The 68,167-nt window shown below is 39.4% G+C and overlaps 11 protein-coding genes across 37 annotated transcripts; 4 read left to right on the forward strand and 7 right to left on the reverse strand.

Annotated features, from left to right (window-relative positions):
* Positions 1-410: 410 nt before the first annotated feature.
* On the reverse strand, positions 411-3,657 carry LOC103416598 (uncharacterized). Of its 14 annotated transcripts, none has more exons than XR_011579107.1 (7): positions 3,463-3,631; positions 3,323-3,354; positions 3,168-3,231; positions 2,170-3,035; positions 1,995-2,038; positions 1,209-1,822; positions 411-568 (listed from the first exon to the last, which is right to left on the reverse strand). XR_011579107.1 is itself a non-coding variant. In XM_070818747.1 (6 exons), the coding sequence occupies exons 1-4, from the start codon at positions 3,543-3,545 to the stop codon at positions 1,798-1,800; spliced, it is 339 nt and encodes a 112-aa protein (XP_070674848.1). In that variant the 5' UTR covers positions 3,546-3,657; the 3' UTR covers positions 411-568; positions 1,209-1,368; positions 1,719-1,797. The 14 variants fall into 14 exon arrangements, 6 of the variants coding, with proteins under 6 accessions (XP_070674848.1, XP_070674846.1, XP_070674849.1 ...); XR_011579105.1 differs by having other exon boundaries at positions 1,951-2,038; XR_011579103.1 differs by having other exon boundaries at positions 1,209-2,038.
* Positions 3,658-6,233: 2,576 nt separating this feature from the next.
* On the forward strand, positions 6,234-8,443 carry LOC103416824 (BTB/POZ domain-containing protein At1g55760). 2 transcript variants are annotated; one of them, XM_008355044.4, is made up of 5 exons: positions 6,299-6,920; positions 7,106-7,251; positions 7,451-7,569; positions 7,709-8,184; positions 8,253-8,443. In XM_008355044.4, exons 1-5 carry the CDS (start codon positions 6,802-6,804, stop codon positions 8,389-8,391), a joined length of 999 nt encoding a protein of 332 aa, XP_008353266.1. In that variant the 5' UTR covers positions 6,299-6,801; the 3' UTR covers positions 8,392-8,443. The 2 variants fall into 2 exon arrangements, with proteins under 2 accessions (XP_008353274.1, XP_008353266.1); XM_008355052.4 differs by having other exon boundaries at positions 6,234-6,920; positions 7,709-8,443.
* A 6,239-nt stretch (positions 8,444-14,682) lies between these two features.
* LOC103416841 (subtilisin-like protease SBT5.4) lies at positions 14,683-20,030 on the forward strand. Its single transcript, XM_008355059.4, has 11 exons — positions 14,683-14,848; positions 14,950-15,059; positions 15,157-15,254; positions 15,364-15,528; positions 16,545-16,650; positions 17,473-18,022; positions 18,314-18,411; positions 18,483-18,728; positions 18,819-18,933; positions 19,017-19,230; positions 19,319-20,030. Exons 1-11 carry the CDS (start codon positions 14,765-14,767, stop codon positions 19,852-19,854), a joined length of 2,322 nt encoding a protein of 773 aa, XP_008353281.3. The 5' UTR covers positions 14,683-14,764; the 3' UTR covers positions 19,855-20,030.
* A 1,619-nt stretch (positions 20,031-21,649) lies between these two features.
* LOC103407608 (uncharacterized) lies at positions 21,650-42,072 on the reverse strand. Of its 5 annotated transcripts, none has more exons than XM_070818765.1 (2): positions 41,969-42,072; positions 21,650-22,480 (listed from the first exon to the last, which is right to left on the reverse strand). In XM_070818765.1, the coding sequence occupies exon 2, from the start codon at positions 22,455-22,457 to the stop codon at positions 21,783-21,785; it is 675 nt and encodes a 224-aa protein (XP_070674866.1). In that variant the 5' UTR covers positions 22,458-22,480; positions 41,969-42,072; the 3' UTR covers positions 21,650-21,782. The 5 variants fall into 5 exon arrangements, with proteins under 5 accessions (XP_070674866.1, XP_070674864.1, XP_008344731.2 ...); XM_070818763.1 differs by having other exon boundaries at positions 21,650-22,521; XM_008346509.4 differs by lacking the exon at positions 41,969-42,072 and adding an exon at positions 23,119-23,217 and having other exon boundaries at positions 21,650-22,521.
* Positions 24,576-30,752, reverse strand: LOC103416879 (putative pentatricopeptide repeat-containing protein At1g16830). 9 transcript variants are annotated; one of them, XM_070818761.1, is made up of 8 exons: positions 27,464-30,752; positions 27,095-27,295; positions 26,645-26,802; positions 26,212-26,323; positions 26,021-26,086; positions 25,469-25,689; positions 25,024-25,169; positions 24,576-24,920 (listed from the first exon to the last, which is right to left on the reverse strand). In XM_070818761.1, exons 1-2 carry the CDS (start codon positions 28,661-28,663, stop codon positions 27,113-27,115), a joined length of 1,383 nt encoding a protein of 460 aa, XP_070674862.1. In that variant the 5' UTR covers positions 28,664-30,752; the 3' UTR covers positions 24,576-24,920; positions 25,024-25,169; positions 25,469-25,689; positions 26,021-26,086; positions 26,212-26,323; positions 26,645-26,802; positions 27,095-27,112. The 9 variants fall into 9 exon arrangements, with proteins under 9 accessions (XP_070674862.1, XP_070674863.1, XP_070674859.1 ...); XM_070818762.1 differs by having other exon boundaries at positions 25,024-25,689; positions 27,464-27,768; positions 27,889-28,807; XM_070818758.1 differs by having other exon boundaries at positions 25,024-25,689.
* A 6,039-nt stretch (positions 42,073-48,111) lies between the features above and the next one.
* On the forward strand, positions 48,112-51,211 carry LOC139194375 (uncharacterized). The gene is made up of 4 exons (XM_070818750.1): positions 48,112-48,370; positions 49,066-49,748; positions 49,841-49,972; positions 50,085-51,211. The coding sequence occupies exons 2-4, from the start codon at positions 49,650-49,652 to the stop codon at positions 51,126-51,128; spliced, it is 1,275 nt and encodes a 424-aa protein (XP_070674851.1). The 5' UTR covers positions 48,112-48,370; positions 49,066-49,649; the 3' UTR covers positions 51,129-51,211.
* Positions 51,191-52,762, forward strand: LOC139194376 (uncharacterized). Its single transcript, XM_070818751.1, has 5 exons — positions 51,191-51,323; positions 51,430-51,522; positions 51,782-52,009; positions 52,087-52,307; positions 52,392-52,762. Exons 1-5 carry the CDS (start codon positions 51,261-51,263, stop codon positions 52,543-52,545), a joined length of 759 nt encoding a protein of 252 aa, XP_070674852.1. The 5' UTR covers positions 51,191-51,260; the 3' UTR covers positions 52,546-52,762.
* Positions 52,763-53,440: 678 nt separating this feature from the next.
* On the reverse strand, positions 53,441-56,539 carry LOC139194377 (uncharacterized). Its single transcript, XM_070818752.1, has 4 exons — positions 56,175-56,539; positions 54,802-55,887; positions 54,301-54,711; positions 53,441-54,214 (listed from the first exon to the last, which is right to left on the reverse strand). The coding sequence occupies exons 1-3, from the start codon at positions 56,470-56,472 to the stop codon at positions 54,395-54,397; spliced, it is 1,701 nt and encodes a 566-aa protein (XP_070674853.1). The 5' UTR covers positions 56,473-56,539; the 3' UTR covers positions 53,441-54,214; positions 54,301-54,394.
* On the reverse strand, positions 53,578-54,365 carry LOC139194333 (uncharacterized). Its single transcript, XM_070818641.1, has 2 exons — positions 54,301-54,365; positions 53,578-54,214 (listed from the first exon to the last, which is right to left on the reverse strand). Exons 1-2 carry the CDS (start codon positions 54,363-54,365, stop codon positions 53,578-53,580), a joined length of 702 nt encoding a protein of 233 aa, XP_070674742.1.
* A 3,998-nt stretch (positions 56,540-60,537) lies between the features above and the next one.
* LOC139194334 (uncharacterized) lies at positions 60,538-61,086 on the reverse strand. Its single transcript, XM_070818642.1, has one exon. It carries the CDS (start codon positions 61,084-61,086, stop codon positions 60,538-60,540), a length of 549 nt encoding a protein of 182 aa, XP_070674743.1.
* Positions 61,087-63,511: 2,425 nt separating this feature from the next.
* LOC139194335 (uncharacterized) lies at positions 63,512-63,907 on the reverse strand. The gene has a single exon (XM_070818643.1). The coding sequence runs from the start codon at positions 63,905-63,907 to the stop codon at positions 63,512-63,514; it is 396 nt and encodes a 131-aa protein (XP_070674744.1).
* Positions 63,908-68,167: the final 4,260 nt, after the last annotated feature.

The raw sequence follows: 68,167 nt of genomic DNA on the forward strand, positions 1-68,167 counted from the left end.
AATATTTTCATTTTCTGTTTAGGGAAGTAATCATCAACCCTATAAAAGGAAATTATGTATTATGAAAGGCTCTATAATCCCACATGAGTATCCTACACATATAATTGGCTTTTGGCGTTAAGCAAGAAACTAAAATGTATCCACCAAGTGGTTTATTGCCTGCATATAAGGCTCGTGATTCATCAGAATAATCTACCCATGTCCCAGTAGCATGGCTGCATAGTATGTGCCTTATTATATATAGAGGAAAGTACGTTACTTGCAATATTGGGATGCTTTGTAAGGATTCTAGCTGATACTAGCTAGTAATGCCGCGCGTTGCTGCGGGATTACAAATTGATCTTATAGCAGTGTATAAATTTGAGTTAGTATCAGCGTAACATTAATTAATCTAAACAAAATTACCATAGTGAAGGAAAAAAAATTATTTGCTATAGAAAATTATAGTTTTGATACCTTACAAAGGTAATTTGTTTTAAAAGATTGAAAGCCAGCGGTTTTCAATCTTGAAATTTCACAGCATCCTTTGAAAAATAGCAACCATCATCGGATAGAACTATTGTACCATCTACAGGAAAGAAAAAACAATGAGTACCTGAGATATTCTTAATACACAAAAAGAAAACACTTGACACTGAATGAACAAAATATTCAAACATGGAAAGCACATCATGAGGGATAATCTATCGTTTTTGGCCAAGTGAGGAATGATATGTTGAGTACCGAGAGAGAGAAAAAAGTAGTTCTACATTATTTTATGATACATGTTGGGTTAGTCTTGTATTTCACTTTATTTATAAAATCAACTACTGATATGGTTACAACCCTGACAACATCACCCCTAGTATTGGATGTCCATCTAATTTAACTTAAATTTCTTCTTCAATCTTGGATATACATAATGTTTCAGTTTATGTTTTACCACACAAAAAAATTGTGAGTCTAAATGGGTTTTATAAATAGAGATAAAACTGCAACTCAGTAGAATCTAAGACAATGAAAATTGAATATTATTTACCATAAATTGACATGCAAATTTAAATGCAAGAATGCAAATGAAGAGATTCACTTCATCATGTTCAGCAAGGAAATAAATAGCAACGAAAATAGTATGATTTGGTGACCCTTACCTATAACTTATTCCGACAATTTTCAATGGGCAAAACTAATGGTTTATTAATTAAAATCATTACATAATGATTGCTCACCTTTTGTCAACCAGTATACAGTGCAGACTTGTAATTTTATCAGTCGTTCCTGAAATTCTCGGTCTCCACATTCTACACACGTGGACTTTAATCTGTGTTGCCTTTTTATACGGTTGTACCTGATTGATAGGTGTTGGAATTGCGTCTTCCATTCAAGCTACTGAAATTAAACACAAATTTTTTAAATTTGCAAACAGTCATTGCAGTAAGTTTAAAATAAACGCTGGAACAACCTTTCAATCCCAAGCAGTCATTGCATAGAAATCCCCATTAATGAAACCTTTATACACAAACCCTTCAATAAAATTATGTGCAAAATAATATGAAAATATCCTCTAATGTAGAGGGAATTGCACGTATAGAGATTAAAAAAAAACATATTCTCTCTGAACCCATATGTGGCCTTTCCCAACCTTTCAATCCCAAACACCCTGTACTTGTCCAAGCAATCCTTTATAAACTCAGTCAAAAACAAAACAACGATTCCACGAAAAATTAAAAAATTCCTACTTTTAAACAGAAGAATCCTCAACGACAGCTTCAAAGGTGTTTTGTAAACCTCTCAGCATATCTTTCCCAATTGTATTTCTCACCTCCATCCTCTCCTACGTAACCTGAGCAATCCATGTTACCATACAAACAAAACCAAATTTGATACCTGGGTGAAAGCAAAAGCAAGCACTAATACATTCAAGTAAAATAAGGAATTTCAAAACATTATAGCAGAAAATCAATCACATACAATTTTTCTTTAGACACTCTTTAAATGCAGAAAAGAAAACTAACTTCTTGTAGAAGTGATGAGAAGGAATGAAAAACCAGAACACCACCTGTTCAAAAATACAAAAATCAAAAATCAAAATGAAAAAAGAAAATAAATCAACTTTCAAAACTCTGTGCAAAATAGTGAATTTGTGTTATCATCATAGTATCCCCACCATTATCATTTATCACTACCCACCTGCAATTCCTTGCTCTCCGTTTTCAAATCACTCTAATTCTATACCTCTCCCGATTAACAGAGCGTGAGGAAGGGGCAAAGTAACTCAACTAGAGCAAGGGGCTGCGCAGTTCATCGTTTTTTTAGTCTTCATCATTTACTCCCCTTTATTTTAGTAGGCGCCAGTCTTCTTCATCTGGCCGCATTGCATCAATATGGATCAAATAATCCATTGGGTGTACATTCAGAGATGGATAAAATTTCTTTTTACCCTTATTTTTATGTAAAGGATCTAGTAGGTTGGGTAGCTTTTGCTATCTTTTCTTCCATTTGGATTTTTTATGCTCCTAATGTTTTGGGGCATCCCGACAATTATATACCTGCTAATCCGATGCCCACCCCGCCTCATATTGTGCCGGAATGGTATTTCCTACCGATCCATGCCATTCTTCGTAGTATACCTGACAAATCGGGAGGTGTAGCCGCAATAGCACCTGTTTTTATATGTCTGTTGGCTTTACCTTTTTTTAAAAGTATGTATGAAAAGGGGTATATCTTTCTTGTAGTGCCTTCCATTCCACTATTCTGATCTAGAAAGAATCTCTTCCTAAAGACCAAGTCATAGTGAGATTAAAAAATGATGCTTCCTTGGCCGTGTGGAACATAGATCGGCGCAGTCGCTCATAGGGGCATATCTATCCGGATAGAGGATAGTCTAGATCGATTCATAGATAGATTTATATCCGGTATCTCCGTGGGTAGAGATAAAGATAGGGATCCATCTAGATCTTGATTCACTATTTCCTTCTTTTTTTCTTGATTCTGATTAATTGCCTTTTTGTGACGACAAGTACTATCCCAAATCATAAAATTCCAGTAAGGGTATGCTGAAACACAAAATTCAATTTCATTGTGTATAGACCAACATAGAGATTGAGACAGGTTTTAACTTCTACAATTCTACACATTTTCGAGCCCTAAATTTTCCCGGAAACAAAAGAAAACGAAAGAAGTCGTACCTGGTTCGAAAGAGTGGACGCCAGTTTGGTGGAGCAGCCATGGCAGAGATCTCTAGCGAGAAAGCTAATAAGATGGAGCAAACCATTGAACAAAAAAACCCAGATTTTTAAAATTAAAATCACAAAAATTTCAACAAATATGTCGTAGAACTCACCAGGAAACCCAAGCTTTCGAATTGGCGATTTCCTGAAAATCAAGCTTTTCTAGGTTAAAATTTCTTCCCGAAGGCAACAGATCCAACATTCATTCAAACAAAATTCGAATTGAAAAAAAAAAAAGGTGAGAGACAAATACCTTCTTGCAGAGGCCAGCGATTCGGAGCTTGAGAGAGAGCTCGAGAAATCTGTCGAAGTAAATGGAAGAGCCCGCTTTTCCATGTTTCTTCCCTTCCACGATGAGCAACACGTGTACAACACTATAGGAGGAAGAAAATCCAACGAAAAGTTGCACGATGAGGACGCGGGGAGCAGCAAGGGAAATCGATATAAAACGGAGGGGCAAAACAGTCCGCCCACTGGTCATTCACAGTACCACCTGATTGGGTTTTAGTATATAAAGATGTCCCACTACCTTTCTTGTCGACTTATATTGTATGCCCTAGACCCCAATTAAAGAATCTTCATTTGCCAATATAAGAACTGAGAAGAAAAGAAAACAGTCGAGCTTGTAACAAAGTAGGCTAGTAAAAGATTAATTGTATTAGAATTAAGTTAAAGGGATGAGAGGTTCGTCCTCAATATTGAGGTTACATAAAAGACACTTCAAGCAGGACCGTCTCTGAGATTTCGGATACCTTGTACGAAATTCATAAAAGGAGCCCTTCTTATAAGACATCTTATAAAAAATTGAACGATGTATTGATGCTAATAAGCAATATTGAAATAAACTTTAAAACTCACAAACCATTTGTTTCTAAATATTATTAAATGTAAAGAAAGCTATGATGTGACGAAGAGAGAAAGGAAGTAGATCAGGACACTGGCGATAGCGTCTGGGATTCTAACGTCTGAGACTTTGGTGTTGACACATCCCGGCCCAAGCCCCCACCACATCCCGGGTTCGACTCTACCATAGCACGATATTGTCCGTTTTGGGGTCCGACCATGTCCTCAAGATTTTGTTTTTGAGAATTCACACGAGAACTTCCAGGTGGGTCACCCATCCTATGATTGCTTTGGCCCCTTTCTCGCTTAACTTCGGAGTTCCTACGAAATCCGAAGTCAGTGAGCTCCCAAAAAGCCTCATGCCAGGTAGAGATGGGAATACACATATAAAGCTTACAGGATCCACTTTCCTAGGCGATGTGAGATGTTACAGGTGTGAAGGAAGAAAAGTGGGAAGCAACGATGAGACTTAGGCATGAGAGAAGAAAAGTGGACCCTGAGTCTCTGACATGAATTGTTTGACTTAGTGGGGTTCTTTCCTTTAAATTGATTAGCTTTGTCAACATAGCTTTGTTAATTATAATTTTATATAATTCCGTACAAATTTTAGGTAGATAGTCTTATGACTTTTGGGCCCATTAGATATATATATATTTTATTTGATTAGTATTTTATTTCATATAATATTTATTTTATATATTATTATATTCAATAAAAAATAATTTTTAAGGCCCCCAAAATTTTAGGGCTATGTGCAATGGAACCGGTCACACCTGCTTAAAGCTGGCTCTGACTTCAAGTCATCCGGTTAGTCCTCGGGTTAGTAGGAACACTCACCTTTGATGGATGCGTAGCAAACAACAATTGCTGCTCAAATTAAAAAAATATATATTTAAAAGGGAAACAAACGAAACCAAGATTTCAACCCTTCCCCAGAAAATATCAATTGTTTTATTAAGTAAATCATGTTTAATTACATTAAGTGGATGGTGGATATCATAGCATGCATATGGTCCAAAAAGCTTAATGGGATGATGATACCATCAAATAATTTTAAGTTTCCACATTAATGCCATTGGATTTGCCTATTAGGTTGCATGTCCTTTTCCTTTATTGCCTTTTGAATATTAATTATATTATGAGACTACTAATCAAATACATCTAATTGTGATTAGTGACTCATGACTTTGCCTTCACAGTCACCACAAAACTAAAATACATGATGAGGTGAGCTAAACATCCTAAAAATGCATAGGCAGAAACTTACAATATAAAACTACCAAATCATTACTATTCCTAGTTCAAGAAAACAACATGGATGACTGGTAGAAGAAAAGCAACGAGGAATTGCTTTTCAACAACTACCCTTCTGCCATTGACTGGGAAAAGACTTCTAATCATCTTTATTAAAGGTCTATAATAATAACAATAAAATCTTATCTCATTATATAAATTCTAGAACGTCATTGTGTCTAGTTTTCCGTCAAGTCTTCCGTTAGTCTCAAGTATTCCATATCTTTTCTTAGATGTCTATTTCCAAGTCTTCATAGGTATTCTTCTATCCTTTTTGTCCTAAGCTTCTGTGTCATAATCACATCTTCTAATCGAAACATTTGTAAGCCTTCGGTTCACATATCCAAAGCATCTTAACCGATACATATTCTCTTTCCAATGGTATAGATATCGAATCAAAATGATCATCATGACAAATGGCTCACACATAATAAAAAATAAAAATAAAAAAGGGGTCATTTCCATGATATTTGCTCGTTTGAGATTGCTTATGTAATTACATAACACTTTTACTCATAAGTGTTTATGTTATAAGTGTTTTTATCATAAACACGTCAAAATTAGAAGAAAAAAAAACATTGTCGCAATCGCAAAATAATACTCTGTAATACAAAAAGGAGAAATGTTAAGGAGACTTTAAAAGTGGGACTTTATAAATTCTTTACCATCTCATATGTTATCGTCAATTTATATGTCAACATTATAAAATATTGTGTCAAACATGAAAATGAGAGTCCATAAAAAATTCTATTTTTTTTTTAAATCTCCTTAGCATTTCTCTGAAAAGAATATAATCATTAGACATTAGACATAACAATAAATAAGCTAAGATATTACTCAAAAGTAAAGATGTTTTGCTTCAAAGCACCAAACACCCATGCCAGCCATGACCAATTTATGAGAAACAAACCAAAAATCGAAGCTTAAATCCCCACCCCCACACACATACATACCCCTTCATATCCTCTCCTCAAGTAGTTTGTAATCCAACAAACCATCCCCATACTCAAGAGACACCTCTCCCTTTTTCTCTCTATACCCTACCCCATTCCCTCCCCCTCTCCCTCTCTTCTAAAACAAACCTCACTATCAATGGCGTAAAGAAACAACCAAAGCAAAGCTTGCGTGCCCGAAACCATAGGAAGAATCGCAACCCAATGAGATTTAAATAGCAAAGATTAAAACCCATCTCCAAAAACTTTATCTTCTTCTGAAAATTTTTAGATTTTTCACACTGATACAGTAGAACCAGAAGAAAAACAGAGTGAAACAGTGGGGGAGAGAGAGAGAGAGAGAGAAGAACGGTGTCGTTTTGGTTCGTGGCACATGCTAATGAGAAGTAGCGAGCATTGTGCGAATCGTCAACCTGGGAAAGCCGGGAGAGTATCTGTTGGACGGTATTTTCGTCTGCATCCATGAAATCACGACGGCTCTGGCTTTTTCTGCTGCTAATAGGATGAGCGATTCAGCTTACAGAGTCGAAACGACGTCGCGCCTCGCCCAATGGAGGATCGACAACTTGGCTTCCTGCACATACCGAAAGTCCGATCCTTTCAAGATTGGCAAGTGGAATTGGTCAGTCATAAAATTCTTCCTTTTTTTTCTTTTAAGTTTTAATTTTCTTTACCGATTTCCTTGATTTAATTGAAATCATTGATCAAGAAGCTTAATGAAGAATTGCCCATTCATCTTTCAATCATATATATGATAATCTGATTGGTAGCTGGGAATTTTGATTTATATATTTTCTGGGATTGAAGGCACTTATCTGTGGAGAAGAACAGAGTGCTGTTTGTTAGATTGTATCCAGAGATATCGAATTTGACGAGAGATAATCCGCCGATTGCTTCGTTTATTATTCGAGTAGTGTGTTCTGTTGGTGATCGAAAGGCCTTAACTCATCCAGGTAATCCTCAGATTATGTTCATGATATTAAGTATTGATGTGCCGATATTATTGTCACCAACAAAACGTAGCAGCATGTTAGATACAATATCGATGCATTTCCGTTCCTGAGAATTTCTGTGAGGATTAACTCCAATGCCGTTTTTAAAGATATTGTTCTTCTTTTTAATAGGCTTTTATCTTTGTTACATTTGTTTTAGAAATTACAAACAAAAAGCTCAAGAGCAATGATGATTTCGTTTGGGCTATTGAGGTTCCCCTAACCGGAAAATTCATCATCGACGTTGAATTCCTTGATTTGAAGACTGCGTCCGGAGAGGTAAGCATCTTGATTTGATGAAATTTGCATAGAGCTAACAAAATCACATTGTTGGAAATGAGATTAGGGTAGGCAAAAGTGTAAGTGCTGATTTAACCGTTCCTAGTTTGACAACGATAATTTGCCATTACATGTATAGGGTGGAGAACCTTGCTCCATTTGGGCTGGGGGATTGACGCAAAAGCGATCAAATGCAACTGCTCTTGCATCCCTTAGTCGAATGTTAACAGAAGGCATCCACACGGACATCATGATTAACGTGTCTGATGGAAGCATTGGAGCTCATCGGGCGATTCTTGCTGCTCGATCACCAGTTTTCCAGAGCATGTTTTCACATGACCTCAAGGAGAGAGAACTGTCTACCATAAACATCTCCGATATGTCAATTGAAGCTTGTCAGGCTTTTCTTAATTACATTTATGGGAACATCGGGCATGAAGAATTTCTGACCCACAGGCTGGCACTTCTCCATGCTGCTGATAAGTACGATATCTCTGACCTGAAAGACGCCTGCCATGAAAGTCTTTTGGAAGATATTGATACAAAGAATGTACTCGAGAGGCTCCAAAATGCATCTCTATACCAATTGCCGCGATTGAAAACCAGCTGCATAAGGTACCTTGTGAAGTTTGGAAAGATTTATGACATCCGAGATGATTTCAATGCTTTCTTGCTATGCGCAGACAGGGACTTGGTAGCAGAAATCTTCGCCGAAGTTCTTGGTGCCTGGAAAGGGTTCTGAAGTCTGCAAAAATAAAAGAAAGTCTTAAGCGTGGCTTCGTGTCTGTCCTACCTATGAATATGTGGAATGCTAGTAATTAGCGTCCAGGATTTGTTGTCATGATGATTCTTTAGTGCAGATTGAATTTTTCTATGTCTTTATGTACATATCTGTTGGAACCCATTGTCCCACATCGGCCAAGAGGGAAAAGAGAAAGCACTTTAAATAGAATTACCCCACTCTAACTAACACCGATGTCTTTTGTGATAAAGCCCCACACATGAGGATTGTGCAGGTGGTTAAGTGGGAACAATATCGGTGTTGTTGGAGTGGCCCTCGGCCCATTGACCTGAAAATTTCAACATGGTATCAGAGCCAGGTGGCGGGCCCGTACTGCCACGTGATTGGATGAGTCCCCATTGGCCTCGCGTGATTGTTCACATAGGCCAAAGATGACACGTGTTTGGATGGGTCCCCAATGATCCCGCGCGATTGGGTGAGTCCCGACATGGCTCCACGTCGTTGTCAATGTGTGGAATTTCATGTGTGACCCATAAATGGGGTCTCACATGCGGGAGAGTATCAATGGGGATACTGTAAGCATATGCAATGCAATTTATGGGATCAGTCATCAAAAAAGAGAGAAACATTTATTTGCCGCATAAAACGCGAACACATTCTTACTCCGATATCAGATAGTTTAGTAAACAACATCAATGTGAATTCAAATTCTAACAACTCAATCCAACTCTTCCTCAATCAAATTTCTCCTCAACAACATCAATGTGAATTCAAATTCTAACAACTCAATCCAACTCTTCCTCAATCAAATTTCTCCTCACCCGACTACGGATTACTAATCATGTCATTAATATAATGACATGGAAAGTAACGAAGACAAAATAGTATATGAATTCTCCTTTTTTCTCGAGAGTTTTAAAACTCAGCATGAGCAAAGCAACCAGAAGGGCAACTCGGCAAGTTTCAAAGCAAAGTAGATTACCTTGGAGAGAAGCTCTCAGTTGGGGTTCTCTCTTCTTGTTTCTAACATTGATGTAATGATAGCTCTCTTCATCTTCTTTCAACTGAAATTTGAGAGACAAAACCTAATAAGGTGAAACATATTCAGACATTTTAAAGTAAGGAAGAACAACTTCTGGGAGCTGCTTTTTATATGCATTGCTGATGGAGAGAATTGGAGTGGTTAGTAAGAATATGGAAAGAATATCATTAGAATCATTCTTTTAATTTCTTTTTGTTTTTTGGGGCTGACTACGTGACAAAGTGGGCTTCGGAGCCCTCAAAAATATCTATCTGCATGAACTCTTCCAACACCCAGCCCAAACTATATGCAGATACAGAGAGACACAGAGGGAGAGAGAGAGAGTTAGGTATGGTATCAGTAGATCGTGTTCGGGTTTATTTATTTATATATACGTGGTATTTGTATCAACTTAGCTGATCAACAACATGCATGACAATATAAAGACAATCAATCATACAACTCATACTATTCATAAGAAAACTATCATTTACTAATACTAATATCAGTTGGACAATGTTGTATACATTAAATCTTATATTTTATAACGTGGTCGTGTCTTAATCTGACCCTTGCATCATGATTTTGTAGTTTTATGGTTGCTTTGTTTTCTTTTCCTTTTTGTTCACTTTCATTCAGAAAAAAAAAGCTCAAATAGACTCAAGTATATATATATATGTGGAAAGTGATTGGATTACAATCCGATCTCTGTTTTCCTTTTCTGGTGAATGAAGGGGCTCAGCATACAAAACAGCATGTGAAATAATATGACCATTTTACTAATTGGAAAACGATAAGTTCCCACCCTAATAAATTAGACTCCACAATAGGAACCACAGAAAAATTGATTCCTTAGCAGCAGGTAAACGTCAATGTGTTAGGTTCTTCTTTGGGGGGTTGGGGGGAAGGCTTGGAGTTATGGCTACATGTTAAAGTAAGAAGGTTGATAAAGACTAGAAAAACCTTGAAAGCACTGTTTCTACGTTCTGCCAAGTTTTAGCATCCCGCAATCCTTAAGCATTGATTTTTACATTCTCTGTATATGGATCTCTGTTACTTCTTACACATTGAAAAAACCTTATGTTTACTTAATTTTCTTAATTACAGATATTCAGTTGAATCAAATCATCACACGACTTGCTCAATTTTCTTCAACATTGATTCTTTTTATTGACATGATTGTTTGTTCAAGGCATAGACTTTAGATTTCTAGTTTCAGAATGTTGGTTAATTAATTTAAGGGAACTTTAACGAAAAGCACCGGGTACTGTTCACTTTAACGAAAAACCACATTTTTACACTAAAAAGTCAATCCTAGTACTATTCACTTTACCCTTTATTTTGTCCTTATCATTAAAACTCAAAATTTTCAAACCCTTTTCATTAGTTTTCCTTTAATTTAATCTATTAGGTTTTAAATTCACTAAGAATCGATACTCTAAATGACCTTTCTATATGCTATAAAAATCAACTGTGTCAATAAATAATGAAGAAATTTGAGCAAAATGAAGTTTTCTTAAGACAAATTTAAGAAAAAATGAGAGTAATTAGTTCAACCTAAGATCCAAAAAAAGTTTAAATAAAATTAAATCAAAAGGCTAGTCTAAATTCTAAATGTCAAGAGTAGCCTTGAGTGCCTCAAGATGTGTCATGCAGCAATCATAAATTCTTATTTGTCTAAAACTGCATGAACAACTTTATCCGTAGACTAGGAGTGGGATCCTCTTTAAAAAAAAATTCTTCTTTAGTCCTCTCCTGACACACCCCGACCGGAATCGAGGCATGTTGTCCGTTACGTGAGGGTGACGTAGCCATGTGCACAGTGTGGAAGTGATAGTATTATGTAAATGTGGGTGAACAAAAACCAAACTAGCTAACTTACACTAGATAAATATATAAGTGCGAGTGAAGGTATTTAAAGTGTATATACACATATTCAGAGTATAGGTAACCTAAGTGCAGTCCAGCAAGCTAAGTATTAATTATACAGGACATGAAATAAAGTTCCTACATTAATTGAAGTCTGTCAAAACCGTCGTAGAGTCATCGTAACCACCAACACAAACGTCTAATTAGAACTTGAAGGGGCTCAAAACAAAAAACGTGAGTGGGCAAAAACAAATCTTTTTATAACCATTTCTCTTGCCAAAAATAATAACCCCTCACCATAAAACCTGTATAATTTCCCAGAAAATAGTAATACATACGTATGTAGAAATCATGCTCGAAGTAGTAAAAACCAAGTATATGTCATGTCAAGTATCTCAACAATGAAATAAGTAAGCTAGGTGAAATAAATCAATACAAACTGATATGTCAACTAGAGTCACCTAATGTGACCTATACGGCTGAACCTATAGCTCATCTTCCAATTCCTGCGCACGAGTCATAACCACCTAATATGGTCTATACGACATGCTGGGTATAAATAGATATGCTCAAGTGCTACGATCACGTGAAGGTTGTGCGAAGTATCGCAAGTCACCTACGAGTCGAAACCACCTAATGTGGTCTGTATGACAGGTTGGCACCTGCCTTGGATCCAAGGTGAGCGTGTGGTGTGGGAGGTGAACGATCACGTAAAAGCTAGGCCCTGGCCTCGGGCGGAGCACTAACACCGGGGTGCATGATAATGAGCACTAAATTTACCTCAACATAACCATACACACTGCAATCACTATCATCAATATACACTTACATGAAGCTTACCTGGGTGTCCGCAGCGTCATGCAATAATATGCATATCTATACTACTGCATATACTAGAATGTAATGCATTGACATGTCATTTAAAAACGTAAATCCATTTAAAACCATTTCTAGGAAAATGGAAAACATATATACGTGTATATAGAAAACCAAAAGCCCATTCACTGGTATGTAGCAAGGTCATAACCCTCGAGTCTCGCCTGGCTACGCTCGTCCTCCGGAAACGTGTCACCTATATGCGAAACAACTAATTTAACGTTAATTCAAAAGTACATAACCAAAATCGTGTAATAACTTCTCACACGTTGCTCAATTGGGGTGTTTGAATATACCATTGTGGCCTACTCAACACCACGAGAATCCCCATATTTTTAGAAAAAATTTCTAATGTCTCACGCGCCGGCCATACGCAGGCACGTGTCTGGCACACTGACAGAATCCCTAACGACGTTAAGGAATATTCCGTTAAATAGAAGCATATTCCGTTAAAATTATTTGACGCCGTCAGTATATTCTGTCAAAGTTGACAAAATATTCTCTATCTTTTCTAGTGGTCGTCACTGCAGCCGCAGCCGTCTGCAACGCCGGATTCTGGAAAATCTTAAAACCTTAGTTTCTACTTCGTTTTTCAACCAAATTTCACAAATCTTATATAGATTTGGAGCTCTCAACAAGGAGGACATAATCTTACCTATTTGGGGACCTAAAACCTTCAAGAACTGGTCGGAAAATAGCTTAACACAACCGGCCAAAATTGAAACTCGACAAACCCGAGTATACCAACATTCGAACCACTCCAAAACTAGCCTAAGATCCTTATAGAGTTGATTAGGACCCTTTTCTAGCCTTATAATCTCATGAAATGTCCACGATCACGTTGGAGTAACAGAGTACCTCGTCGGAGCCTATGGTTCTTCACTATTTTGATGTCCTTTCTTCGAACAAAGGGTATGGTTAGGCTCGTGGACTTGCAAGGAACTCGAAGGTGGTCCTTAGAAGTTCGATTTGTAAGGTTTTGATGGTGTTTGAAGATTAGAGGGCTCGGGTCATAAGGACGAGAAAGAGAGTTCAAGAAGGAAGAGAGTTCAAGAAGGAAGGAGAGAAGAGGGTTGCACGTATGTGTGTGTGTGTGCGCGAGTGTGGTCACAGGTTGGCCAAAAGAAGAACAAATCTCAGGCCCTAATTGGGCAATACAATTTAGGGCTTAAGCAATTGAGTCCAAATGGAAATAAAACCAACCCCAAAAATCTGATTTGGCTCCAAGTTGTAGGAATTAAATTGATTGGTGACTAAGAAATAGTCAACCCAAGAATATCATTTCTCCCATTTACCAAATCATTTACTTATAACTTTTCCATTACGAATCCCATTCGGCCCTAACTCGCGACAACACACTCATGACGGTGCGTACAATTTAATTACGTTAGCGAGAAAAAAAATTTAAAACTATATATGTACATCCACGTCACTAAGCCTCGAGGGCATTATTGTCACCTTATTATACTCGGGGATAAATATATATAATAATTTGGGACGAGTCGTCACATCTCTTTTTTTTTCTTTGAACAAACGATATTATATATACTAAGGGAAAATGTTAGACTTAGTCTCACAATAGGCAATATTGTGGTTCAAATTCGTCTTTGGCGAAAATCGAACCTAAGACCTTTCACAAGAGGAGAAAAATAATATTAGACCGTAGTATTAAGTGACTAGTCATCTCCTATTATTTTTATATTTTTTTTAGTACATCGATATTTTTACACTAAAGGGAGGGGGTTCGGCAAAGCTACATAATAGGCAGCCTAATTTGGTATCGAAGTCGCCATCCACGAGATTCGAACCTAAGACCTCTCACATCGAAGTAAAGAGGAATACCACCAGACCGTAGTACTAAATGGCACTAGTCCTCTCCTATTTAAATAATCATGATTAAATCACGTAAACATCTTTTATTGACTTCGTTTAAAGAGTACAAGAAAAAGAAGAAAATGAGAGTAAGTGACTGAAGATGAGAGAATTTAAAAGAGAGAAAATCATACTTGGATACTAACCTAGTTGAAGGTTTGCATTGCCTCCAAACCAAAAGTTTGCCCGGTCCACAATAAATAGGCGTCTCGTGTTGAGATTTGTGTTTTTATAATTTTTTAATTACTGTTTTCTCAGATGGTCAAATTATATAGTTGCGTAAAAAAGTTGAACAAATAATCTTTTATTGCCAAAACAAATGGTCGATCAGTTGACTAAAATTCCTCAAACGAAAGGAAAATAAAAATCTCATAAAAGCAGACTAATTGATGCTAATTGTTGTACTTAATTTCTTGTCAAATTCAATCGGAATCCCAAAATTAATATAAAATCCAGCATATTAATATTTCAGTAATGGAGAAAATAGTTATTTGCAAAATAGTCAAATTGTCTTTTTAAGGCCACTAATTTTTCCACCAAAATTTTCAAAATCTCATCTCAACCATACATCCAAATAAAAATAAATAAATATAACCGTTTGCAATGATTTTTAAAAATTATATTTTTCCCAAAAAATTCCTCAAATTCCCTTTAAAGGTAACTTTCAAATTGGAAGAATCCCACCACTTTCCATTATTAGTGCAATAGGGGGAAGCAATTTTTGCTTCCAAAAACAGGCAAAAAACTGAGTTTTAAAAGCAGGAGAAGGAATAGCCTCTTTCCACACACTTCTTCTCTTCACAAAATATTGGCAGATGGGAAATTCAACTCTCCCTCCTTTTCTTCTCTCAGTTCTTCTCTTCTCTTTGTTTCAGATTCCAACATATGCTGCCAAAAATGTATGCATGCATTGCTTTCTTTCTCTTTGTCGAATTAAGTTTTTGAAGTTTCATTCTGATCAAATTTCACTAATCGCTTTGATACTATTTCTTTGTTTCAGTCTTACATTGTGTACTTAGGAGCACGTCCTCATGTTCTGGATCCTTCGTCTTCTGACCTCGATAGCGTGACAAATTCTCACTACAATCTGCTTGGAACAGTTTTGGGAAGGTATGGACACTTTATATGCTTTCTGTGTAGGGTTTGAATTTTCTTTTTCCATGCTAATATGGTTGGATTTTTTCTTTTGTTCCAATTTCTTCAACAGCAATGAAAGGGCACAAGAAGCAATATTTTATTCATATACGAGAAATATCAATGGCTTTGCTGCAATTTTGGATGATGAAGAGGCTGTTCAGATTGAAAGTAATATATATTTTTTGAAATCAATTTTGGAAGTTTTTTATTTGCAGTTTCCTCTTCCTTCCTCCGTTACGTTTTTTTTTTTCACAATGCATTTTATGTGCATCTGCAGAGGATCCAAATGTTGTATCTGTCTTTCCAAACAGAGGAAGAAAACTACACACAACTCGTTCATGGGATTTTCTTGGATTGGAAGAAAACGGCGAAACCCGGCCCGGTTCCATTTTGAAGAAGGCACGGTTTGGTGCAAATACGATTATAGGAAACCTTGATACTGGTAATCTTAATTAGTTTGTTGCTAATTTAGGTTAAATTGTAAAATGTGGAGTGTAAAATCGGCCACATTCTTTGCTTTCCTTGATATATTTCTGCTCCAATAAATGTTGCATAAGTGTTTTTGAAACTTGATTTAGTATTTGAAACTTGATTTCGTATTTGAAACTTGATTTCATGTGCACGCGTTTTTATCACAAAAGTATTTCTTGTAATTTTGATTGAGAATGCTGCTGCATTTTATGTTGCGATAATGCTTTGACGTAACCACATCAGTTCAGCGTTTTTTCATATTATATAGCTAAGTTTTCTTCTAAAAAAAGGAATAGCTTATGGTTTCATCACGGTTTACCTATCATTCTGGAATTCAAGAAACTCACATAGGCATATTGTTATATAATATAACAAGTTCAGTGAATGATATATGATAATTAGATTCAAATGTTATAATTTTTTAAAATCCTACCAACCGCGAATATAGCACTTTGCATAATGATTTTAAGTATTTACCAACCCATATTTTATAGCATTTGGCATGTTGATGTCAAATTCGCTGACAAACCAATTTAATCCATTCTTGTTTTACTCCACCACAAAAAGAGAATTTTATTTCTTAGAAATTAACTGCAGTAAGAAATGCAGATCAGTCAAGATTGTGCTTCTAATTTCTGCTTCATTGGCATTTCTCGGAAACATGAACAAATTGATCTAGCTATAAATTTTTAATTAAAAATAGAATCGGAAGGATTCTAAACAGACAAGAAATTGACACAATTATATAGAGTTTATTGTCTATTTAATGTCCTTCGTTTTTTTTTTTTTTGAATAATGAGTTATAACTATAGTTTTATTTGTGAATATTTCCTAACTTTCTTTGGCATGTTTTCTCCATGCGTTCTAGTAATTTTCCATTATGTATAGCATATCATTCTGTGGCCAACACTATTCATTTGTAAATCATGCATGGTTTTTGACATTTTCTTGTTATGTGCTATGTTTTCTTTATTGGTTTTGCGACAGGTGTTTGGCCGGAATCAAAGAGCTTTAGCGATGAAGGGATGGGACCAATCCCATCTAAATGGCGTGGAATCTGTCAGCTCACCAAAAATGGTTCTCGTTGCAATAGGTCCATTCTCTTCTCCACTTCTTGCTCCTTTCTAATACTTTCATTTTTTAAAGTAGGTTACATTTTTTGAATGGTACATCGGTCCCAATTTGTATCTTCAGTTGATTCAGAATCTTGATATGTAAGGTGAAAAAACCAATACGTGTAATTGAATCTTACTTAAGTTCGTTGCTTATCCGGGCAACTATTGCTCACTAATGCATGTGGGTGCCCATTACATAAATAGCCAGAAATCGCTCATTCACGCAAGCAATTGTCTTTAGCAATGTCCCATTATATACTGTCCAATTAATCTGTGTGCGCCAAGAACCTTTCTTGATATTTCACTTATTAGGAACTTGCTTAAACTAATGAGTGCAAATGAACGATTGTTGTTAGTATTTCACTTATTAAACACTTGCCCAATATGTTAGCTTCTGCTAGTTAAGAACGGCCATCATTTGTTTTGATCAGATGGTATATTATGGGATGTGATTGGGTAATCGACTTCTGAAAGTAAAATAGCATACATTGGGAATTGTTGGGTTACATCTATGATCTAAAAGGCGAACTATAATATAAAGTTTGACAAAAAGGGCCGGGGGGTCCTTGGTACAAAGTAACCTAAAGTTGTGTCTCCCACCTGTTTGTCCAGTATTGTATATATACTTTAGCAATAAGTCAACTGGATCATTGCTTATGTTGCACATTTTCAACTCATGCAGACGTAATACCACCAACTATGCTAGCAATGTTTGTGTCACGTCGTTATTTAATTTGGTTAATGCAGTTGTTTAACTATGCGATAACGGCTAATGTTAATTCGGATTAACACTTACGTAGGAAGCTGATCGGAGCAAGGTACTTCAGCAAAGGATACCTCGCGTATGCTTCCATGGTTAACTCCACTGCAGCCAAGTCCATCCAGCCCAACGCTCGTGACTATGCCGGTCATGGCTCACACACCCTTTCAACGGCTGGTGGTAATTTTGTTCCTAGAGCAAGTGTTTTCGGTAATGGCAATGGCACTGCAAAGGGTGGATCCCCAAAAGCTCGGGTGGCTGCGTACAAAGTATGCTGGCCGCCAATCAATGACAACGAGTGCTTTGATGCAGACATTTTGGCCGCTTTTGAAGCTGCAATTAGTGACGGTGTTGATGTGCTTTCAGTGTCTCTTGGTGGTGAAGCTGTAGAGTTTTTTAATGATGGGATTGCAATAGGGTCCTTCCATGCTGTTAAGAAGGGGATTACTGTGGTCAGCTCAGCTGGCAATTCAGGCCCTACTCCTGGGTCAGTGTCGAATGTGGCACCGTGGATGCTCACAGTTGGAGCTAGCACGATAGATCGCGAGTTCTCCAATTATGTTGCTCTTGGCAACAAGAAGCATCTCAAGGTATTTAAATCTAACACCCTAGTCGCTAGTCGTGTGTTTATTGTAACGAGTAATGCTACAGATTATTGTAACGAGTAATGCTACAGACTATTTATCAAGATTAATCTATGACATGATATGGTACTTGGTGTGCGAATAAACAGTGATATAAACAATAACCCTAATCACTATTAGTCTGTTCATCATCACGAGTAATGCTACAGATTATGACATTGATTTACAACATGAAATGGTAGTTGATGTCCTAATCAACAGTTTAACACCCTTAAGTAACCATATTCTTGTTTCTAGGGAGCAAGTCTTTCCTCCACAGGTTTGCCAGCTGAAAAGTTCTACCCATTGATAAGTGCAAGCGATGCTAAAGCTACTAATGCGTCTGCTTCTGAAGCGTGAGTAACATCAATTTTTATGCTTGTGCATAATGTACATTATTTAACTGTACCTTCTCCAACTTCTTCAGCCAGCTCTGCAAACCTAGTACCCTTGATAAAAAGAAGGCGGAGGGGAAAATTTTGGTTTGCGTTCGAGGGGAAAATGCAAGAGCCAACAAGGGTCAACAAGCTATTCTTGCAGGCGCTGTCGGAATGATTTTGGTCAATGATAAGCTAAGCGGGAATGAAATCATAGCTGATCCTCACTTGCTTCCGGCTTCACACGTTAATTTTTCCGACAGAGAATCTGTCTTTGCCTACATCAAGTCGACCAAGTACATATTCTGATCTTTCATTTTGTGTGTTTTTGACCTGAAAAGTTCGTGACTAATCTTCTAGCCTCTCATTCAATGAAAATGAATCAGGATTCCTATGGCTTACATTACTCGTGTAAAGACTGAACTAGGAACAAAACCAGCTCCATTTATGGCTTCATTCTCTTCGAGGGGGCCTAACCCCGTTGAGCAGTCAATTCTTAAGGTAATCTTTGAAATTCTTGTTCATTCTTATGTGCAATGCTTCTTCAAATATTTTATGTAACCTGTTCAATGTTTGCGCATCAGCCTGATATCACAGCGCCTGGAGTGAGTATAATTGCTGCTTATACTCAAGCAACTGGGCCAACTGATGGGGAGTTCGATACACGGCGTGTACCTTTCAATACAGAATCCGGAACTTCCATGTCGTGCCCTCATGTATCTGGAATTGTCGGTCTTTTGAAAACCCTTCACCCGACATGGACCCCTGCAGCTATTAAATCTGCAATCATGACCACCGGTACAATTTTTCCCTTCTGGTTTAAGTCACCATAATTTTGTCACACGCGTTCCAGTTGTTAATTTTCTTTATTTGGTTCCTTCTGTAGCAAGAAAACGAGATAACAACAAGGGCACAATGCTGGACTCATCCAAGGCCAGAGCAACACCATTTGCTTATGGTGCAGGACATGTTCAACCAAACCGTGCAATGGACCCTGGACTTGTTTATGACCTAACAACCGATGATTACTTGAACTTCTTATGTGCTCGTGGCTACAATGCAACACTTCTCAAAGTGTTTTCTAAAGAGCCACATAAATGTCCCAAGGCATATAGTCTTTCTGATTTTAACTATCCTTCTATAACAGTTCCCAATCTCCGTGACACGCCAGTGACTGTGACCAGAAGGGTTAAGAATGTTGGTTCTCCAGGCACATACGTAGTTCGTGTTAAGGAACCGGTGGGAGTTTCTGTTACTGTTAAGCCTGGTACCTTGCAGTTCAAGAGCAACGGCGAAGAGAAGAAGTTCAAGGTTGTTCTGAAGGCTAGGGTTCAAGGGCCTCAAGACTATATATTTGGAGAGTTAAATTGGACAGATGGGAAGCACAATGTCAGGAGTCCTATTGTTGTCATGCACTACTAGAGATGACAAAGTAGGTCAATTCTTGTTCATCATTGTTTAAATCCTTCAAGATATGTGGATTTTAGGTTAGGCAGATGTATTTATACGTCTTTTCTGTCATTCCGAAAAGATTTATTTGTCGAAAAACATCGGTGCAAAATAAGGGGAATAAAGAAGTTAAAGTATTTATTCGGTTATCATGTTACACATGGAGTAATGCTAGGAAGATTAAATTTGCAAACTAAATTAAGTGTCACCAATAAGAATGAGCACGTTTATCAATGTTTAAGCAATAAACCAATCATCAACTTCTATGTCCTTTAGTTTCCAACATTTAGTTTACAAATTTAGTCTCCCTAACATTTATGCCAACAACTTCTGCAAGTTTTCACTATTCTTAAAACTAACCATATCTTTCTTCTTCCATAATTTCTTCCCCTTAAAATTGCAAGCTTGTGAGCTATCTCTTGACTGTATGCTTAGACTGGAAAGTATCTTTTTGTCCTTTTTGTTGAAATGCTACAGAGTCTTCTCAACCCTCGGAAATGGTGATAACCGTGGGTTGCCATCAATTGTCTCATTTTAAAAAACAAAAAAAACAAAAAACAAAAAAAATTAGTCTTTGTTCGAAGACCTCGAATGTTGCTACAACCTCAGTAGAATCATTTTTATCAAGTTTCTTAGTCCTCTCAATCACAGACACAATATTATCATAGATCCTAGTGAGACTAATCAACAATTTTTCCACATTTCTTTTATTGCTCACTCTTCACTATACATCTTCATTTGGTTAATAAATCCAAACAGTCTAGTCAAATAAACAGATAATGATTCATCATCTCTCATACGAGCATACTCAAAGTCTCGACGAATACCTAGCAATTTCATAGCTCTAACTTGTGAATCGCCTCTCCATTCTTGCTTCAGAATATCCCCACGCCTCCTTTGCAGTCTCTTGGTTCACAATCTTAGGGAAGATCTCATCTGAAACTGCACCTTGAATCAACCCCAACACGTCTCGAGCTATGGAATCCTGAACCCCAATCTTCTCCTTCTCCGTGAGTTCATCCTCAAATTCATCTGGAATCTCAAATCCTTCATCTACAAACTACCACAAGTTGTGAGACTTGAAAATCGTCTTCATTTGTATACACTAGAAGTCGTAGTTTTCGTAGTTCTGGTGAACACCGAACTTTGTAGCTCAACACCAGATCCAGCCAGTTCGTTGGTTGACTCAAAATCACAGATTTATGCCTCTTGGATTCGATTCAGAGAATGAGACAATGGTCAGTGAGAGTACAAATTACCATCACAAATGACCATTGCAAATCCACTCTCAAATCCAACACGAGTAAAACTCTCGTGCCTAGCACGCTAACAACTTAAACACACCAGGTGCTATGACAGTTGGCACCAATCTAGCCTATGAGCTAGTCTGATATCAGCCATCCTAAAAACTAGAGACCAGAGGTCTCGGGTTTGAGTTCATCCCTAACCACAGCGCCAAGCTTTTACTTAATGTTTCACGTTTTTGAAGTCAATTTATTTTAAGTGAAACATTAAGTGAAAGCTTGGTGCTGTGGTTAGGGATGAACTCAAACCCAAGACCTCCAGTTTATAAAATCAAGGGAATTTAACGAAAAGCTACCAATATTTTTTTACTTTAACCAAAAACCACATTTTTACACTAAAAAATCAATCATGGTACTATTCACTTTACCCTTTATTTTGTCCTTATCGTTATAACTCAAAATTTTCAAGCTATTTTTATTAGTTTTCCTTAAAATCAATTCACACCAAGATATCCAAAAAAATAAAAAAAAAAGTTTTCTTACTAGATGGTCCATATGATGTTACAAAAACCTCTTACAAGCATCCTCAAAATACTCAGAACTATAATTGGCTTAGCATAACTCAAGACAAACGTCTAAGGTGACACAAAACCGAAATCAAAACCTTTCCGCCAATCTAGCAGTAACTGCTCTTAATTTCGAATACACTTTTCCGGCAGGGGACCCTAAGATGAGGCTGCAAAGAGAATCCCTTGCAACCTTAATATTTGCAAAAGATCCCAGTATGTGAATCTTGGTGTCAGCAATCACAATCCTCGTCTTTGTAGCATTCTCGATTGCAAACTTTGTTTTACCACCCTTACCAGAAAGCCTTCCTATAGCACGAGACAAGTGCTCCCCACGAAGGGTTTTAACGTCCTTGATCTCAAAAGACTCTACATAGAGCTCATCCATCCGCAAAAGGGCAATGGCGTCTATAACATCAAAACCCAGCATGAAAGCCTGAACAAAATCAGCGCACTTCTGTAGATTACTTACATCGGGTGTGTCAGCTCTAGTCTTTAACTCAACTTTGCGACCCTTGAGATTCATACGAATGTCTATCCTCATCTGCTCGTAAATTGGGGTGTATATGTCCATCCATGCTTTCTTGAGGGGCGAATAACGATGCGGTGGAACAGAGACTTTCCGGAACTGGACTTGTCCATCTGACATCTCATGAGCCTTCAAAGGCGCAAATGATGGCTTGGGTGGTAAAGTCCCAGGCGATGAATTTGGTGCAGATGAACCTTCTTCGACTTCCATGGCTGTAGGAGCTCTGTTGGACTGCATTTTTAACTCCGCCGACTACGACCCTTCAACAGTTAATCAAAAGTTGATCAATGGATTCCTATAGCTGCACAAATTCAGATATTCGTATGAACCCCCTCTACAAACCAAAACAAACATCTATTACAATAAACATCTACTCTAATTAAGCTCTATATATCAAATTATCAATTAAATTATAAAAGGGTTACTCCAAGCCAATAAGGCTCCCTGTTGCGAGGGTCTATTGTAAGCAGCCCTAATCTTGCTTTGCAAAGAGACTGTTTTCATAACTCAAACCTATGACCTTTCGGTCATAAAGGAGCAACTTTTCCGTTGCACCGAGCCTCGCCTTCATATATCAATTAAATATATAAATATACGAATTTCACTACAGCTTCAATTAATCCACTTCCAAATTTACATAACAGAAGCGATTAAATATTCCCAATTTCATCATTGGGTGCCTGAAAAAACTCTTATCGAGATCAAAAGCAGAACAAATATCCAAATTGACACAGACCCAAATAAGAAAAGACAAAGATTTCATCAAATTCAAACAAAGAAACAAATATAAACGGATTTTTCAACATACCCACAAGACCTTAGATCATGAACAGCCTAATTCGATAGCGTCTAAGAAATGATACAGAAAAATGGACCTTCATGATGAAAATGAAAGTACCTGGACCGGGGTGTAAGTAGATTTTGAGCTCTTCTTCTCTCTTCCTCTGCGGTTTCGTCGATAAGAGAGAGCACAGAGAGGGGCGGGTAGAATTAATTAGGTTTTTGATTTTATATGTAGTAGTTTTTTGGGTATGGATTGGGCCTTATAGAGTAGGCCCAACTGTTATTTATTTATTTATATATAATGATAGCGTTGGTAAGTTAGATAGTTAAATGTTATAGAGTAGGCCTTAAGAAAGTGCATCAAAATTTTTGTAAAAAATGTGTCTCAATTTTAATATAGTTGCTTACGCTCATAATATATTTGAACGATCTAACCGTCTTAATGTTTTGGTCATTTGTTATAATTTTGGATATACAGTTTTTTTCATGCATAGGTTGACTTATCAGTATATCAATAGCACCGCTCGGTGCACCAAGTGTCATTATACAGTTTTTTTATGCATAAGATAATCTAAAATAATCGATAACACTACTCAGTGCATTAAATATTATAATACAAGTAGTTCAAATTTTATTTTTCAAGTATCTAATCACTTATATTATTCTACAATTCGATAGCATAACAGATCACTACGACCCTGCTTCAACTTCCATGGCTGTAGGAGCTCCGTTGGACTGCATTTTTAACTCCGTCGACTACGACCCTTGAACGATTAATCAAAAGTTGATCAATGGATTAATATAGCTGCACAAAATCAGATATTCGTATGAACCCCCTTTACAAACCAAAACAAACATCTATTACAGTAAACATCTACTCTAATTAAGCTCTATATATCAATTAAATTATAAAAGGGCTACTCCAAGCCAATAAGGCTTCCTGCTTTGCGAGGGTCGAAAAAACGTCTATTGTAGGCAACCTTACTCTTGTTTTGCAAATAGGCTGTTTTCACGACTCGAACTTATGACATTTCTGTCACAAAGAGCAATTTTTCGGTTGCGTCTGAAGCTCGCCCTCATATATCAATTAAATTATAAGTATACAAATTTCACTAGGGCTGGTTCGATATAGGATCCCAAACCAAAAATTTTGTCCCGATTCCCAAACCATAATTTTTGGGATTCCCAATTTCAAGACCAATCCCAAACCAAATTTTCGGAATTCCCAAAATAGTTTCGAAATTTCAGGACAAATCAGGAATCCCGAAATAATTTCGAGCTTTTAGGCTTTTTTCGGCTTTTTTTGTTGGGCTTTTGGGCTTTTCGGTTTTTGGGCTATAATAACTTGTCTGTGCTGCTGTGCAGTGCGCAGTCAATCTGTGCATATCTATAGTTCCCAAGCATGAATGAGGTGATCAAGTTATTTTGTTGAAATAAAATCAAACCAAAATCCTTGGATATATCCCCTACTCACAATAGCCAATCTGATCTGCCTATTCTACTACACATGCATGCAACAAAAATAAATTAAGTAACAAATCCAAAAGCATAAAAATTAATCACATGCGAAGGTTTCAAAATAAATTAACCCAAAAGCAAAAAAATTAGTTACAAGCCAAAGTTTCAAAATAAATTATGTTACAAACCAAAAGCAAAATGAAAAGCTTAAAGTTTATGAAGATTGTTGGCCTCTTCGGCCCCTTGATCTTGTTGATGGTTGTGGTTGCTCCCTTCTTGTTGGTACTTGTACTCTTCCCCTTGATGTTGATGGTTGAGCCCTTCCCCTTAAAATGGGTGGTCGTGGAGGTAATGATTGATTTTGACATTGTTAAACTTCATCTTGAGGTGGTCGAGGAGGTGGTGGCGGCATTTCATTACCTTCTGTTGTATTCTCCTCACATCCCAAATTAGCCGTGCCTAAAACAATAAACCACAAATCATTTAGATTGAATTATAGTCTAATAGATAATAAATACTAATGGCAATAGAAGAGAAGAAGGGCTCTGGTTTGAGAATGTACGTCATATGAGCTCAACCGGCACATATCCAATGGCAATGGTACCGCCACAGGTCCACAAGGCATGATGGCTTATAACCAAGACCAATACATGATGCCAATGAATTGGAACCACATGTACCCTCCACCGTCCGTATGCGAACCTGCATCTACCGATGAATTACATGCCATCAGATTCAAAAGCAGCAACTGATCCTTACACTATCTGCAGTGACGACAATGTCAGACAATGTCCATGGTTGCTCTATCATGTAAACAATCTCGTTTGAGATATAAGTGCAACATCAGAAAATTTTTATGTGATACAAAGAGAATGAAGCTCATTCGAATTTAGAATCAACAAATTTAAGCAAGTGCCTACAAGTTTTACATTACACGAGCTCGTTTTCAAAATAAAAGGCAGGTATATGGTGAGGACTGCATAATCATATTAAGGAACTGAGTGTACAAACGCATCAGAGATTCCGAGAGTTGGCTTAATGCTTTGGCGAGGACGCTAAATACCACATCATCCCAGACTAATTGGAATCTCGGGAGCCTTCTCTTCGTCATTTAGGTTTTTCGATACTTGGATTCCAGGTAGGTTGAACACCTTAATTTCATTCCCTTTACGCCGAAGTGTAATTATAGTTGTAATTCTCATTACAACTTCTTTGACATAAACCCCATCTGCAGAGTCAGCAATGATTTTAGCAAAAGCACCAGCTTAATCCTCAAATTCTTAGACATGCATGAAATTAGAATGTGTCGCGCAGAGTGAGACCACTTTTTCAGCTTAGTCTTCCAATAATTTCATTCGCCTGCTACATTATTTAGTAGATTTACACGATACCAACTGTACGCGCTCTTGGCCTCATATGATTAATCAATTCTATATTGCACGAAATGAACAGATCACAACTCAACTCACTCCCCTTGTTCGACAAAAGCAGTGAGACTATAGTATTCAACTATATTCATATGCAGTGTCATAAATACAAACTAAAATTGAAACACTCACCATTCTGAGGTTGAACGAAGGCTTATCTTTGATTCCCCGTATGTGGTAGTGTAGAAGCAACTGCCTCTGAAGATATGGACATATTGTGACTTTTCTGTCAGCCAACATATACCAAACTATACATAGTATGAGATAAGAATCATATTATAGAAAACCAAAAACCTCTAATAGTTTCAGACAAGAACACGCACCTCTAATAGAACTTTTCTCCACACCAAGCATGTTGCTTTGCGAAATTCTTGGTTTTGCCTGTCATTTCATACTTGTTGCGGACGCACAATCCACCACAACATAAAGTGCTAGCTAAGAAATGTGACAAATGATAAGAGGAAGAAATGAGAAGAAAAGAACAGATGAATCGATTTTAATTTGTACTGCTAGGTGCACTTGTAAATTTTCACTAAAATCCAAATTTTCCAGATCCAAAAAGTTGCAACCTAATTCATCCAAACAACATTAAACAGTAACCAAAGTATAATGGTTAACCCTGTTTTCTCACATTATCATTGAGCATCCATAACCCCATGATAACTACCATGTACATGACCTACCTATACATATCAATATTAACCAAGGGAAGAGCATACTTCAAAATATGGAAATAAGGTGACAAATAGAACGCACCTTCAGAAATCCTGTAGAAATATGATGATTAAATTCACAACTTTAATAAGCTGGGCAAACTAGTGCTGATTTTGTCGGATGATTGACCATGTACATATCTAGAGAAGTACAAATAGATGGCACCCAGATCAAGCAACTCCAATAAATATAGAAGCCAGCTGCAAAAGACAAACATACAATGAATCGTAGTGAGATGAAGCATGAAGATGGCGCTTTACCGCGGTGGAGGAAAGCAATCATGCCTATGCACCTTGGTGCGGGTTCGATCCCCACCAATCCCTCTCCCCCTAACAACTAACAATTTAACCCACTAGGCTATCGTTTGTCAAAAAAATAAAAAATAATGAGACGAAGCATGAACTGAACAAGTGAAGAATGAAAAACAAACTCTTGACTTTTGCCCCTTCCCTTATTTGCTCCAATAAATTATGCAAGATCAGTGAGACGTACCATTCTTGGAGGCAGGTCTCAACCAATTGAAGCAGCCACATCATAAACGTCTTCAGAGCCAGATGTCTCCACAGATAAATCAGTTATTGAACTAACGTCTAAAAATGCAATGAGGCCATCATCTACTTTCCCGCTTTCGGTAACTACATCGAAGAGTAATTCTTGCACTACCTTGGAAGATATCAAACCCAAACTTCTCATCTGAATCCAGAGTTCAATAACTGAATCAGAATGATATGGTCTACAGAGGAATTTTGATAATCTCAAGAAAGTATTGGAGCCCAGTTCTACTTTTGCTTCTATCATCTCTTGTAGCATTAAATTAACCATGTTAAGATCTCTTTCTTTAACGAAACCAGAAACCATTACATTGTATGTATGTGCAGTAGGAGCCAAGCCGACCTCCTTCATCTGGCGAAAGAGTGACCAAGCCTCTCCAGCTCTACCACCCATAAAGAGCCCAATTATGGCAACTGTGTATGCTACAACATCAAGTGTGAATCCCTCTGCAACTGCTTTTCTAAACACTCTAATGGCCGCATTAAACTTACCAACCTTTGTAAGCCCATCCATGACCACAGTATGAATGTAAGCATCTTGTCCAGGGAAACTTAGGAGAATCCCATGGTACACATCAACTGCTTCATCAACTCTTCTTGCCTTACATAACCCATCTACTAATCCAACAAAAGTATACTTATCTGGTGTAAGACCATTATCAAGCATATCATTATAAAACTTCACAGCAAGAGATGGAAACCCAGCCTTACAAAAATAACAGAGAAGTGAGTTACATAGCAATAAGTCGGCTTCTACGTCAAGTCCACGAACCAACTTGGGTAAGAGATGAAACCTCCTAGACAAACATATGGTGGATAACAAGGAAGAGACAGTACAAGAATCAGGAGCTAAGTTTCGTGATTGCATGCTAACAAAAACATCAATGGCATCATCACACCTCCCAGCCTTGGCAAAGGAGTCTATTAACACATTACAAAGAACAAGGTCAGGGGCATATCCTTTAGATTCCATAATATTTAGAATATTGAATGCTTCACTAACCATATTAGATTTTAAAAATCCTCTGATTAAAGTTGTGTACGTTACAATACTAGGAGAAGAACCAGTCTCGACCATCTTCTCCAATAACTTACCAGCCATATCAGGTCTCTGCAATCGACAAAACCCATTCATCAACATACTCCAAACATTTACAGACACAGTGATGCCCAAAGTAATCAATAGACCCAACACTTGATGTGCCTCCGCTGTATTACCCATTTTGCAAAAACAGCTCATAATCATCTCAAATGTCTCAACTTTTGGGTGATACCCCTGCCGCAACATCATTCTCAATACATCTCCAATGTGACATAAATCATTGAGCTTACATAAATTACATAGTGCAATGTTAAAAGTCAAAAAATTTGGCCTTCGAGTCTCCTTCAGAAACTTAATAGCTAAATCCCCACACCCAATTTTGAACAACGCATCAATGGTTATGTTACGAGCAAATGTGTTTGGAGTAAAACCATAAGTTCCCATTACCTCAATAACCTCAAAAACCATTGTATATGTTGATGCACAAAACCGGATGGTCTTGGTACAACGTAAATCCGACTGTGAATCTGCACAAACGCTCAAGAACACGAAGAACACAAAGAACACAAGGATTTTATCGTGGTTCACCCCAAGGTTTGGGCTACGTCCACATTGATTGTATTGTATTTCTCTGTTGAAGAGGGAGAGAGAGAGCTTAGAGCTTTGGGGGTGTGAGGAAGCTTTGAGAGGGGGTGAGAGGCTTCAGAAATGGCCTCTGAGAGTGAGAGTCAGGCCTCCTTAATTGTGAGGGTGAGGGGTCCTTTTATAGAATAAGGACTCCTCACTTATTACATATCTGCCCCTTCCTTTATCACATAATTACATTTAAGTCCCTCGAGTATTTGTACGAGATCTAAATACGAGGCCCTAAATATGGTATAAACAGTAGTCCCCTAAGTCTTCAGTCAAGAGAGTCTTTTGGCTGGAGACTTGAAATTCAGTCCATGTGTGGGCCGAAGTGGCGGTTGTTCGGAGGCGGTATTTGTATACCCTGCACTGAAGCTTTGTAAGTGAAGCTTTGCAAGTGAAGCTTTGAAGCTAGAGCTCTGTAAATGAAGCTTTTAAAGCTAGAGCTTTTGTAAATGAAGCTTTTGAATCTAGAGCTCTGTAAATGAAGTCTTTGAAGCTAGAGCTCTGTAAATGAAGCTTTTGAAGCTAGAGCTCTTGTGAATGAAGCTTTTGAAGCTAGAGCTCTGTAAATGAAGCTTTTGAAGCTAGAGCTCTTGTGAATGAAGCTTTTGAAGCTAGAGCTCTGTAAATGAAGTCTTTGAAGCTGATTTGACATGAGTGATGCTTATGCATGTTTATGTTGATTGACATGAGTGATGCTCATGGATGTTGACATGAGTGATGCTTATGGATGTTGTCATGAGTGATGCTCATGAATGTTAACAGGAGTGATGCTCATGAATGTTGACATGAATGATGGTCATGAATGTTTATGTATGATTGTTATGAGTGATGCTCATGAATGTGTATGTATGAATGACATGAGTAATGTTCATGTATAATTTGGAGTACTAGGCGTACTTTTGATCACCTGGTTGGTGCTATTTCAGGCCTATGGGCCTCTGCCCTCCACAACATGTCAGCCCATTTGTTTTGGGCTTTTCCTTTTTTTTGTTTTTTTTTTTTTTTTTTTGTTTTTTTTTTTTTTTGTTTTTTGTTTTTTTTTTTTTTGACCCTCTGATGGGGTTTATATATATTACCCTCTGATGGGGTTTATACAGATGTCTCTGAAAGATAATAAAAATAAATTACATCATTCGGGTGGGGTATTTATTCCTTGTTTTGGCAGTGTCTCCATGTGCATCCTTTTTGCTTTCCTCTTTTCTGCTTTCTGAAATATTCTCCCAACGACATGATCTTTTTTCTTTTCTGTTCCCTCTTTGATCTCTCCACTTCCAGACACACTGACTTGCTTTTGTTTTTACTTTCCCTTTTCTTTCTCTTTTCCTTTTGCTTTGTCTGCCACTGCCTTTCTGCTTTTCTTGATCTCCGCACCTTTGTTGCTTTAGACTTGCTTGAATCGACGAATATGACTCATTGGTGACAGCTTGCACCTCTTTTGCTTTTGTCTTTCTTTTTTTTATTTTTCTTTGTTTCTGTTTTGCATTTGCTTTCGTGGGAGTGGTTGATCTGTCACGAGGGATAAATGCATGCTTTTTCTTTTCTCTTTCCACTGCGCCTCTGATTTCTTGAGTATGGGGTCCTCCGACTCGAGCACATTCTCACCATTTTCGTTGTCGCTGGTGTTACCCTGCTCATTCTGCTTTTAGCAGGTGGCAGACAAGAGGAATAATAATAGGATTGTTAATAGAAACTTATCTTCTTCCTGGTTTTCCTCTGATTGCTTATGGGCTGACCCTGGAGATGTAGAAGTGGAGGTCGGAGGTGATGACGGCCTCCAAGATCTTGCCGTGCTTGTCGAAGCGCTCTCTCAAGGCCTCTTTGGGAATCTCCCGCGCCAACCCTCTGACAAAGACTTTGGTCAGTGTGGTAAGAACCACTAGTTCAAGTTACCAAATTCAGGCAAGCTTTTCGACACAAAAAGCACTTATTAATCATCACCAGCCATAAAACACTTGGGTGTACTTATCTTTTAAGCCACCTAAAGCTTTTCCTGAACGAGCCTTTCATCTTCCCCTTCACGGAATACATCTTGTGGTCACTCCAAGCTGCTTGTCCAGACGGAGCAGTAAAAGTCAGAGGACGATCGCTGCAAAAAAGCCAGTAGCAGTCGAAAGATACTGAGTCCCGGCAACCTGCCCCGTCGACGTCGAAAGATAACAGGCAAACGTCTTCTTCAATTTCTCGTTCTAGTCAGTCGTGAAAATCTGCTTAAACAGCAACTCGAATCCGCCTTCGGATAAGGCTTTCGCTGTCAAGTTCACATTGAAATTCCAGAACCCAATTTTTTTTTTTTTTTTTTTTTTTTTTTTTTTGCGTGCTGCTGGAAGAATGGAGGAAACCCAACTCAGCAAGGCCGAGATTTATGAACTCGTGGGATCAACAGGGACTAAAGCTGGACTGAAGTTGGGGTTGTCGGCTCCAGTGGCGTCGGAGACGACGCGGTGGATCTCGGCGCCGGCGAGCTGGGCCTGGGCCAGGCCTTCTTGGGTGAGTGGGATCTCGCCAATCTATTCATTCAGCTCCTCCATGTCCTTGAAAGCTGCCTGGAACCGGGGGCTCCATTTTAGAAATGAACTCGTCCGTGAACCCGACCCGACTCACATCCAGAAACAAACCAAGCTCATTCCGCAGCGAACTCGCCGGTTTCAGGTGGCGCGTGATCGTCGGAGAAGCAGAGTGAATGTCGGACATTGACATCGTTGGAATCGCCGACTGAGGAACTTTTGAGGATTGGGTGTTCCCACACCCAGTCACACCATGGATGTGTGCTCGGGAGCTGCAATTGGGTGATGCGTTCGACTTTTTGTGAGGAGGAGAGAGAATGAAGGAAGGAATCTGACTCTCACCTTTATTTTCTCTTCTGCCATCGCCTTTGATTTTGCTTTCTCTTTACCTGCACTGCACTACCCCTGCCTCTCTCTCCAGATAAATCTCGTCCGCCCATTTTTCCTTCTCTCAGTTGAAAGTTGTTTGGTTTATTGGGTTTGTTGAGTTTGTTGAGTTTGTTGAGGTGAAAGAAATCAGAAGCAAGAGAAAGGTAGAGAGAGTTTTGGTTGTCGAATAATTTTGGGTTTTGCAGATTCACAATGGATATTGTGGTGAGGTTTCACGGTAGTGAGATGAAAAAATGAAAGAGAACCGACATAGCTTTTCGTGTCGATTCCCACAGACGGCGCCAAATGTTGATGCACAAAACCGGATGGTCTTGGTACAACGTAAATCCGACTGTGAATCTGCACAAACGCTCAAGAACACGAAGAACACAAAGAACACAAGGATTTTATCGTGGTTCACCCCAAGGTTTGGGCTACGTCCACATTGATTGTATTGTATTTCTCTGTTGAAGAGGGAGAGAGAGAGCTTAGAGCTTTGGGGGTGTGAGGAAGCTTTGAGAGGGGGTGAGAGGCTTCAGAAATGGCCTCTGAGAGTGAGAGTCAGGCCTCCTTAATTGTGAGGGTGAGGGGTCCTTTTATAGAATAAGGACTCCTCACTTATTACATATATGCCCCTTCCTTTATCACATAATTACATTTAAGTCCCCCGAGTATTTGTACGAGATCTAAATACGAGGCCCTAAATATGTTATAAACAGTATACATTTCGCCATGCCAATAAACCCTAAACAACAACAACAACAACAAAGCCTTTTCCCACTAAGTGGGGTCGGCTATATGAATCCTAGAACGCCATTGCGCTCGGTTTTGTGTCATGTCCTCCGTTAGATCCAAGTACTCTAAGTCTTTTCTTAGGGTCTCTTTCAAAGTTTTCCTAGGTCTTCTTCTACCCCTTCGACCCCGAACCTCTGTTCCGTAGTCACATCTTCGAACCGGAGCGTCAGTAGGCCTTCTTTGCACATGTCCAAACCACCGTAACCGATTTTCTCTCATCTTTCCTTCAACTTCAGCTACTCCTACTTTACCTCGGATATCCTCATTCACAATCTTATTCTTTCTCGTGTGCCCACACATCCCACGAAGCATCCTTATCTCCGCTACACCCATTTTGTGTACGTGTTGATGCTTTACCGCCCAACATTCTGTGCCATACAACATCGCTGGCCTTATTGCCGTCCTATAAAATTTTCCCTTGAGCTTCAGTGACCTACGACGGTCACACAACACGCCGGATGCACTCTTACACTTCATCCATCCAGCTTGTATTCTATGGTTGAGATCTCCATCTAATTCTCCGTTCTCTTGCAAGATAGATCCTAGGTAGCGAAAACGGTCGCTTTTTGTGATCTTCGCTAGATTGCTCCGGTCATTAGTGTGGATAAGTATATAAATGGATAGAGATAGGAAAGCAAACACCAGATGTACGTGGTTCATCCATATTGGCTACGTCCACGAAATAGAGGAGTTCTCATTAATTGTGAAGGGTTTACACAAGTACATAGGTTCAAGCTCTCTTTTAGTGAGTACAAGTGAATGATTTAGTACAAATGACATTAGGAAATATCGTGGGAGAATGATCTCGTAATCACGAAACTTCTAAGTACCGGAGTGTGGTATCGTCTTGACTTGCCTTATCTGTCTCGTAGGTAGATGTGGCATCTTCTCTGGAAGTACTCTTCCTCCATCCAGGGGTGGTATCTTTAACTGGTGGAGATGCACAAGGTAATGTATCAATTTCACTTGAAGCTTACTTGTAGTTTCAGGCTTGGTCAAGCGCGATACAAACCATGTAGTAGGAGTCCTCCAAGTCGTCGAGCTAGGGGATCTGCTAAAAGAGGTGACAGACAAGGTAAGCAATCAGAGCTCCAAGTAATCAGTCCCAGATCAGAACTTTGATTTCGAGTTCCGGCTGATTGTTCACATTCTCCCTATCTTGCCGGCAGCATGAAGGATAAAGAGAAGAAAAATGAGAAGAGATGATATGGGATACTTTTGCTTTTGAAGAAGTAACTTTCCACAGGCTTATTCTTGAACTGGGCTGGAGGGTTTTCTGGTTTCCTCCAGAGTATAAGGCCGACTGAAGAATTTGAGGGTCAAAATAAGTCCATCAAATCTATAGTACGTTCGACCCTGCTGATATGGGATACTTTTGCTTTTGACAGAGTAGTGGATGTATCGGCACGTGTGCTGTTACGCTTGTCTCCACATGCTTCCTTGTATCCTTCTCACTTGCCCTATCTGTTCATCAGGCAGATGCGGTATCTTCCCTGGAAGCATAAGATGTTGAAGATGAGTACTCAAGAGCAATGCCAGGTAAGTAATCAAGTAAGGGGTTCCAAGCAGTCAGTTCCTGACTGGAAGCTTGATTCCAAGTGCTGACTGATTGCTCTCTTTCTCCTTATCTTGCAGGTAAGAACAAGGCCAAAGGAAAAGACAGGGAAAAAACATGATATGGGATACTCTTGCTTTTAACCCTGATGATATGAGATATTCTTGCTCTAGTATAGCTTGTTTGCAGAGGTATTATCGGGGGGAAAGAAAGCTGAATATTTCGAAAGGCTTCTTTGGGAGTGCCCTCTCAGATATGAGGAAGGGTTGAGCATTTTTGCAGGTCTGCCTGTCTGTTGGGGATGGAGGTCAACATATATAGAAGTCTCCCTAACAACAAGTAGTAATGCTATTCCTTTACCCTGCTTGGTCATAACACGGTAGTGGGAGCTGCCAGCTTCACATGTTTTAACTCTGTCAGAGCACTTTAAAAAGTGGTCTGTCGTATCTGGAAAGCTGATGTTGCGTGTAAAGATTACAGATAAGCTTTATCCAAGGAGATCCGGCTCTTGAAGTTGGGAAAGTGGTGCCTCTTCGGTTTTCGAACAAGCAATCCTGTCGGAGATCTGGCTCTCAAGATTCGGAGAACGATGCCTTTTCTATTTTTGAGAAAGCAATCCTGCTAGGGGTCTGGCTGTCGAGATTCGGAGAGCGGTGTCTCTTCGATTTTTGAGAAAGTAATCATGTTGGGAGTCTGGCTCTCGAGATTCGAAGGGCGGTGCCTCTTCGATTTCGGAGCAAACAATCTTGTTGGGAGTGTTTTCTCGAATGTGAGAAAAGGTTGGGCATGTTTGCTAGTCTATCTTGCCACGAAACACAAAGGTTGACACACAGGGACTTTCCAATTATCCAGCAGTGGTACTGTTCCTTTACCCTTGTGGGTAATAATATGGTAGCTAGACCTTCAAAATTTATGTGTCTAAACTTTGTTAGTGCTGTTTCTTTGCTATTCTTTTACCCTTCTTGGTCAGAGCGGTGTAGTGGGAGCTGCAAGCTTCACGTGTCTCAACTTTGTCAGAGAACTTTGACAAAGTTATCTGTGGTACCCATGAGCTAATGTTGCGTGTGGGAAGTGGGTGATTGAACAATAAGATTCATGTGCTTTCTACTTCACCAGAAATCTTCGACATAATGCCCATAATTTCCGCAAAGCTGACAGGTGCTGACAAGGCTGGAAAAGTAGGTGCCTCTTCGATTTTTGAGATCGGCCCTCGTGGTCTCTGAGCAGCCCAGCTTTTGAGAAAGCAAGCGCCTCTTCGATTTCTGAGATCGGCCTTCGTGGTCTTTGAGCAACCCAACTTTTGAGAAAGCAAACGTCTCGTGGTCTCTGAGCAGCCCAGCTTTTGAGAAAGCAAACGCCTCTTCGATTTCTGAAGCTCCGTCGAGTGCAGATTTTTATAGAGGCTGGCATTAAGTTCCAAAGCACACTTGAATCTCCACCAGTAGAAGCTCCATTCTTGCACTTCTAAGATCTTGATTTGTCCGACCTCTTCTCTCTTCAACACCTTTGAAAATGTCTGGCCCCTCCGACCGTCGTTTTGACTTGAACCTTGTTGAAGAGGCAGCCACGCCTTCTCCAGACAACATATGGCGCCCATCCTTCGTCTCCCCTACTGGTCCTCTTACCGTTGGGGATTCCGTGATGAAGAATGATATGACCGCAGCGGTAGTGGCCAGGAACCTTCTCACTCCCAAAGATAACAGACTACTTTCCAAATGGTCTGATGAGTTGGCTGTTAAGGATTCTCTGGTTCTCAGTGTTCAGTGTGCAGGTTCTGTGTCTAACATGGCCCAACGCCTATTTGCTCCAACCCGCCAAGTTGAATCATTGGCGGCTGAAGTGATGAGTCTCAAACAAGAGATTAGAGGGCTCAAGCATGAGAATAAACAGTTGCACCGGCTCGCACATGACTATGCTACAAACATGAAGAGGAAGCTTGACCAGATGAAGGAATCTGATGGTCAGGTTTTACTTGATCATCAGAGATTTGTGGGTTTGTTCCAAAGGCATTTATTGCATTCGTCTTCTGGGGCTGTACCGCGTAATGAAGCTCCAAATGATCAACCTCTGATGCCTCCTCCTTCTAGGGTTCTGCCCAGTACTGAGGCTCTAAATGATCCCCCTCCAGTGCCTGCTCTTTCTGGGGCTCTACCGACTGCTGAGACTTCTCCTAAGCAACCTTTGTGAAGGCTCCCTCTTGTTTGTTTATTTTGACTCATGTATATGTACATATTTGTGACTTATCGGGGATATCAATAAATAGCTTTCCATGAGTAGTTAAAGCAAGTGAATGATTTGAAATTCGAGTTATTCCTTCATTTCAACGTATTGTGTTAAATACACCAAAGCCTTCTTCGCTAAGTTCTCTGAATTTTCTTTTGTTGAAGCTTGTATGTTGAAGCTTTGTGAGTGGAGCATGTAGGTTGAGGTAGTATTCCCTTAATTTCCCGAGTGAGGAAAACTTCTCGGTTGGAGACTTGAAAAATCCAAGTCACTGAGTGGGATCGGCTATATGAATCTTTGAACGCCATTGTGCTCGGTCCTGTGTCATGTCCTCCGTTAGATCCAAGTACTCTAAGTCTTTTCTTAGAGTCTCTTCCAAAGTTTTCCTAGGTCTTCCTCTACCCCTTCGGCCCTGAACCTCTGTCCCATAGTCGCATCTTCTAATCGGAGCGTCAGTAGGCCTTCTTTGCACATGTCCAAACCACCGTAACCGATTTTCTCTCATCTTTCCTTCAATTTCGGCTACTCCTACTTTACCCCGGATATCCTCATTCCTAATCTTATCCTTTCTTGTGTGCCCACACATCCAACGAAGCATCCTCATCTCCGCTACACCCATTTTGTGTACGTGTTGATGCTTCACCGCCCAACATTCTGTGCCATACAGCATCGTCGGCCTTATTGCCGTCCTATAAAATTTTCCCTTGAGCTTCAGTGGCATACGGCGGTCACACAACACGCCGGATGCACTCTTACACTTCATCCATCCAACTTGTATTCTATGGTTGAGATCTCCATCTAATTCTCCGTTCTTTTGCAAGATAGATCCTAGGTAACGAAAACGATCGCTCTTTGGTATTTCTTGATCTCCGATCCTCACCCCTAACTCGTTTTGGCCTCCATTTGCACTGAACTTGCACTCCATATATTCTGTCTTTGATCGGCTTAGGCGAAGACCTTTAGATTCCAACACTTCTCTCCAAAGGTTAAGCTTTGCATTTACCCCTTCCTGAGTTTCATCTATCAACACTATATCGTCTGCGAAAAGCATACACCAAGGAATATCATCTTGAATATGTCCTGTTAACTCATCCATTACCAACGCAAAAAGGTAAGGACTTAAGGATGAGCCTTGATGTAATCCTACAGTTATGGGAAAGCTTTCGGTTTGTCCTTCATGAGTTCTTACGGCAGTCTTTGCTCCTTCATATATATCCTTTATAGCTTGGATATATGCTACTCGTACTCCTTTCTTCTCTAAAATCCTCCAAAGAATGTCTCTTGGGACCCTATCATACGCTTTTTCCAAATCTATAAAGACCATGTGTAAATCCCTTTTCCCATCTCTATATCTTTCCATCAATCTTCGTAAGAGATAGATTGCCTCCATGGTTGAGCGCCCAGGCATGAACCCGAATTGGTTGTCCGAAACCCGTGTCTCTTGCCTCAATCTATGCTCAATGACTCTCCCAGAGCTTCATTGTATGACTCATTAGCTTAATACCCCTATAGTTCATGCAATTTTGTACGTCGCCCTTATTCTTGTAGATAGGCACCAAAGTGCTCGTTCGCCACTCATTTGGCATCTTCTTCGTTTTCAAAATCCTATTGAAAAGGTCAGTGAGCCATGTTATACTTGTCTCTCCCAAAACTTTCCACACTTCGATTGGTATATCGTCTGGGCCTACTGCTTTTCTATGCTTCATCTTTTTCAAAGCTACAACCACTTCTTCCTTCCGGATTCGACGATAAAAAGAGTAGTTTCTACACTCTTCTGAGTTACTCAACTCCCCTAAAGAAGCACTCCTTTCATGTCTTTCATTGAAAAGATTATGAAAATAACCTCTCCATCTGTCTTTAACCGCGTTCTCTGTAGCAAGAACCTTTCCATCCTCATCCTTGATGCACCTCACTTGGTTTAGGTCCCTTGTCTTCTTTTCCCTTGCTCTAGCTAGTTTATAGATATCCAACTCTCCTTCTTTGGTATCTAGTCGCTTATACATATCATCATAAGCCGCTAACTTAGCTTCTCTCACAGCTTTCTTCGCCTCTTGCTTCGCTTTTCTATACCTTTCACCATTTTCATCGGTCATATCCTTGTATAAGGCTTTACAACATTCCTTCTTAGCCTTCACCTTTGTTTGTACCTCCTCATTCCACCACCAAGATTCCTTTTGGTGTGGGGCAAAGCCCTTGGACTCTCCTAATACCTCTTTTGCTACTTTTCGGATACAACTAGCCATGGAATCCCACATTTGGCTAGCTTCCCCCTCTCTATCCCACACACACTGGGTGATTACTTTCTCTTTGAAAATGACTTGTTTTTCTTCTTTTAGATTCCACCATCTAGTCCTTGGGCATTTCCAAGTCTTGTTCTTTTTTCTCACTCTTTTGATATGTACATCCATCACCAACAAGCGATGTTGATTAGCCACGCTCTCTCCTGGTATAACTTTGCAATCCTTACAAGTTATACGATCCCCTTTCCTCATTAGAAGAAAATCTATTTGTGTTTTTGACAACCCACTTTTGTAGGTGATCACATGTTCTTCTCTCTTCTTAAAGAAGGTGTTGGCTAAGAAGAGATCATATGCCATTGCAAAATCCAAGATAGCTTCCCCATCCTCGTTTCTCTCCCCAAAACCATGGCCACCATGAAAACCTCCATAGTTGCCTGTCTCTCTGCCCACGTGTCCATTTAAATCTCCTCCTATAAATAACTTCTCCGTCTGAGCAATTCCTTGCACCAAGTCTCCAAGGTCTTCCCAAAATTTCTCCTTCGAACTCGTATCCAACCCTACTTGAGGTGCGCACGCACTAATCACATTGATAAGTTCTTGTCCTATTACAATCTTGATTGCCATGATTCTATCTCCTACCCTCTTGACATCTACAACATCTTGTGTCAAGGTCTTGTCCACGATGATGCCAACACCGTTTCTCGTTCTATTTGTACCCGAGTACCAAAGTTTAAACCCTGAGTTTTCTAGATCCTTTGCCTTAAGACCAACCCACTTAGTTTCTTGTAGGCACATAATATTTATCCTTCTCCTCACCATAACTTCCACTACTTCCATAGATTTTCCCGTTAAGGTTCCTATATTCCACGTTCCTAAACACATTCTACTCTCCTGAACTCTACCCTTCTGTCCTAGCTTCTTCACCCTCCCCCGTCCAATGGAATCAAAGTACTTCTTTTGTGTGTCCCGTGTAAAGTTGATAGGTGCATATGCTCCCAAACAACTTTGAGTGGAGTCGTTCGAAAAGAAGTTTCTATGGCCCCCTTGCTCATTTAACACTGCATCCGGGTGCCTATGGAGATACGACCCTTGCTCACTTATCACTGTGCTCGGGCCACACAGCGCGCCACTTATGGGTGACGCCCTAGCTTTAGCGCGATTTCGTTCTGAATTCATTTTCATAAGGATTCGACGTAACTGTGGAGTGCCGGCTGTCGACTACCTGACGCCCTCCCCCTCCTCCTTTACCCGGGCTTGGGACCGGCAATGTAAGATAAACTGACGTAGGCGGAGATGCCAATAAACCCTCAACAAAAGTAAAAATGTTTGAGATTTTACAACACACCCCATGCTCTCTAGTTCCCTAATAAGCAATTGAATTGTTCTGCAATGTTCCATCATGCGCTTGATCACACCAACCATGTGATCAATCCCAATCTTACTGTGAAAATAATTACGTTGTCCGGCACACCACAAGAAGAATCTCAGTGCAATCAAATCAGAAGAGCAGTTTAATAAAGTGGAATGCACAACTTGATGATTGAGAATGAGTTTACTTCTTTCTCGGTCAAAATTTTTGGGGAAATTTTCCTGGGTTTTGTTAGTTGGACACACCCTTGGTGATGAAAAGTGGCAGATTGGCAACAGGCGCAGTGCTCTGATGATTTGGGTTGGCCAGCTGTGTAGAAAACAATACCTAAATCTCCATACTTTTTCCATGAAAGTTCAACTTTTCCTGCAAACCAAACACTACATAAGAAAATTTGGAAAGACCAAGAGATGGTCAACAAATATAGGTTTTTCTACTTTACCTACATTATATGGGGTTTTTGAAGGTCAATTTCATTTTGAGGTGGATAATGTTTTTGAACTGCTGTCAAATCAAGATCACAGATGCCACTAAGGTTTTGTTTGAATCTTCGCGGAAGAAGAATAAGTGGTTCACCGAGGATAACACCTTGATAGGTGGGGGAGATGCAGCCACAAAGCATGGATTTTGGTCCGACTCATTGATCTTCATTCACCATACATGGGATATCGTTAGTTATGCTAACCAGTCCAATCCTAGGCACTAGAAAAACCCCATATAATGTAGGTAAAGTAGAAAAACCTATATTTGTTGACCCTCTCTTGGTCTTTCCTAATTTTCTTATATAGGTCAAAAGGGTAAATACCGAAAAGGGAATAACTTAACGGAGCATAAACTAGTATCATTGTTCAACTCTCAGGTCCCTTATGGTCAGCATGTGAAAACACCACTGAAGACCCGAAAAATTGCCCTTACATTTAAAATGATCTAAGCCATTCTATCATAATAAAAGCAGGCATAGCATGAAGCAATGACATGCAGAACTGGTCGCGTGATTCGGGATTTCAATGTCATTTACCAAAACGAATGTTTTTTTAATAAAAATGTAAAGTCAAACACCAATGCAACCGACTGTAATGTGTATCATTTCTCAAAGAAACATACAGACCTTGATACTCGAGAAGATTCCAACAGATTCTGGATGTCTTTCTGCACAGAGCAAAGATTCAAGATTGTTGTGAAAAGAGGTGAACTCCGCAAACAAAATTAATTCCAAACCCTAAATTAAATTTCAAAAGGAAGACAGAAACTAGATTTTAAAACACTAAATTAATTACCTAATTTGGGGTGAGAGTGAGACTCGGTTATGGATCGAGAGTTCTGTCTGTGAGAGAAAATCACCCTAGAGAGAATCCCGAGAGAGAGAGATCGCGAGAGAGAGAGCGGTGGCGTGGCCGTGGCTGTGTGGTGAGGAAGGCTGGAGAGTCAGAGACGATAGTATGGTGTGGTGGTGGGCCGGTGGCTGGCCGGAGTTCGACACAGAGAGATGAGATGAGGGCTCGGTGAGGGAGGCTCAGGCTGCGCTTCAAGTGGAGTTCGATGGAATCAATGGAACTGAAATGGGATGAGATCCGACCTAAAAACAAATGAACGGCACAGATTAAATCCAAAATAATGAACGGTTGAAATAATTCTCTTATAATTAAAAAATTATATATATATAATATTTATTTTCGGTTCGATATAGAATTACCGAAAAAATGGAAATACAAAACCGAATCCCGTACCGAAAATTTCGGTTTGATTTGGAATTTTTGGAATTTTTTTCCAGCCCTACATTTGTAATTCACTAGGGCTTCAATTAATCCACTTCCAAATTTACATAACAAAAGCGATTAAATATTCCCAATTTCATCATTGGGTGCCTGAAAAAACTCTTATCGAGCTCAAAAGCAGAACAAGTATCCAAATTGACACAGACCCAAATAAGAAAAGACAAAGATTTCATCAAATTCAAACAAAGATACAGATATAAACCGATTTTTCAACAAACCCATGAGACCTTAGATCATGAACAGTCTAATTCGACTGCGACTAAGAAATGATACAGAAGAAATTGGACCTTCATGATGAAAATGAAAGTACTTGGACCGGGGATGTAAGTAGATTTTGAGCTTCCTCTCTCTTCCTCTGCGGTTTCGTTGATAGGAGAGAGCAGCGAGAGGGGCTTGCAAGGGGAAGATTTTGGGATTGGGCCTTATAGGGTAGGCCCAACTCTTATTTATTTATATTTATTTTAACGGTAGCGTTAATAAATTAGTTAAAGGTTTATTATATTAGCACCCCACAAATTGTTGAATAAATCACACATAGTTAATACACCTCACATTTACTTTTTTCACTTAAAATTTATCTTAATACACCCCACATACTTTCCCATAATACCCCCACACCCCACATTCTCAATATACACCATAGATTTTGTACATACACCCCACATTTTCTATACACCCCACATTTCTCAAATCTTATAACATTCATTTTTAATTTTCAGGGAACCAGTTGAACATTTAGTTTCCCGAAAGATTTCAAATCATTTGAACGTTTTGTTTGCCGAATGATTTCAAAATAATGATTTGAAATCATCTTAATATAGTTTGCATCGACAGATGTCTACTTTCGTTAAGTAAGGTAACATCGGCAATGGCTTCATTGCTAAGTTTAACTTTGTGGTACACAATTTTTGTTTTGACTTTCACGAACTTCACTTTTGCAGTGCGAGAATATTATTTTGATTATTGCGTGGCTGGTTTTAAGACGTATACTCTTGGAAATATTTGAAATATTTGAAGCTGCACTTCCAAACGAATTTGAGATATTTGAAGCTGCATCTTTACATTGATGGACATAAATGGAGGTACAAGTACAAATGGTTAGATTCATTTGAACTTTTTCAATAATAATAATAGTAATTTCAAAGCTGCCATGTTGTTTCCAAACGAATTTGAGATATTTGAAGCTGCATCTTTAAATAATTATCGATGTAATCGAAATCACTAAAACAATGAAAAATATGAAGTCTTACCTCATGTGAAGCTTCCGAAACATCGATTTCGTGTTTTATTCGTCAAATTTTTTTTTTCTCAACAACATGTTTGTAGTTTCATTGGTTAGAGTTTTGTTCAACAATAGAGGGTGGGAGGGTTTTGGTAGTTGAGAAGATAAATAATACGCTAAAAATGATTTAGGGTGTATTTAGAAATTTTTATTTTTTTAAAAAACCTAATAAGGTCAAAATTGTCATTGCATAGTGCGGTAAATAAATCATTTAATATTAAATTTTAATGTGGGGTGCATTCAACATTTTGTGGGGTGCTAATATAAAAAGCCTAGTTAAATGTTATAGAATAGGCTTTAAAAAAGTGTATCACATTCTGTGTTAAAAATGTGTCCCAATTTTAATATACTTTCTTAGCTCATAAAATATTTCAACGATCTAATTATCGTAACTTTTAGGTCATTTGTTATAATTTTGGATATACAATTTTTTCATGTGTAATATAATTTATCAGTATATTAATAACATCGCTCAGTACACCAAGTGTTATGATACAAATAGTATTTTTCAAGTATCCAATCACTTGCATTATTCAACAATTTAATAGCATAACTGTAATACCCTGGAAATTTAAATATATGTATATGTGAAGAAAAAAAAATCAATTTAGGATTATGAAAATTTGAATTGAGAACGTTTAAGTTTTATTTCTGGGATTTTTTATAAATTACGTCGGTTTTTCCTTGTTGATAAGTGAAATGACGAAAATGCCCTGGTTGGCTAAATTGAAATATACGAGGATGTATCCTATCCTCGTATATTTTATCATTTTCTTGGCATATTTGGATAGAGTTCGATCTCACGAGCGTGTGGGCGAAAACCGTTCATGAAACGGAATTATAACGAATAAAATAGAAACGGACGAGCGTAGGGGCAGAGTGGTCATTTTGCTATGAATCTAGAAGGCTCCATAATTTTGGGAGCTTGTTGTGGAAAAGAGGGAAGGAAAAAAATAAAAATAAAAGAATAAAAAGAAAAGAAAAAAGAAAGAAAGGGGGAGGAAAGGGGAGAAGGAAGGGAGCTGCAGGAGGGAAAGGAGGGAGTGGAGAGGCACACAACCAAACCCCCATTTTTCCTTGACCCATCTCCAACATGTGACCCGTTTCCAAAACCGGTCACCCCGAGTTGATTTCGGTGCAATATTCACTATTTTTCCTGGCGAATTGGGACTTCCCTCACCTGCAAACATCATCATGCTCCTCCTCCTTAGTTAATCACCCATAGATTCGAAGCAAGGGTGTCCTTTTCATGGGATATGGCGGCGACGGTTCCGCGGGACTCTTGGGGAAAATTCGCCAAATTCTGAAAGAAATCCCATCGATTTCCTCCACCATTAGACTCTTCCTGAGCCCTGGAACAAAGCCCAAGCATTGGATGGGGCGTTGGAACGGTTTTGGAGTGGAATTGAAAACACTATTTTCTAGGGTTCCGGCGGGTTTTAGTAAAATTGGGGCTTTTCCCGGCCAAATTTGGACTTGGCCACATGTATAAAGTTTGCTCTACTCTTTGAGATCTTCATTTTTGTAATTTTTGAGAATTTTTAGAAATAGTTAAATTTTCCGGCAAGTCGGGGCGGCCAACCGCCACCCGCGGTGGCGCACAGCCAGGGAGCTGAAATTGTGTTTTTATGCGAGTTTCGTTATTCTAATTATGCTTTTTTGTTCTATCTGTTGTGGTTTGAATATTAACACAATTGTGGTACATGTTGGATTAATTGAATATATTCGGATTTGGTTTGAATTTTGGAAATGTGAACTACGAAAGGCTTGATCCCGCTTAAGGGTACGTAGGCAGTCTAACAGAGTTTAGATGCAGCCTTAAATATTCGAGAACTAATATTTAGATGGAAATTTTGATCTAAGATAAGGAAATGGTTCTAAATTGGAAGTGAAATTGTATGTTTTGGTAAATGAATAATGGTTATGGATTAGACGTGGGATGAATGAAAATATTTGGAGAATGATGACTAATGTTAGTGTATTAAATCTTTACTTTAAAGATATGTTTTGACATTTAGAAAAAAACATGGATAGTTTTGTACGGAACTAAATTGTTCGAAGTAAAGAAATGTAATTAATGGTAATAAATTAACCATGATTCTAAATTGGGTCTATCATCAAAATTAACTCCCGAAATAAATATATTTCGTGGCGGGGTGTAACAATAACAGATCAATACCTTAATATTTAACTAGCCTCTAAACACGAGCCTGGCGAGATTTTTTTAATCAAACGCGCTACATGCCATTATAAAGTTGTAAATTACTCAAGTAAACAGAAAAAAAAAAGGCCCAAAAACAAAAATAAAACGGTAACATGCCCGTTACACGTAATTTTTTATTCAACCTTTAGATCTGCTGCGAGTCCCTCTGCAACCCTAAACTTCTAATCCTCAATTAAAATTGTGCCACCGTCGCCAAAACTTTCATAGTCTGCTTCGGACTCAACACCTTCACTACCTTCCTTACCGTCGACCCCGCGAAGCCCATCGGCGCTCTCGATAACCCCCATCATCGACGTCTTTCGCGTCTTCATCGCCAAATCCAGCAATGAAATCTCCCCGTCCATCAGCCTCTCCACCCTCATCGCCAGCTGTAGAATCGGCAGCGCCGCCACGATCTCCTGAATCCCTGCCATTATCTCCGAGAGCTATCGCTCCGTCCGCCTCGTCTCGCTCTTCACCGCGTCCATCTCCGCCGCCTACTTCGCCATCAAGTCCTTAATCGAGCTGTCCACCATTCGCAGCACCATTGACGGCTTGAATCCCACCAACCAGAGCAAGCTCCTCTCGAAAGAGCTGAGCCAGGGCAGCGAAAACAAGAAAACACATCGTCCTCCGCCGCTCTGGCTTTCTCGGTGAAGTACTACTGGTAGTGGGACACAACCTGCTCGATTAAGTTCATCTGCTGGCAACCCTTGTTTTCGTAGTCCGGTGATTCGACCAAGTTAAGGAGCTGGTCCAGAAACGTTTGCTTGCGGTCCAGCCAGCCGCCGAGGAACGTCACGAACCGTTCCCTGGCCGGATGAGCAGCAGCCATGTTGTCGGAAAAGAGGCAACCAAATTGTTAATACTTAATTGTTTGTGTTGAAGAAAAGGAATGTCACTGCCTCAACTTATATAATGTCGATTTTCTTTTTTTTTAAAGGGAATTTTAAGGAAAAGTTTTCGGTTATGTTATTTTAACGAAAAATCACATTTTTACATTAAAAAGTCAATCCTGGTACTATTCGTTTTACCTTTTATTTTGTTCTTATCGTTAAAACTCAAAGTTTTCAAGTACTTTTCATTAGTTTATTTATTTATTTATTTATTTTGGGACATGAGATTTTGGAGTTACTTTGCTGAAAAGGTAAAGGGTGGATGGTTTCGTAATAGTTAATTGAGTAAATTACACAAAACTACCTCAACTATTGGTCTTACGATACTTTCATACCTCATCTTTTTAAAATGACAATGTCATACCTCATCTTACGAATTTGTGCCAATGTCATACCTCTGTCAGTTTTTCTGTTAATTTCTTTGTTAAGTGCTGACGTGACTACATGCAGGGTCCACTCACTAATCTAACTGGATTAAAAATTTAATAAATATATTTTTAATAATTAAAAATTAAAAAATTTAATTTTTTTTATATTAAATCTCTCTCTCCCCCTCTCTCACACCTTAATCTCTTCTCTGCATCCCCAAAACCCCTTCCCACCCGACCCCCCCACCCCTCCCCCCGACTTTTTCCCACCCGTCCCCCCAACCTTCCTCCACCACCCTCTCTCTTTCATCTTTCTCTCTCTCTCTCTCGCCTATCTCTCTTCTCTCTCTCTCTGGGCAAGTATGGGGGATCCACCCCTAACCCACCCCCCAACCCACCCTCTAACCCACTCGAAGTTTACTTCCTCCCCACTTCTCTCTCTTGCCGTGCCCAGAACCCCCCCAAACCCACCTGGATTTTTTCATCTGGCCTCATTTCTCGGATCTACTTGCAAGCTCCGACCCGCTTCCTATCCACTCCATTGCCCACCGTCGATCTGTCGTCGTTGCCGTCTCCAAAGCTGTCAAGGAGAAAGGGAGAGAGGGAGAGATGTCAAGGTTGGGGCCGACGAGGCTGCTGTTGTAGCGTGAAAGGGAGAAAGGGAGAGAGAATACGGGAGGAAAGAGGATGGCGGATTAAAAAACCCAGGTGGGTTTGGGGGGTTCTGGGCACGGCGAGAGAGAGAAGTGGGGATGAAGGAGACTACGGTGGAGAGGATAGGGAGAGGAGAGGGAGAGACGAGAGAGAGAGAGGGGAGAGAGAGGGTGGTGGAGGAAGGTTGGGGGGGACGGGTGGGAAGGGGTTTTGGGGATGTAGAAAAGAGAGATATGCGAGAGAGAAGGGGGTGGAGAGAGAGAGGAGAGAGAGATTTAATATAAAAAAAATTTAATTTTTAATTATTAAAAATATATTTAATAATTTTTTAATCCAGTCGGATTAGTGAGTAGGCCCCGCATGTAGCCATGTCAGCACTTAACAGAGAACGTAACAGAAAAACTGACGGAGGTATTACATTGGCACAAATTCGTAAGATGAGGTATGCCATTGTCATTTTAAAAATATAAGGTATGAAAGTGTCGTGAGACCAATAGTTGAGATAGTTTTGTATAATTTACCCTATTTAATTTGTTGGGGGGCGATGCGGTTACTTCGTCACAATGGCTTTTACTTCCTTGGTAAGGTGAGGAAGATGAACTGATGAAGCAGAAAAGGTGCTCTTCGAGAGCGTAGGCGGTGCCGCGGTGCAACAATTGCAACTTGCGGATAAAGATGACTTACATAAAACGGAACGTTTTTATCTAAAATTACCATATCAAAGTATAACTCAATCTTAATTTCAGATGGCTTTGTAGATACATATGTCAAATCGTCTCTAGTGAAAATGAAACGTAATGAAAAACTCGTTCTGTAAATTGTTTTTTAAGTGTCAACATTGATAATTGTAGGATCTTGGGGCTATTAGAGATTAGTCCTTACTAAAGATAATTTTTAGAAAATAACCTAAGAGGTTTTTAGTATCTAAAAAAGATCATTTATTTCAATGCACCATGACATGTCACCTATACAACTACCAAAGTTTTTCCAACTATTTACATGTCTGCCATCTTTAATGTTAGAACTGGGAAACGGACGCCCCCTTTCTCAGAATCGTAACAGTCCAAGCCGCTTTAATGTTGTGATTTCAACGAGCTGCAAAATGGACGACCCCCACTCTCTCTCTCTCTAAATCTCTGATTGCACCTGTAATCAATGAAAATTTTCAAATTTTCAAACAGGCTGTTTACTCTCACAAAACAGTATTTCAGTTGTTGTAACCGTCTGGACCCTTGCTCCACGAAAATCGGTTTGAAGCTACGATTGTTCGCCTTCCTCGATTTGCTGCCTGGAACACCACGAATCATTTGTAAGCTACTATTTGTACTTTTCTGTTGTCGTAATCATAAGCTATATGGTGTGGAAAATGTGTTAAATGCATTCATAATCAACACACTGGTTGATACATGTATATCTTGTTGGTATGGTTTGCATGTATTGGTCCGATAAGTTTCACTGTTTTAGCAAGAATTGCTTTTTTACAATGCACACCATGTGTTTGTTAAAAGGCCTCTGCGGAGATTTTGTATTTGTTGGTTCTTGTTTTATTTGGTACAGTCATTTAGGTCCCCTCTGTTCGGTACGGTCATTTAGGTCCCTTCCGTTCGGTACGGTCAATTTGGTACGTTTAGTTAGGGACAACCCATTCGATATGGGTTGTTAGGTACACTATATCGTTTTGTTGCGTTCGATGAGGGTATGGACTGAAGTCTTTGCTGACTGTGCAATGCCATCCTATATGTTTTTGTAATGTTTGGACGATCTATTAGGTTTGGAATGGTCAATTATGTTCGTTGTGTATGTTTAGGTCTCTTCTATTCGGTATGGTGAATTAGGTCCCCTCCATTCGGTACGTTCAATTAGGTACGTTCAATTAGGTTCCCTCAATTGTATGGTGAATTAGGTCCCCTTCATTCGGTATGTTAATTTAGGTACGTTGCGTACTGTATGAATTTCAATCATTGTGTAAGCCCTGATGGTTTTCCATACTGTATGAATCCACAGGTTACAGGAATTATGGCACGAAAGAGGATGAGTGAATATTCATTCCTACAATACAGGTCTAACATGGGGATTTTTGCAGAAGCCTACAAAAAATTTCAAAATCATATCAAACCTATCCACCTAGAGCTTATGGAGAGGACACAATTTTGGGGTTTGTTCAAGACATACAGAGAAGGCATTGCAACAGATGATGCAAGGAAGAACGACTACGATGTTATTGATATAATAGAGACATATAATAAAGATCTTAAATGCTTTGATATAGGTGGTAAGCACTTGACGATAACAGCTGCAGATATTGCTGCCATTTTTGGATTACCTGATGGAGGCAAAACAATTGAGCATGGGACACGATTGTCAGGATCTAGGACGAAATTCATGAAAAGAAATTTTGGCAACCTTGAAAGGTTGACCAAGACTGCTGTGGAAAGTAGGATGATTGAAGCTTGCAAAGGTGGCTCCAAATATGATCCCAAAAATTTGTTCGTCTTGTGTGTATCTACTTTTGCGTAACTCTCCTATTCTGCAACACAAACACCATAATATCTTGGAAACTTGTGAGTTACTGTGAAGATGTAAACAAAATGAAGGAATATGCATGGTCCAATGCAACTGCAGATTTCTTGGATAAATCTCTCGCAAAGAAGAGCAACTATGTAACTGGTTGTGTTGCAGCTCTACTTGTAAGTTCTCTTTGCCAACATTTCAATATATCAGTTACTTTGATTGGTTAATTGATTGATTGATTGATTTAATTATATTTTGTTTGTGTAAGTATTGGTTATGTGAGAAAACCCAAATCATTAGCCCAATTCATGGAAGGGAAAACATGACCCCGAGGTTCGTTCGTTGGAATTTGGCAGCACTACATGAGTTCTTGGATGAGGTTGACCTACGAACAATGGAGGTACAATTGCTAAAAACTTGTTTTGTATTTGTATAATCATTGGGTCATACTTCAACATCATCAATTTACAAATAAGCAATAGTCCATATACTATTTTGAACTTGTATTGCAGCCATATGAAGAATCAAGTGAAGATGTAAATGCAATACCAAAGACATCGGAATATGTAGCAACACACCGACTTCACACCTCGAACAATTTGGTACTCAGTTTGAGGCATCCCACAACAAAATCGGCAGCTGTCATCACACCAATCACGTACCAGAAGACAAGAAATAGTATCACCACTGAATGGGTTGCAATGGGCAGTAATGGGAACGAAAGAGTCAGTGTTGAAGTCACACCAAATCATACATCTGAGAACAAAGCACCTGGTAGCATGAGAAGTTCTATATCAAGCAAGATAGGTCCAAGTGATTTCCCCAATTGGACATTAATACCATCCCAAAGTTTTGACAACAATGCAAGTGAAGAAGCCCAACCTTTGATAATGGTCACCAACATGGAGAATTTGCAAAGGGAGAATGAAAAACTGAAAATGGAGTTGTCCAAATTGAATATCAGGTGTGAGGTTGCTAAAGTAACTGCTGATTTACTGTCCAAATCAATCAACATTGCTGAAAGTTCCCTTGAAAAGTTACAGACTGAAAAAAATGTACTTGAAGCTGAGAACCACACGTTGAGAAAGGAAATTGCGGGACTACGTAATGGTGATCCTAAAATTGGAATGCCACCACAACGATCCATGGTAAGAGGACTAAAAAATAAACAACGAAAGAAGGTGGTCTTAGAAGATTTTGAATGCGAACCTTTGGTCAAAAGGATACCAACGAACCGTTCAAAAGGGAAGTGTGATGGGTGTGCACCTGTGAAAAAAAACATTGGTCTCATTATTGAAGAGGGAGGTGTTGGTTATAACCAAGCCAACTTAATCAAAAAGAGGAAGCATGAACCTGTTGATGACTACAACAACAAAACAAAAGGTACGAACCAGAATGAAAATATTCAAACCATGGTTGAGGACCGCAAAAGGAAAAAACAAATGGCTACACTGAACCCCTTACTTGACATATTGAATAATAATGTTGGAAAATGCCTAGATGGAAAAGACATGGAGAAACTTGACAAATATCTTAGAAGCACTACGTCCAGGTGAGTCCACATTTATCTTAATTGTTTTAATGCCATGTTGCATGTACTTTATATTTGATGGAATATATTATGTCAGAAAGTATTCACATGTTTGTTCATATGGTTCACCCAAAGTGAACCGTTGTGGGAGGGTGATATGGCTGCTGTATTCAAACAAGATGTTGAGTTCTTGCTAAAAGAATTAGGACTGCGCACCTGTGTAAGTTTATCTATTTTAAAACGAGTTAGTATCTTCAAAGTAACCTATTACTGGTTGGCCTTTATAACTAGTTGAATTGATTTTCAACATGACAAAATGTACGCAGGCTATCGATGCATTTTCTGAGATACTTTCAATCCGCCAGTCACTAGATCCAACAAGGAAAATGAAATCGTTGTTTATGCCCACACATTGCTGGGTAAGAGTATGAGTCATATTTATTAATGGTTGAAAGTAAAAACTGACATGGTTTTAGTTGTCAATACCAAGGATACAATGCATCTTTCCATAATTTTCTACTTTTAAGTTTGGTCGTTCCAGTGGCTGTTTAGCTTTACTCAATTAGGTCAGATTCACTAGTTTGAATTTGCATACAGTTGGTATCTTCTGTTTTTGTCTTTCATATTTTTTTAGATGAATTCATACCATTAATATAGCTTACTCATTATTGGTTGTAGGAATACATGATACGTGGTGAAATCCAACAACTGGAACAAATGTTAATGGATATGTTGATACCAAATCTCGGAATGAGTGATTTCGTTTTCATTCCTTTGAGGCACCAAACTGTTTGGCATTTCACTCTGATGGTCCTTATAACAAAGGAACGCAAATGGCATCATTACAATCAATTGACAATTGGGGACAAATTAAATGACAAGTGCTACCAAGATGCTCAGAATATGGTAGGTAACAACCACTTCAAATTTGTTTGGGATATTTCCTTTAGAACGTAACACTAACATTGGTACTTGGGTTGCAGCATAAGACGGTGACTGAATTTCTAAAGCGAAATCAAGCAAATGAGAGGTTGGCTTTAACAACAGGAGTGGTAGAAAAAGTGGTTAAAAGGAGAGGGAAAACCATAATAGTGAGGGAGCCATTGAAAAAGGGGGAGAAGGAAACATATAACTTTCTGAGCCATGCAGGTACAGAGTATCCCCTTTCCTTGAGCCCAGTTTGTCCACAACAGGGTGAATCATTGTACGTGTTCTAAATTCTCTTCCCTTTGAAATTGTTTTACTATGTACATGTATTAGTGTTTGATATTCATTTGATGACTCTCAGGGTTGACTGTGCTGTGGCTATTATGTACTACATGCAACATTTAGCAGAGGGATGGCCACTAAAAGGCATTTTTGAGGAGGGTGAACTTACAATGATGAGGGCAAAGATCATAAGCATGATGCTAAATGCACCGAGAGGGAGAGGAAGGAAGTAGTTGGAGCCTTTGTAACAAAAAAGAATAAGTAGCTGGAGTTCTAGTTACATTTCATCAATGACAATAGTATGTTAGTGTTCGACATCTTTATTGGAATGAAAATTATTGTAGTTTGGTTTTTTTTTTTTCAATTATGAATTAACATTCACGAATGTACTGATTAATGATTCCATATCTGGTATGAATTAAATTTCTGATTTCATGATTTGATCAATTAGTTTGGAGTTAATTTTGGTTTGTACCTACAGGGTGCTTAATGACGTCGAAAACAATGAATCGGGATTTCTTAACCATTGATTAGCTGAAATCAAGGGATTTCTTAACCATCGAAAACAGTGAAATGAAAAGGAAATTTGTTTTAATTAGCTGAAATCAAGGGATTTCTTAACCATTGATTACAGTGATACAAAGGAAATGACAAATCTCCAATAAACGTGGCATTATGAGACAAATTAACCATCTGCAGAAAACAAGGGATTTCATTAACCATTACAATCAGCCAAATTGTGGGCACAATTAAATAGATTTGCCATTTGTTGTTTCGTAAAGGAAATTCATAACCTTTGTAATAAAAACATATCGTACTCATTATTGACATTCCGAAATTTATCAACCATGACCATTGAAATTCACACAACTTAATCATCCGTGAGCCATATACACTGAACCTATCTGACCGTACCTAAACTTTGAAGGGCAACACAGATTGGCGTTGTCATGGACGACACCAATTAACCATTTTTGCAATTGGAGAACTTACGTTTGCTCGTTTCTCTGAGCTTGTGAAGGTGCAGTTGAATAAGTTCAGAAAACTATTATTTTCATTCGTACGATTTGGTATCAACACTTGTGTAGGTGCAGTTGAATAGCTTCAGAAAACTAAAACGAGACACCGTTTCATTTAAAAGTAAATCTTTATTCCAAACTCTTTATTAATAACCAAATGGAAACATAGTTCTAGGAGTAACACAACTAAAATCGCTGAAACAAACATAGTTCTATTGCAGAAAGATAAATTGAAAAGATAAGCTCTCAAATTTGGGCTTGATATGTGCGAGAATTATGCCGCCCGATTCGATGACACCTCCCACATGTTATCGGCCGTGATTGTTCGCCAATTGATTTCATCCTCCTAAGCTTTGGCCTCCCAGATTGTTTTTTGGTCAATGGTGGTTCCACAACAATTTCTTCATGTCCATCAATGTCGGGCCTATCAATGTTCAGAATTGGATATATTAGGAAGGAGTACGAAGACTTGTAGTATTCAGCGGTGAAGAAATCTTCAACATAGTCATAAGGATTTCCGTCATCCTTGATAATCGCAGCCACTGCATGCTCACACGGAAACCCTTTGATTTGCCATTGATAACATGAACAGAAACGCTTTTGCAAATCCACCATCACTGAAATGTCACTGTGTACCTTAAAAACAGATAGACTTGACCTACTAATTTCCCAATGCCTGCCAACTTCCAAAACTTGATTAAGGCGCTCCTCCATCTCAGGGCATAGAAATGTATTCCAATTGTGCGCTGCTCGGAACCGTTCAGAGTTCATCTCCATCATCTTCACTCTAATACCATCAACCAATTGATAAATTGGCAAAGATCGTTCTTCACATATCCAAGAATTAAAAGATTCCGCAACATTGGACCACATTTCTCCATACCTATAAAAGGGAATGGTGATTAATGTATGAACCTCATTCCATAACCAAAGATGAAAGAGAAAATAAAAACTGAAAAATACACGTACCTGGCACCTTCAAAAAACGCATTGGACCAATTTTCTTTTGGAAGAGTATCCAAGAAAGTTCTCATTACGGATCCACCTTCATCCTTTAGAACCCTTAGGTGCATATCAAATGCTTTTGGGGTAGGTGCATAAGCACACTTGCAAAACAAATGCACAATATGGTCTCTGAAAATTTTGCCACAACCAGTAGGATATTTACTGAAGACTTTCTTTTCAAATGTTCCAAACAAAAAGCATGATGAGAATGCGGAAAAACTGTAGTCACAGACTCAAGCAACCCCTTATTCCTATCTGAAACAAAAGTAATTGTCCGTTCCTGCGGTGTCAACATATAGGACAATTGCTCCATGAACCATGTCCAATTTTCTTCATTCTCATGATCAACCATGGCAAAAGCGAGCGGGAAAAACCCTGCAAAAACCAAGCAAACTCAATGAAAAAGTAATAATAAAGATAAGATAATAAATACACTAATTAATTGCACAAAAAATATATAATTACCTTGGTTCCCATTCTTTCCGGTAGCTGCGAGCAATGTGCCTTTGTAATTATTTTTAACAAAGGTACCATCTAGAAACAACAAAGGCCTACAGAAACGAAATCCTTCAATGCAACTGTAATAAGAGATAAATAATCTCTTAAACCGATGACTATTTGGCTCACACTCTAAGATGCAATGAGAGCCCGGATTATGTTCCTTGATTGATTTGACATACCATGTCAATTGTTGGTATGACACTGCCTCGGCACCATGAACCAATGCCTTTGCTTTCATTCTCCCATACCACGCATTGTAGTATGAAATATCCAAACCATAATTTTGTTTGAAATTTTTTACGATGTCAGTAGGTTTGATGAGAGGATTTGACCTAATCTGATCAGCAACTATGGATGACACAATGCTCGAGTTCATCATCTTGCTTCTACGCTCCCTAATACGACCACTGCATGTGTGATTGTTATTTAACCTCCTAATATAAAAATAGCCATTAGTACGACACACCGAGGCATAAACCCGCCAAGGACACCCATCTAGCTTTTTGGTGCATGTTGCAGTGACCCTCTCCTTATCATTCTTTACATAAGAAAACTTGAAACCTACCTCAACTGCATACTTCTTCAATTTGTCTCTAAACTCTGCTACACCACCAACAAACTTTTGGCCCACGTTTGATATATATGATCTCAAAGGATGTGATAGATGCATTCTCCCACTAGGTGCAGAAAATTTCCCTAAGAACTCACGGTCATCAGCAGGGATATTGCCCTCCGCCACAAAAGAATTTTCTGCATTCGCATATGCTCCTGCCTCAACTATCATGTGATCACTGATATTTATATCAATGCTAGTTTTCTTTTCATTAATAAAAAATAGATGCATCAAGCGGACATCCATATTTGATTGTATCAAACATGATGGATGCCCGGGGGCAGCATAAGTAAGATCAAAAGTACCAACAACCAATTCGTCAAACCTCGAACAAACATGTGAACAAACCTCGGCGAATGAAGTGTTCCCAAAAATTGGGAAAGCTACAGTTTTTCCATTGTGGTTACACCTGCCAATAATGGCCAATTCCATTTCTCCTACAAACAAATAAAACATAAAAAAAGTGAGTACAATGAACTAACAAAAACTCTCACTAATGCACAGATTAGTAAAACTAAGCCACCAAGTTCCCATGTGCGGGATCATTTAAAAAACAATTCACTTGAGCATTTCATCAAACACAAAATATGCGTTGTGTAAAAATCATGTGAACCCCAACACAAATTTGATCAAAGTTAAATCCATGTTTCAACTATTTCAAAAAAGTAAAATTGAAACATTTGAGAGAAATAAAGAACAACATTTTACAGTTTTCAAAACTTACCCCAACTGGTCGGAATTGGTGCTGAAAACCCGAATGAAAAATAGTCTAGTATGCACGAATCACCAGTGAATAGCACAACAACTGCTTCACTTTGATTTGGACCCAAGAGTTTATATAAGAAAATTCTAAAAATCAGGATGATTACTATGAATTGATAATGAGACAATCCAACCAATAAAGAAAAACTGATTTTCGGGATCAATATATAGAAAGGAAGCATGAACATCGTCATCAGCAGAGAAAAAGGGAAAAACTTCATTGAAGCCGGGGATGGAGAGATGAATCGTAACTGATGCATAGGCGAAGGAGATAGGAATCATAATGGGCAGAGAGGCGAGGGATCCTGAACTACAAAACGTTTAACCACTTCTCTGTACCTAAGGGCAATATAGGTAAACTAAAAATATAATAAATTTGTAGAAAAATAATTAAATATGACATGGACTATATAATCTGACGTGGACATCAGTCAAAAGACTATTTTAAGTTTTTAATCTTCAATATGGTATTATTGAAAAGTTAATCTTATTTAGGGATTAAAATGAAGTTTTCTAATAATTGTATAAGTTGTAAAATGACTTAAACGGTCACATTATCGTTCTTATATAATAATCAGATTACATCAATTGGTATAAGTCACATAACAATAAACTCCTCCTAAATAATTTGATGTCTTCAAACTCCGAGCCGCATTTTTTCGCCTTTTGCGAGGAGGGTGAAGCACTGACGAAGGAAGGTCACTCAGGCAGTGAGAGAGACACGTGATTGAGAACGTGGGCAAATGGGATCCTCTGTTTTTTTTTTTTTTGGTGGAAATAATCGGGTGTTGCTCCTCCAACTATCATATTTGGTAGGGTAGCAGAATCGAGAACGTTCATCGAAACGAGAAACATTTTGGTGTTCTGAATTAGTGACAGCTGGTGCTCTTCCCAATGGGCATTAAACACGTGGCCTGCCTCCATTTTATGACACGTTGGACATCTCCGTCTGTGACAACTTGGATAAACTCATTGTTCGTGGCAAGAATTTCCTGTTGGGGCCGTTTCCTAACCGATGAGCACACAGCTCCCCGAGAGGTTGGCGCCGGTTGATTATTATCTGTCGGGCTTCTGCTTATTGGCGGGCTGTAAGAGAAGGACAGAGTTAGTTCTGAAAGGTGCCTTTGTGGGGCCTTAGGTGTAGGCTTTGAGGCTTCGCAATCAAAACTAACTTAGATATTCAGGCGTGCCACTGCCATCTTCAGCATGGCAGATGTAAAACAGATATTGTAGTGGATTGTATATGCCCGAGAGACTAAATTAGATCTAAAAGGTGCCTTTGTGGGGCCTTAGATTTAGACCTTGAGGCTTCCAATCAAAACTAACCAAGTACTCTAACACATAACAATTGTTTCATGATTGCTCAAGTATTACAATTGTTGCACCTTAATCACCCGAGCCCGAAGAGCAAGAACGAATCCTGATAGGTGCCTTTGTGGGGCCTTAGGTTTAGGCCTTGAGGCTTCCCATCATAATTAATTCCATACTCAAGCATTCTATAGTGGTCATAGTAGAACAGATATAAAACCAAGAAATAGGTCGATTACTTGCGCCCCAAGTAACTCGGACTTTTTGTTATCAAGGATTGTCGTGGATGGGTTAAGTCTACATAAAGTTCTTTTTTATGCCTTGAGATCAAGGACTTTTAATTGATCAAACTTGTATGCCCGAGAGGTTAGAACTTAGACCTGATCGAGTTATGAATTTGGACTTCAACTGATCATTTGCAGGGTTGAAACCATTAAACTGACCAGATCCAAGAACTATAACAATTTCTGCTCATAATCTTGCTAGAAATAACTTGAATACAGATGGAAGTATACATCATATTGCTAGATTTATGAATAGAAAGATAGAACAAAGAGGGTCGGGTAAGGTTTTCACCTTGTCGGGCAAGGTTGGTCGTCTTACAACTTCCTGTCTTTGTGATTTACAAAGTGTTTAGATGCTAGAAAGAGGATTGGGAGATGAGTTTACAGGAGGGAATCAATACTACAGCAAGATTCATACAAGGTAGCAGAGGTTTTACAAAGACAAAGACTGTCTATTCTACGAGGAGCTTAAGGCTGGAAAAAGAGAATGCTTTTGGCAAAGCTGAGCTTTGGGGTTTTCTTAGCTTGACTGAGATAGACAAGTTTGTAAGATTGTTTGTTTGTTTGATTGAGTGTCCTTGTCCCAGATTTCTCTTTCTTCTTTTATAGAATGTTTGGCTTGGCTGCCTGTAGCACTGTCTTGCCCGAATGCAGCTGAGGGGTAGTGACTCATCAGTTATTTACTTGTACTGCCACTATAAAGTACTTTTGGGCTGATTAGCTGGCTGGTCTACACCACTTGGCCTTTGGGTAGGTGAGCAAGTGGCTCAAGTAGTCTGCATTTGGTCGGAAAGAGGCCTGTCGTGCTTCCTGGGCTGAGGCTGAATCTTGGGCTTCCTTCTTTTGTGGTCTTTGTTTTGGGCTAAGTCCATTCTAAGCCCAAAGTTCAAGTTTTAATCCAAACAGTGCCCCCTTCAATTAATACTTAGGTTGGAATTCCAAGCGCCAGTGTTGATTGAATAGCCGCCTGCGCATGCACGCCTGTTCTCGGAGCTTGTAACTTTTGGACGGAATTAATGTAACCTCGCGTCTTTTGCTCTTCCCGCGACTTTTGAGTTACCCATTGATGTTCCTATAAACGCTAGCCAAAAACTCCATTTTTTGAATCAACCACATCCTCATGGTCAGTAAAAAAAATCATCTTCAACCTTTCCCTTCAATACCCTCGGGCACCTCTGTTTTCTAAATTTTCTTTTAAAACTGGGGAAATGGGTTCCCTAGGATTCACCTGGGGTTTCCTAAAACTCCCTTTTTCATGAGAAAAATGATTTTCACCATATAATCACTACCTCCAACACCTTTGGTCGATCACCCAGCTATCCCTAACACCCTTGGCCAGGCGGTTTCCTCGTTCTGAGCTTGTTGAACTTTACAAGTTTGGTCGAGGGATCGCCATCCTGGTAGTGGCTCTGATAAATCATACTTCACCATCACTTGGTGAAGTTCTGCAAGGAGGGTCCTCTACCAGGCCCATCTCGGTCGCACAACCCGATCACTTGACTAGGTTCTGCCCATGAAGACATCGGAAGACTGTTCAAGACAACTTTGCAACTGGAAGGAATCGGGCACAGCATCTTATAAGAAATGTAGAAACTTTATCTCTAGTATCCAAATGTAAAGCCACTGCGCTGGATTTGATGTAAACCTCACCAATTTGTCAAAATGAATAAAACATCATTTTTAACAACTGTTATCTTTATGCTTTCTTGAATGATTGATGAGCAAACACTGCAACTTTGTAGCCCGAAACCCTCTTTAACTTCCGTCTTCATCAATATAGCAATCCCTAACATCCCATAATGTAGGATAGTATTTTTTCAAGAACTTGACATTAATGGGATGCCTCTGCCGATTTCCTTCTATGTTCGCCAAGTAATATCCTTCTTTATCTAGTACTTGACTAACAATGAAATGACCTTCCCACGTCGGGCTCCATTTCCCAAAACCCCTCAGTTGAGCTCCTAGAGGGAGGACTGCTTTCCATACCAATTCTTCTTCTTTGAAAGACTTGACTTTTACCTTCTTGTTGTAAGCTCGGGCAACAGCCCTCTTTCCTTCTTGAATTTGGTTTAAGGCTTCAATTCAGGCACCATCTAAGTCTTCAATTCCTTGACACATGGCTTCGATGTATTCTTCACTGTTCAGCCCGAATTGATTTTGAATTCTGACAGAACTTACATTGATCTCCATGGGAAGCACCGTATCTTGCCCGAAGGTCAAGGCATAAGGGGTTGTCCCAGTTCCTGCTCTTTTGGAGGTTCGATATGCCCATAAAGTATCCCCTAGCTTTTCATGCCACTTCTCCGGGCTATCTGTCACCATTCTTTTGATAATGTTTATCAAAATTTTGTTGTTTGCTTCGGCCTGACCATTTGACTGAGGGTAGTAAGGATTGGATTGGATCATCTTTATCTTGTATTGGTTTGCGAATTCTTCGACCTCATTCGAAATAAAAGATGGTCCCCGATCCGTGACTATAGTTTCGGGCACTCCATACCTATGCAGAATCTTGGTCTCAATAAATTTCTTGACTGCAAATGAGGTTATAGTCTTCACGACCGATGCTTCTACCCATTTGGTGAAGTAGTCCGTGGCCACAATTATGAAAGTGTGCCATTTGCTAGAAGCTGGATGAATCTGCCCGATGAAGTCCATCGCCCATCCTCTGAAGGGCCAAGGCTTGACCACTGGATTTAAGGGCACTGACGGCACATGTTGGAGGGGTCCATGTCTTTAGCACTCCTCGCAGCCTCGGGTATAGGACTTGCAATCTTTTTCCATGTCGGGCCAGAAATACCCATACCTCCTAAGCAACCACCTCATTTTTGTTCCAGCTTGATGTGCCCCACATATTCCCTCATGTACCTCGGCCATCACTCTCATGGATTCTTCTTGGCCTAAGCACTTCAAAAGTAGCCCATATGGAGTTTTTCTTAGCAAACTCTTTGCCCATAAGACATACTTGGTTGCTTGCTGTCTATCCTTCTTGCTTGTGGGTGAAGAAGGATCTTTTAAATGGTGAATGGTGGGTGACCTCCAATCCTCTATCTCGGTTTCTAGAATCATCACATCCAAACTGAACCCCCTTTCTAAGATAGAAGGGAGATTTCTTCTCTGAATTTCAACATCCACTCCATACTTCATTTCCTGGATGGGTACTCCCGAGGCAACTTGTACCATCTCGTTGGCTGCCAAATTGGATTTCCGGGGGACATGATTAATTGATATCTCGGTGTCCCAATATCTCAATAATTGCGTGGCTGCCAAGTAGTATCCAGCCATAGTGATATGTCTGCACTTGTAGTCCCCATTGAGTTAGTTTATCACCAATTTTGAATCACCAAACACTTCCACATATATTGCCCCCAGCTCTATCAAGATTTCCAAGCCAATTATTAAGGCCTCATATTCTGCCCGATTGTTGGTGCTTCCTTGATAATCCAGGAGGAATGAGTAATAATGGTGAACCCCTTGGAGATTTATGATGACAATCCCAGCTCCAGAAGCTTTTTGAGTGAAGGAACCATCAAAATACAGCTTCCAAGGAGTAATCCAGAGGCTAGTTACTCTTTTTATTTCCTGTTGAACCCACTCCTCATTGCCTGAGATGACCTTGCCTGGTGGAATCCAGATACTGGTTACTTCCAGGGTTCCCGGGATATTGAAACCTCATCTTGAAACTCTTGGTTCTCTGTTAAGAAGTCGGCAATCGCTTGGCCTTTGACCGCCCTTTGGGGTACATATTGAAAATTGAATTCTGATAAAGCTAGAATCCACTTCCTAATCCTTCCTGTTAGCATTGGTTTTGACAACATATACTTTATCACATCTGTTTTGGCAATGATATGTACGTGACAAGGTAACATGTAGTGCCTCAACTTACTAGCAGTGAAATATAGGGCTAGGCACAATTTCTCTACTTGGGAGTATCTTGTTTCTACCTCAGTCAGAATTCTACTAAGGTAATATACTGCTTGCTCCTTCCCGCCTTCGTTGTTTTGGGCTAGTAGACTCCCAATTGATTTCTCTAAAGCAGAAATATATAGCTTTAAAGGTTTTCCCCTTTGAGGAGGTACCAGCACTGGTGGAGAAGTTAAATAGGCTTTGATATTGTCAAAAGCCTTTTGGTGTGGTGGTCCCCACTCAAACTTTTCTTTATCTCTCAATCTCAGCAAAGAAGTTAGCGGCTGGATCTTGCCCGCCAAATTAGCAATGAATCTGCTTAAGAAATTGACTTTGCCTAGCAGCCATTGAAGTTGAACTTTGTTGGTGGGCGAGGGCGACTCCATGATTGCGCGAGACTTGTTCTTGTCCACTTCTACACCTCTTTGATGAACCAATAATCCTAAGAAGTTGCCCGCTCTTACTCCAAACGCACACTTCTTTGGATTCATTTTCAGTTTATGGATCCTCATCCTTGTCAAAGCTTGCCTGAGGTCTGTCAAATGCTGCTTTTCTATCTTGGATTTTACCACGATGTCATCGATGTACACCTCCATGCTCTGGCCAATCAAGTCATGAAAGATGGCATTCATTGCCCTTTGGTAAGTTGCTCCTGCGTTCTTGAGCCCGAATGGCATTACCAAGTATTCATATGCCCTCACGTGCCCAGGACACCTGAAAGCTGTTTTGTGTACATCCTCCGGAGCCATCTTTATTTAATTATACCCGGCATTTCCATCCATAAAAGATAGCACTTTGTGTTTTGCCACCGCATCTATGGATAGGTTAGCCATAGGCATGGGATATTCATCTTTTGGTGTAGCACCATTAATATTTCTGTAATCAACACAACATCGTACTGCTTTTGTTATGGCTTTTAAAATAGGTACAATGTTGGCCAACCACTCCACATACTTGGCAGGTCTAATAAATCCAGCTTTCACTAGTCTTTCAATTTCTTCTTTGACCTTTTCTTCTATTTCTTTTGACATCCTTCGTGGCACCTGCTTGACAGGTTTATAACCTTCCTTGATGGGCATTCTGTGTTCCACCAAGGTTGAATCTAAACCTGGTATCTCAATGTAATGCCAAGCAAAACAATCTTTAAATTCTTGCAGGAGGTGGACAAGCTTTGCCTGATCATTAGTCTCTAATAAACCACTAATTTGTATGGGTCTTGGATCTCCTTCTGCCCCCAAATCAATGACTTCCAAAGGATCCTGAACCTCTGGTGGTGGCTTGTCAGGCTCTGCGCACAAAAATTCGACCAACTCCGGGCTCTCGGGCAAATCGTCTGGACCATCCAAGTCGTATATGCACTCGGCCATTTGTATGGCCGCCTCAAATTCTTCTCCGCAAAGCTCATCTCTGTTCTCGCTCTGGCTGCTCAGAATTCCTAGCTGCCATTCCTGCTCTTCTTTCTCTAAGAGCTCATTTTCTTGCTTTCTTCCTCTCCCATACACCAACAGTCTTTTGATTAGGGACCTGACTGCTATGACCTGATCCTTCCTTTTTTGTTCTGTCATTGATGGTGTTGGGATGTTGGGACAATATAGGGTCTATCCAACTCCTCTCTAGCGAGGATCATTCCTTGTTCTAGAAGCTTTTGGGCCGTCACCTTGGTAGGGCGGCCGTTCTTATCTGCTCCTGAACATTGCAAAATTCCTACATTAGGGTTGTAGAAACTTGCTTCTACCATATTGGCTGTAAGGAAAAATGGCCGTGATTCGGCCTCCACCATTTCCCAAAAGCCTGGCCCCTCTGCTCATTCTTCATGGTAAACAGCAACTTGTTGATGCAGAGTGGAGGGTATGGCGAGACCTTGGTGGATCCAGTCCCTACCAAGTAAAGCTCCATAAGTGGAAGTACAATCCACCACAAAGAACACCAGCATGATTTGTTTGGACCCCAAGTCCACTTCTAAAGGTAATATTCCATGAGTTCTGGTGATAGTGCCCGAGAAGCTCGACACTGTGAGGTCTATGGGAATGAGATCTTTTATACCTCTCCCTATCTTCTTCATTTGCTTAGCTGGTAGTACATTAACAGCCGCTCCACCATCAATCAGAACTCTTTTGAAGGGCACTCCCTCCAAATGAGCTGCAACGTTTATTGGCTTGAGGTGGTTGGCTATTATCATGTTTGGGCGGCTGAACACCATTTCATGTGTATAAATCCTCACTGGGCCATCCTTGGAGGCCTCAAATGATTCAGTTTTTCCCAACTTTTCTCATTCAGCCACTTCAACACTAACATGAGCCATCATTGGCTCATCCGCCAAATAGTCACCTTCCATAGTGGCGGGCTGATCGGGCTCGGCGCCAAACATGGCAGATAAAACATATGTCAAATTGACATGGAAATTGCTTGGCTCTGGAAGGTCTTCCTTCCTGCTTCCGATCTAGTCCATAAACTCATCTAGCCAGGCCATGGCATCTTCTGGGAGTAGTGGTTCTGGTGCCCTCTCTTGTTGAATTATGCCCGAACCTAACATTTGCCTCGGAACTTCGCCGAAAGGATCTACCAATGATGGTGAGGGAACTCTCCTTTCAGGTGAAACAGTTCCAAAACAAATAGGTTCTGTCCTCCATCCCAGAGTTGGCACCATTATCATGTCTTCTTGGGTTCTCCTCAAGATCCTGTATTTCCCAGGATGAAGATTCTGTGGTACATGGTTTCCCTCACCTTCCGTCTTACTATTAGCCATCTCCACCTCCTTTTTGCTCTTCCAGTGGAACTGGCTACTTCCTCCAGATGATGTTTTCTCAATCTTTTGATTCTTGGAGGCATCAGATGTTGTTGGCGTCTTTAAGGAGTTCATGTAGGCTTTGTGTTGCCTTTAGACCCTTCTAACCATAGAGGCTCCCATCTGTTTGGCGGGTTGTCCATTATTTCCAACCACGTACCATTTTCTGCCGAGGCAGGCATGATTATCTTTTTGGACAGGATTAGTCATCCTATCAATTCTTCTGACTTCTCTTCCCATATGGCCATACTGGGGAGGCCCTACATCCTTCCCTTTTGGCTTCTTGGCCTCCAAGTCTTCCGCTTCCTCAGAGGCTTCATGATTTCGAAACACCTCTGATAAAGCTCTAGGTTGGGAGTCCCCTCCTAGTCGCTGGAAAACACTTCGAGAAGTATCTTTCCCTGCTGCCCGCACAATTTTTTCGCAGGCCTTTCTTTCTTCTACCTTCCTCCTAATCAGTTCATGATCAATGAGGACTTCTGCTGGCGGAATCTCGAGTTCGCACTCGCATTGGCATCTACTGCATAGTACCATTCCTTTTATTATGGCTGCTTTTGGCTACTCGGGCAACTTGATCGCCTCTTTTATAGATTTATCAGCCTGTCTTCCTTCTTCTGTCCCTTTAGCCACCTTCGCTTTTCCCTTTTCTGCCCATGCTAGATTTATCGTATTTATTGGGGCTTCTGAAAAAGGACATGCATGTTTGTCCACTATTGCTTCGACTTGTCCTTAATTATTCTGTAAGAATATTGATGGGCTAGGTGGACTTTCTGTTAAGGTTACTTCTTTATCTGGCTGGCTGGCTTCGAGCTTCTTTACTTCTTCTTTTTTTTCTCTCCCAACATCTTTTTCCTCTATTAAAGGTAAAGATATGGGAATAGATGATTCCATAGCCAGCTCTGTCTTTCTTCTGAAACTTGTTGAGGCTTTCTCTAACCTTTGTAACATTTGCAACAAGGTAGTATGCAAATCCTCATCAGTTATTTTTTCTGGAACGGCTGACCTCTGTAAATCTTCAGGGATATTTGACATGTCTTTTTGGCAAGTAAGATCTTATGAAGTGTGTCCCACTGGGCATGCCAAAACTATGTTCGTGGCAAGAATTTCCTGTTGGGGACGTTTCCTGGCCGATGAGCACACAGCTCCCCGAGAGGTTGGCGCTGGTTGATTATTGTCTGTCGGGCTTCTGCTTATTGGCGGGCTGTAAGAGAATGACAGAGTTAGTTCTAAAAGGTGCCTTTGTGGGGCCTTAGGTGTAGGCCTTGAGGCTTCGCAATCAAAACTAGCTTAGATATTCAAGCGTGCCACTGCCATCTTTAGCATGGCAGATGTAAAACAGATATTGTAGTGGATTGTATATGCCTGAGAGACTAAATTAGATCTGAAAGGTGCCTTTGTGAGGCCTTAGATTTAGACCTTGAGGCTTCCAATCAAAACTAACCAAGTACTCTAACACATAACAATTGTTTCATGATTGCTCAAGTATTACAACTGTTGCACCTTAATCACCCGAGCCCGAAGAGCAAGAACGAATCCTGATAGGTGCCTTTGTGGGGCCTTAGGTTTAGGCCTTGAGGCTTCCCATCATAATTAATTCCATACTCAAGCGTTCTATAGTGGTCATAGTAGAACATATATAAAACCAAGAAATAGGTCGATTACTTGCGCCCCAAGTAACTCGGACTTTTTGTTATCAAGGATTGTCGTGGATGGGTTAAGTCCACATAAAGTTCTTTTTTATGCCTTGAGATCAAGGACTTTTAATTGATCAAACTTGTATGCCCGAGAGGTTAGAACTTAGACCTGATCGAGTTATGAATTTGGACTTCAACTGATCATTTGCAGGGTTGAAACCATTAAACTGACCAGATCCAAGAACTATAACAATTTCTACTCATAATCTTGCTAGAAATAACTTGAATACAGATGGAAGTATACATCATATTGCTAGATTTATGAATAGAAAGATAGAACAAAAAGGGTCGGGCAAGGTTTTCACCTTGTCGGGCAAGGTTGGTCGTCTTACAACTTCCTGTCTTTGTGATTTACAAAGTGTTTAGATGCTAGAAAGGGGATTGGGAGATGAGTTTACAGGAGGGAATCGATATTACAGCAAGATTCATACAAGGTAGCAGAGGTTTTACAAAGACAAAGACTGTCTATTCTACGGGGAGCTTAAGGCTGGAAAAAGAGAAGGCTTTTGGCAAAGCTGAGCTTTGGGGTTTTCTTAGCTTAACTGAGATAGACAAGTTTGTAAGATTGTTTGTTTGTTTGATTAAGTGTCATTGTCCCAGATTTCTCTTTCTTCTTTTATAGACGGTTTAGCTTGGTTGCCTGTAGCACTGTCTTGCCCGAATGCAGTTGAGGGGTAGTGACTCATCAGCTATTTACTTGTACTGCCACTATAAAGTACTTTTGGGCTGATTAGCTGGCTGGTCTACACCACTTGGCCTTTGGGTAGGTGAGCAAGTGGCTCAAGTAGTCTGCATTTGGTCGAAAAGAGGCCTGTCCCGCTTCCTGGGCTGTGGCTGAATCTTGGGCTTCCTTCTTTTATGGTCTTTGTTTTGGGCTAAGTCCCTTTTGAGCCCAAAGTTCAAGTTTTAATCCAAACACTTATCCATGCTACTTCCATTATAGTGACACGTGGCTTATCTCCACTGTCGTGACAGCTAGAACTCACATTCGTGCTCTTCACTTGTCATTTCTCCTCATTTCTCCTGGAAATGAGAGATTCAATGTATCGAGAGCACTATTTAGAACATCAACCAGTACATTAAATATTGGGGTTTGCTATCCACACACCCCTTTTTACTTCTCACACATCTTTGTTAATTTCTATCCGTTAGATCTTCTTCGTTTCATTCAATCCGATGGTCGAAAATGAGAAGGGTGTGTGAGAAGTAAAAATAGGTGTGTGGATATCACACTCCTAAATATTATAATACAAGTAGACGAGCATTTGAAAAAAAAATTTATCCCCACTTATGTAATGACATTAATCTAACCTTACTTGATAGAACAAAAGAGGATTACAGTGCATCTAAAAAACGAGAATTCATATCATAATATTGCTAGCCTATTTAATTTAATTCTAATTTTATAAATATTAATTTTTATAAAAACTATTAATCATAGTAAGAAAAACATATTGAATAGACTTAATAGCATACCAGAATTGAAATTAAAATTAAAACACAATAACACTAAACTTAATAGCATACCAGAATTGGTTGATTAGAAATCTCACAATCACAAAATATATTTTAGGATTAAGTACCTAAACCCCTCAATCTTGTAGTGTCATTCTAAATTCGTCCTAACCTTTTTAAACATTCCAGACAAGTATCCAACTTTAAACAAACTTTTTAGATACACTAGTCATCCAAGTACTGCTCATTGGAAAGCAATAAATAGAATTTTTGGTTATCTTAAAAGAACTATTAACCTGAGTTTAACTTACTCTGAGTATCCAGTAGTACTTGAAGGATATTCAAATGCAAGTTGGATAACAAGTGCTAATGATAATAAGTCTACGTCAGGGTGGATTTTTACAATTGCCGGAGGAGCAATTTCTTGGCCTTCGAAGAAGCAAACATGTATAGCACATTCAACTATGAAATCTGAATTTATAGCATTAGCGGCAGCAGGTAAATAAGCGGAATGGATTAGAAATTT

Source organism: Malus domestica, chromosome 03 (assembly GCF_042453785.1).
Source record: "Malus domestica chromosome 03, GDT2T_hap1".
NCBI lineage: Eukaryota > Viridiplantae > Streptophyta > Magnoliopsida > Rosales > Rosaceae > Malus > Malus domestica.

Excerpts from the sequence above, each read along its gene's own strand:
- LOC103416598 (XM_070818745.1), bottom strand. The coding sequence starts at position 3,545 with ATGGAAAAGCGGGCTCTTCCATTTACTTCGACAGATTTCTCGAGCTCT. Across the intron at positions 2,039-3,167 it reads CGTCCACTCTTTCGAACCAG|GTGGTGTTCTGGTTTTTCAT; the intron begins GTACGACTTCTT and ends ATTTTTGAACAG. Across the intron at positions 1,823-1,950 it reads AGAGTGTCTAAAGAAAAATT|GTTACGTAGGAGAGGATGGA; the intron begins GTATGTGATTGA and ends TGGATTGCTCAG.
- LOC103416824 (XM_008355044.4), top strand. The coding sequence starts at position 6,802 with ATGAGCGATTCAGCTTACAGAGTCGAAACGACGTCGCGCCTCGCCCAA. Across the intron at positions 6,921-7,105 it reads AAGATTGGCAAGTGGAATTG|GCACTTATCTGTGGAGAAGA; the intron begins GTCAGTCATAAA and ends CTGGGATTGAAG. Across the intron at positions 7,570-7,708 it reads TGAAGACTGCGTCCGGAGAG|GGTGGAGAACCTTGCTCCAT; the intron begins GTAAGCATCTTG and ends TTACATGTATAG.
- LOC103416841 (XM_008355059.4), top strand. The coding sequence starts at position 14,765 with ATGGGAAATTCAACTCTCCCTCCTTTTCTTCTCTCAGTTCTTCTCTTC. Across the intron at positions 16,651-17,472 it reads AATGGTTCTCGTTGCAATAG|GAAGCTGATCGGAGCAAGGT; the intron begins GTCCATTCTCTT and ends ACACTTACGTAG. Across the intron at positions 18,934-19,016 it reads TTGAGCAGTCAATTCTTAAG|CCTGATATCACAGCGCCTGG; the intron begins GTAATCTTTGAA and ends TTTGCGCATCAG.
- LOC103407608 (XM_070818765.1), bottom strand. The coding sequence starts at position 22,457 with ATGCAGTCCAACAGAGCTCCTACAGCCATGGAAGTCGAAGAAGGTTCA.
- LOC103416879 (XM_070818754.1), bottom strand. The coding sequence starts at position 28,663 with ATGGTTTTTGAGGTTATTGAGGTAATGGGAACTTATGGTTTTACTCCA.
- LOC139194375 (XM_070818750.1), top strand. The coding sequence starts at position 49,650 with ATGAAGGAATATGCATGGTCCAATGCAACTGCAGATTTCTTGGATAAA. Across the intron at positions 49,749-49,840 it reads GTTGTGTTGCAGCTCTACTT|TATTGGTTATGTGAGAAAAC; the intron begins GTAAGTTCTCTT and ends TGTTTGTGTAAG. Across the intron at positions 49,973-50,084 it reads TTGACCTACGAACAATGGAG|CCATATGAAGAATCAAGTGA; the intron begins GTACAATTGCTA and ends CTTGTATTGCAG.
- LOC139194376 (XM_070818751.1), top strand. The coding sequence starts at position 51,261 with ATGGCTGCTGTATTCAAACAAGATGTTGAGTTCTTGCTAAAAGAATTA. Across the intron at positions 51,324-51,429 it reads AATTAGGACTGCGCACCTGT|GCTATCGATGCATTTTCTGA; the intron begins GTAAGTTTATCT and ends AAATGTACGCAG. Across the intron at positions 52,308-52,391 it reads CCACAACAGGGTGAATCATT|GGTTGACTGTGCTGTGGCTA; the intron begins GTACGTGTTCTA and ends GATGACTCTCAG.
- LOC139194333 (XM_070818641.1), bottom strand. The coding sequence starts at position 54,365 with ATGAGAACTTTCTTGGATACTCTTCCAAAAGAAAATTGGTCCAATGCG. Across the intron at positions 54,215-54,300 it reads GCGTTTTTTGAAGGTGCCAG|GTATGGAGAAATGTGGTCCA; the intron begins GTACGTGTATTT and ends TCCCTTTTATAG.
- LOC139194377 (XM_070818752.1), bottom strand. The coding sequence starts at position 56,472 with ATGCATCAGTTACGATTCATCTCTCCATCCCCGGCTTCAATGAAGTTT. Across the intron at positions 55,888-56,174 it reads ACCAATTCCGACCAGTTGGG|GAGAAATGGAATTGGCCATT; the intron begins GTAAGTTTTGAA and ends ATTTGTTTGTAG. Across the intron at positions 54,712-54,801 it reads CGGAAAGAATGGGAACCAAG|GGTTTTTCCCGCTCGCTTTT; the intron begins GTAATTATATAT and ends TGGTTTTTGCAG.
- LOC139194334 (XM_070818642.1), bottom strand. The coding sequence starts at position 61,086 with ATGGCTGGATACTACTTGGCAGCCACGCAATTATTGAGATATTGGGAC.
- LOC139194335 (XM_070818643.1), bottom strand. The coding sequence starts at position 63,907 with ATGGTGTTCAGCCGCCCAAACATGATAATAGCCAACCACCTCAAGCCA.